The sequence below is a fragment of the Strix uralensis genome, chromosome 11 (assembly GCF_047716275.1).
Source record: "Strix uralensis isolate ZFMK-TIS-50842 chromosome 11, bStrUra1, whole genome shotgun sequence".
NCBI classification, from domain to species: domain Eukaryota; kingdom Metazoa; phylum Chordata; class Aves; order Strigiformes; family Strigidae; genus Strix; species Strix uralensis.
This window is the reverse complement of record NC_133982.1, coordinates 25,783,940-25,856,028: the sequence shown is the minus strand read 5'-3', so window position 1 is coordinate 25,856,028 and position 72,089 is coordinate 25,783,940. Positions and strand designations below refer to the sequence as shown.

The following is a 72,089-nucleotide window of genomic DNA, read 5'->3' as shown; positions in this document are numbered from 1 at the left end:
CCCTTTGAGAGGAACAAAATACATAATGAAATTCAGTTCTTACTTGGAATTACAGGATATGTGTATCATGTTTTAGATTTCATAGCAAAGGATATCTAGGCTGTATCACTGGCAGATCACTACACTTGTAGCCCTTAGAAAGCTGTTAATACTGATATGGAGTGTATCAAATATAGCCAGTCTTCATTAGGAATTTTGACAGCCTAAGTAAGGCAAGTTTAGATATACAGTATTTTGCTTGTATTTGCTTACATTTTTGGGCCACGTATCCCTGTATTTTGTTGATACATTGTCAGGGGAGCTATTAGTCTGGATTGCATGGTGATGACTTCATTTTATAAAACAACACAAGACAAAAAAGAAAGCAAAATGAATTGCTTTGGGGAGAAGATGATCTTAGAAGAAAAAATTACCTGATGTTAAATTACGTGCTTATCAAAATGAATATGACAGAATATGACAACAAAGAATTTAGATAATAACTTGAAAATATGGATTTAGACAATATTTCCTGATTTATTCAGTGCATGTGATTTGCTAAACCAAAACCATGTAAGTAACTTTATGTTAAACACTTGGCTTTGTAGTGATAGCTACTAGTAATTAATTACATGTCCCAGTTACTATGGATGTGATAATAGCTGACATTGTATAAAGTTGGCAGTTTCCTAATGTACCAAATGAGAAAATGCAAGTGTAAAATGTCCATGTATACTATCATTTCTGAAAGAAAGTTCTTCCCTACAAGGCTGCTTAGTTTCACTGGTGCTTATGAATAGGAGTGTTGCTCTTCTGTTAAGGAAATTGGGTTTGGATTTTGCCGAGGCAAACTGGGTACATTGAGACTAGTGGCTCCGGAGAAGGAATCCCCCGAAAAGCTGATTTTAAAGAGTTGACCTTGTATCAGAAGGAATGAACCCAATATGCGGCAGGAGAACTGTGCTAGGATGCTGTACAGCCACGTGCTTGGGTGCTTACTGCCTCTGGGCTGTGGCGCCTGCGGGGCAGGCCCTGGGGACCCAGCTCACAGCACCGCTCATCCCTGGCTTCCCAAGTCAGTCAGGACTATGGAGCTCCAGTCACCTCCAGTCCAAGCAACAGCAAAATGCCTTTATGATCCTTTTCTGGAACAGACTGGTTCATGAGGAGAATAACTTTCAGTCCCCAGAAGAAATTGAATAAAATTCCTTTAAAATTTGGTCTGCCAAAGGAGGAACTACTACGACATATATAAACCATAAATATATTAAAAGTGCATGAGCTGCAGTGGTTAGTATAATGCCTTCTGGGAAACAGGTTTCATTTTTCCATTTCTTTCAAGATCTGTTGTACTGTTTTGAGTGACAGAAAGTCAGATCTATAGAAAATGGAACATTTCAGAAGTGATTATGTTCTTTTTCCTGGGCAGGCACTCTGGTGCCTCTTCCTCCTTTGGTGATGACAAATCAGATGGCCCTTTAAAAATACCCCCAAATAATATTTTTATCACACAAGTATTAGGGAATTTTTATGGTGAGTTTTCTAGATTACTATGGTATAACAATTTTAAGTATAGGCAACATAATCTTTTAACTTCAACTGCTAACTTGAAACCAAAAAAGCATCCTTTGACTACAGTTCTTGGACTTCATTCAGTCAACCTTTGAAGGAACAGAATGTGTTTTTTGTATAAATCAGGACCAAACTTAAACACATGGGGCAATTTGCATGCTGAATTTGAAGTTAAGATTCGACATAACAAAGGATATTACAAGAAACTATGACGAAGTTTAAAAAAATCCGTACAAAGCTAAAGTTTATTGCCAGTACTGTTCTTGCAGATCAAAGCTATGCTAATGTGGTCTAGGGTTGCTTTAATATTTTGCAGCCTCTTGTTCCCTCAGTGCATGTTTTAAGCATGCATATCACTCACTCGCTTTTATAATAAAGTAACTTGGAAAAGCCTTCTGCTTTGTATTGGCCTCTTGAGGTAAAAAGTCACAGAGATGTTAAGTCTCACATTGCTTGCTCCAGCTTCATTATGTTTGATGAAAGAAATATCTTGGTCATATCTTGTAACATGCAGTACTTCCTCAATAACTGGGCTGCTGTAAGGAACGACATTTTTACCTGGATAATGAAATTCTGTCCTAGTTATTTCCCTGGTTGTCTTTGTATGATACATGTAGGAGGTTGGCAACATATTAACAACTACTGCACAGCATGATGGAAAGCTTTGAAAAGGAATTTCGTTTTTAGGGATGGATGAGTAGAATCTTTATGGTCTTCCTGCAAGATGTACTGTGCAGCTTTTTATTCTCTGTGCAGGAAGTGGTGTGTGTATATTCTAAATATAATTATGGGTCGGAGTGTAAATGTTAGCCTCTGTGAACTCCATGACTAAAACCAGACCTATCAATTATGTCAGTGGGAGGTTACTACCAAGATCAAAAGTAGATTATAGGCCTGGCTAAGTCTGCAGTCATGCAGCTTTGCTGGTGCAGCAATCTTGATGTGCTACCCTAGCAAAGAGCATGTTACTAATGTGGTTGCAGCATATTCCAGATTGCTGTGAGTGAAAGATTCTCCCTTGAATAAAAATGTTGTCCATGTAACTGTCTCTGCACTATAGCTTTTGCTTGTGCATATAGTGATGTGTCAGTTTTGCCCGTGTTCATGTCAAGAGTATTTACCAGCTCTGATTCATAGAAGCCTTACCTTCAGTAGGCGGACTAACAGGGCTAAGCTGAGCCCTTGCCCTATGCCCTGGTGAAGGGGTTGAGCATCCATAGGATTGTCTGTGCCAGATGGGACAGGGATAGAAACAATTACTCACATGGAACAACCCCAAATAATCCTGGGGCATCCAAATCCCCAGTCAGTCATCAAATTAAAATTGCAAAGGACACTTTTCTTTCTGATTTTTGTTTTGTTAAGAAAGCAGAAAAAGCAACTCCTAGCAGTAACCTAATTTGCCCTAAAACCATTGAATGGAAAGTTCTTGGTCTTCTTCATGGGTATAAGACAAAATTATTAGTTTGTTTTTTTTTTTTTTTTTAAAAAGAGGCTTTTCAATGTACACACTATAATACAATTACTCCATTTTTTGCTGTATTAGAGCATAGGGTTTATAACTAAGGGATTGCAAGGCATTGAATGTAGAAGGATTGAGAGATGATGAATGCAGAATCTTTGTCATACAAAGTAGAAAGTATTGATCAAAAAATGCTCTGAGGCAAACCAATTAGGGACCCATTGACAGCAAAATGACCTGCTCATTTATCTTTCAGATGAAATGTAAAACTTAGGTCCACATCATTTGTGGCCGTTTTAAACACTTGAACATTTTTACTGAAATCTGAACGCTGTTAATTTTGGTCTCCTGGCCAAACTCCAAACCGAATAATTATTCTGCGTACTCCTTTCCTCAAATACAGCAACAGCTTCATTGGGAACAACTGCATTCCTAGTTTGCTGACCTAAACTGCTCTAATATTGCTATGCACTATTAACTGCTGCTGTATTTCAAACCATGGCTGGAAGTGGACCATGACTGGCTGTATTTCCATGGTGGACTAGATGACCTCTGAACAAAGCGTGTATAACTTTAGCTTGTTTAAAAGGGACAAAAGGTGCTGTATGTATAAGTGCTATCACAGAAATAATTTTAGACCCAGAACATGGGTTCACTGAACAGGGGAAGCTGTTGGCATTCAGTGATGTAGTTTGATGAAGGACAAAGACTATTGGGGAACAGAGGGTGTATGCTCATGGGTTGGGAAGCTGGTGATTGCTGATTATGATGAAAAAGGTACTTCCACTGAGAAGAATTGCAAAATGACAGAGCAAAATGGGAAGCAAAGGGAGAGTGGAGATTTACTAGAAACAGAAGGCCCAGTGCTTTGTGGATACTTGTTTCTGTATAATGAGGCTAGCTAGCAGAATGCACTTTGTTTTATTTCTGGAAGTGAAGGAGATTAAATTGTTGAGAAGTCTGATAAACTATTCCAGAAATTCTAAGCATTGTTTCTTAAGGTTCTATATTTTGTTTCAGTTATGTTCTAGCTTCTTTTGGAAAGGTCCATATTCTGCCTAAAAGCTGAGGGAAAGCCTGAAACAGTGTAAGTTATGAGCAAGAGGCTTTGAGAGGCTTTATTTTCCTACTGTGCTCTTTAGCTACAGCATCATCCTTGGTTTCCAGTGCTCTGGCCATTGTATAACACCTGAACTACCTACCTAGAGCGCTTTTAAGCTTAGATGCTCAACTGCACTGCTGTTTCTAAAAAAACAGAATAGTCTAAACACAAACAGTGAAATGAAAAAGTTATTTATGTGAACCTGTCCTAATTGTGGGAGAGCCACATGGCAAGAAAGCACTCCTAGCTAATCCAGAGGATGGTTACAGTGGCAGCAAGGAACAGATTTTAAATCAAAGGCCTTGGCTTTCATTAACCTTTGTCTCTGTGTTGTGAGTAGAAGCACTGTCTGATCTTTTCATATAGCCTGAAGCAGACTACGCTGTAGAGCTGGAGAATTTTTTTTCTGTAGATAAACTGAGTTTAGCAACTACAAAGCAGAGCTGCATTTCCATTCTTCTAAGTGTAAGCAGCTGCTTTCTCCTTCACTGGTTAGCAGATTTATAGTCAGGAAAAATCAGAAATTTATTTCCAGCTAATATAAAATATATTTTTAAGTGCCTAGAAGTCAGATCAGTAGTTAGCAAAACCGAGAAGATACAACCTTCTACAGAGAGCTGGTGAAGTCTTGACACAGTAATGTAATCCAGTGGCACAAACAGTCCACACTCCTGTGCAGCTCTCCACCATCTCTTAGTGGCTGTAGCTTGTTCAGGACCTGAGTGGGAGATTGTCTGGGTGCAGATGTTTCTCAGCACTAATACTGTGGTTGTTTGAGCTCCCCAGTTTCTTTATACCTCAGTGAATGAGGCTGCCATCTCCAAACTGCAGCTACTGCCTTAGCCTTTTGGCTGTGGGTTTGTGAATTGTAGCATAAACCTGTGGGGAAGTGCTGTATTCAGAGAACAAAAATATATATGGATTTTGAAGTACTGTGTGCTCTAGAATAAAGGTGCTGTATTCAGTGTGCTATATTCAGGTGTTCATGGTGAACTTGGATATGACTATTCAGTATTTGTCAGTTGTTGTGTGACTGGTACCAGAACTCTAAGTCCCTACAGTTTTTTCTTTCCTAACTTTGAAGCATTTATACTAGAAGTGTTCTCTTCAGTAGTTGTTATCTGAAATTATTATCATGCTTTTATATATTGCTAGAATCTATTCTTAGTGGTGTTAGGATGTATTGGTGCTCTTTCTTTTTTTATTTTCTCTCTTATGAAACTGTATTGAAAATATGGTGTTCTTTACAAATAAGAAAGTATCAATTCCCTCCAAAATGTCCAAGTTTGTCATCAAGGGAAAGGACAGAAAAAATCATATCGTGCACATTACCAGTCAAAGGGACTGCTGACCGTTGTGGATGGTCTTCTATTCCCTACCAGACCAAAACAAAAAAGCATTTAGAGAAATTGAAGTGTCTTTGAACAGTCTGCTATGAGTAAAACAGACTTTATTTGCTATGAATAATTTGATGAGCTTTATTTAATTGGTAGACACAACAATAACCAAGCATATCACATTTCCCACAGGCTCTGAAACATGTTAGAACCCTTTTGCACTGTTAAATGTTACTAGTTTTCCTCTTTTAACATCTGTTTTAGTCAATCTTGCCAAGTATCCGTTCATTGATGTTATAACAGGATGTTAAATATTTAAAATTACAAAACAGCTTTAGGATGGTTCCTGAACAGCATTTAGTGCTCTCTCATTTTGGATTTTTTTACTTTGTACAGAACTTTAAAAGAAAACACAGAGATCTATTAGTAAAAAAAGAAGGGAAACACAGTGAGTACATCATTAACAATTTCAGCAGAACTACAGATTCTCATTTGGATTTCAGTAGAATATAGACATCTACGTCACCGAGGAAAATATTTTTTTTATCCAAACAGAAACAATCCACAGCCTTTTCCTTCCTTTCAATAATAGTTCAATTCACTGATGTTAAATTATATTGGAAGACCTATTAAAACCTAAGTAAAATTTACATGTCAGCAATTCTCATTCTGATGTAGTAGATAATAGAGACTCAACACTGCAATATTTGGGTCCCAGGATGAGTCAATTCTTTTTGACTTGAAGGACCAGTCCTGGATATTAAATATAAGAGCAGATTCCTAAACCTCTCATATGAACCAATTAGTCTTTTCACTAATATTCTCATTCATAAGTGACAAGAGATCTTATGCTGACTTAAGCCTTCATTCTAACCTCTCTGTAAAAAAGCAGCTTAGTAAAACAACTTCAGTCCGAACAGAATTCAGACCACAATGTACTTCTTATTATATACAAAAAACATGTGCTTACCCAACTTCGCCTTACTTGATGATATGTTCCAGTTTGGCATAAACTATTTTATAAAATGAAAATTGAAAAAAGACGTTAATGAAGATTCCCTCCTTAGAAACACTGGATAGATATCACAAGCAAACATTTCTCAATTTCATATCCTCTTCAACAGAAGGCACAACTCTGTCACATATTTGAATAGCTGTTTTTTCAAAATTGACATGTTCTTCAAAATATTGCTAAATAAGATCATTGCGTACCACATTCTTGTGCCAAAATACACAAAATACGCTATATAAATAAGTCACATATGCATTTAACAGGATCTCAGAATTGGCTTTTTTTAACTGTAAAATAAGAAGCCTCTATTATGAGCTAACTGCTATTCTCCCTGTGAGACAACCATAACATTTATCTACCCAAACTCAGCAGAACCGCTTCTCTCAAATTATAGCAAACTACCAGAGACAGAAGAGAAAGACAAAAAATTTAGGCCCAGATCCTGGCCATTTTTAAGTCAAAGGCTAGTCTGTCATTCCCTAAAGGAGACCAGTATTTTGCCTATAACAAGCAGTTACTTTGAATGTGGCTTTATGGCTGAACGAAATAATATGGAGTTGTGTATGAGGGAGATCAGATTTCCTGTTATCACCATGAACGCATAAGCTTAAGTACAGATTAAGATGTGCACAGTAGTCTTCTACATGCTGGACCTCGTACAGGAAAACAGGTCCATGTAATAAGACATGAAATTTGAAGGAAATAGAAATAACAATTAAGGCTAACGTGGGATTTAATTGATCAGATACAGGGACAAATACAAAACCGCTGTTCAAGGAAAGCTGTATATGATATACACCAGCAGTTAGTGGGCTTGTTTTCTTACCATCAGTCATGACTGAGAACACTGTAAGTCTATTTTGCAGGATCTCATGAAGGAAAGCGTGATTTTGTGGAAGCCGATCAACCTGGGTTTCAGACAGAAAGGTTCTACCTTATTAATTTTCTTACTTTCTTCAAGAATACAGTGTCACAGCTGTGTCTGGCATGGATGGTACAGGGGATGTAATGCAGTGCATGTTGAAACAGAAGATGATTCTATGCTTTAGTAAGAATTGCACAGCAGGAGAAAAAGCACGTAATGGATAACAATCCATCTTTGAACAAGATACTGAGTGTGATTATTAGAAACTGGTACATTTCCTTAAGGATCTGAGAGAGACCTCTTTTGTTTATCACTGCATCTAACTGCATGGGATGGCAATATCAATTTTAAAATAATCAATTGCTTGCAAAACCAAAACTGAAGGTAAAGAGAGATTTATCAATTTAAGATTATAGCGAAGCTAAATGATCGGTCAGGTACAGTGCAGAGAAACTTAAATTAATGCTCTCAAGTTTACGTAAGTACGTACTGCATGTTCACAGTAAAACTGAGCTGGAGGATTTTAAGAATTCTGGCTGCTTTCATCTTGGAAAAAACACTTGAACAGCTGTCCCAATGAGTTAGAGAAATGAACCCTGCAGAGGGTTTGAGGGAAAAAGGGGCTTAGCTGAGAGTTTCTGAAGAATATATTTCCTAGCCTAGGGAAATAATATGAAAATGATGCCTGGCTACGACAAGGACATTGTTTGCTTTCACAGGGGAGTTTGCCTTTTGGTTTAGATGAGGGAATCCCTGAGTGTTTAACAACAGAGCTGGGAGACTTTGCTCCAGTACAAAATGTTCACCTCTCCAAATTGCAGGCCTGGGATATCACTTTCCATATCTTTTACAGTTTCCCTCCTGTTAGGAGCCCAGTCACTGTATGTTTGCAGAGCAAAGTGCACTGAAGTCTCAATCTCTGAGGAACTTCAGAGCCACTCTCTAGCAAAGAGAACATTCACAGCAGGTGAGAAGGAAATAAAATGTGAGGAGGGAGAAAAGACAGAGGAGAAAAAGAGGAAGCTGAACAGAAGTGTTAACTTTCATCTCTAGTTTGTGGGATAATTCTCTCAGTAGACACAGCTCTACCTCTGTATTTCATGAAGACGTGGGAAACTCAGGTTTACAGTTTAATTCATATCCCTGGATTTTACTCCCGCCACGCTGCCCTCGTGTGGTCTTAGTTCCAGCACAAAAAATGCGCTAGAAGCACAAAAAAATGACGCTCGGGGTTTTGGAGAAGTGTGAAGCCAGTTGCATCACATTTTGGACCTGATTCAGGCGCTTAATTCAGGATATTTAAACCAATCGTACTGTTCTGGGCTAAAATCTCACACTGAAGGTTAGAATCTGTTGTTATCTGATCAGAACAGTGGCTCTTAATCTGATTGTCAGTCCCTGTGCTCTGAGAGCAGGCCTTACTGTGATCTACAGGCCAGTTTCTTACCCTATTTTAGCCTCTGGGTTTCTGTCTCCTGGTTGTGTTGTGTAGCTTATGCAAAATTAGTTGGTGGTTCCAGTCCTATGCACAGGAGATGGGGTGGTTATATCACAAAAATCAATCTTGCTAAGCAAATGGCATGATCAGCACAGTCAGACCTCTGGAACAGAGAGGTGAAGGCTTTGGGGGTAGTGGGACTGCACCACTGTCTCTCACATGTGGCTTCTACATCTGAGTGATTAGTTAATGAAGTTATAAATCCCCCTAACTGTAGAATGTGCTGAGTATGTTTCACTGATCTATAGAAGAGAGTTTTGCTCTCTAAGACTCATGTCCTTTCACAGCTCTAAACTGTCTAGAATCATAAAGAAAATTCCACGATCCTGGCAGGAGGTAACTGTTTATTGTAGCATTCCCCATCAGTCATGACAGGGTGATTTTGTGGGTCCCCCTCACCCGCAGCAACGTCTGAACAAGACCTGACTAGAGCCAGTTGGAGTCAACTGGTTGTGGCTGTGTGTAGTGTTGCAGACTGTTTTCCTCTCTTAAAAAGATCGGATTGCCTGACTCTCAAAGGCACCTCTTCTTCCCACCTTGTGCTCTTCACTGTACGGCACTGACTGCTGCTGAAGTAAGGACCACCCTTTCCAAGGACTGAGGGCTCACGTTGTCTGCGGTACAGGCAAACATCACTCTAATAAAGCCAGTGGCAATGTGCTGGCTTATGCTGAATTGTGGCCTATAAATATTTCTACACCAGTGATTTGCTGGGCAGTGTTTTACCTTAACTGTTGCCTTAACTAATACTAAAATGCAGCACAGAGAGGGCACTCAGCCAGAGCTCAGAGTTCTCTTCCTGGCTCGGCTATGGTCATGCATCTGTTTTGCTGTCTGTCACATGGAAATAGTAATACTGAAATTCCCTTGGAAAGTGCTTGTATAGCTACAATGCACTATGTAAGAATTGACTATCATTACTGTAGACTTTAGGAGCCAAATTTTGACCTTTCTATTCACTCATATGTCATCAAATTGCCATAAACCTGTCTGAAGTAATGATTTGATGCCCCACCATCAAAACAAAACAGGAGAGAACAGATCTAGACAACAGCAGGTCTTAGCAATGATTTCACACCAACCCCTCCTAGGAGAGGTGAACTGATGGAAGTTCATTTGTGTGTGATTTGTAGAAAAATCAAGAGAAGCAACAGATAAAAGAAACAAGTGTTGTGAAACTGAATACGATGAGGCCTGTCGGGCCACATGACCTTGGCTGTCTCCTTGAATCCTTTTCTGCTTGTTAGTGAATGCCCCTTTCCTTCAGTTCAGGCACTCTTCTGTTTAGGCAAACACAGTTAACAGCTATGTACTTTTGGTCCAAGGGAGACAACAGAAAAAGCAGAAAGAACAAAAGTAACTTTTCCATGAGACACCACAGTCTGATCTTTAACAGGCTGTAGCAACTCTGAGAACAAAATGGCTAATGCCTCTGCTAACAGGCAGGGTTCCTACAGCTTGACAAGAGGGAAAAGGCATGGTGATTTTGTGGCAACATACCCTGTGCCCTGACTTCCATGTTTAAGAAAAACCAAAGAGTGCTGGTAGGATATATGAGAGAAATACCCTTAGAAATTAGGAACAGAATGTGAAAAAAATTCGTTTTCAGTTGTGATTTATTAACAGTGCATCCATTATAGAATAAAATACTACCCAACATACCTGATTGTCAGTATGTAGGGCCTAATTAATCACTGAGGAAACATTTTAACAGTCATAAAAATGAAGGTACAATTATTTGAAGATGATCTGATAACGACTGCTTTGTGGAGAGAAGGTTGGATTTTGGCAACTCCCTCCAAAGAGAATTCCAACCTGGAGAGAATATGATTTGCAAATAGCAATGATCTGTATTCTCCGATTGTATCAGAAAAGACAGAATCTGAGATGTATGGCTGTGAAAACGGAGATATTACAGCTCTTCTTCTATTTGTTCTCCCTAATTTTCTGCAGATTTTCCATGTTTGAACCAGTGCTCCCCATTGTTGGCACCAGTCCCCTTTCCCACTAGGGCTCTCAGATGTTGCTTGTTGTCTCCTATGCTAAATTATATGCAGATTGCCACAGGTGCTTCTAGCATCCTTGATCACAGTGATTATCAACAAATATGAAAGTGGATTAGCAAAAGTTAGCAATTAACTGGACACAGACACATACAGAGAGAGCAGGTAGCAGGCTAACTGTCCTGCTTTAAAAGGTGTATGGACAGATGCATGAGATTTTGCAGCTAAACTATGCAATGGATAAATTATCATTGTAGAAGATACATTTCATTCATCACTTCTGGAAATAATCCGGTGGCAGGAAGATGAAGAGTCTGCCATACGTTTTGTTGTTATCTAGAATTTGTAGATATTTGTGGATTGTTTTTGATTTATGTTGTAGTTTCTTAAGTGATGCATGTGAATGTGTATGTACCTTTATTCCTTAAAGATGGCCATTATTCTTGCTTCTCTCCTCCCTCCCACAAGCCGCCATCAATGAAAATGATCAATTCTAATGAAAGAACTCAACTACCGTGTATTAGTTTTAGATGGCATCTCAGATATACTAGCAAGTTAGCTTCCTGTAGATCCACTGTGCATATTAACATTGTGCTAAAGCCCATCTTTATTGTATCTGGACACTGTGTTTTGTGCTATAAGAAGTCTGACAGTAAAGCTTTTGACTAAACTCACAACAAAGCTCTGTTTAACACTCGGCAACCTGATCTCCATTATCCAGTTGGACTGTTCCTTTGGGTTGTGCCTGAAAGTTTTATTGCAACTGTTTGGTCCTAAACTAGAGATCAGAGTGGAAAGGAGAATTTGAGAAGGAAGAAGGAGCAGAAAAAGATTACTAAATTATTTGTAACAGAAGGCATTTTATTGTGTGCTCAGAAATGAAAGGGAACAATTTTAAATCCAGCCTTTCAAGATGTAGCTTTCCATGTTATTTTCAATTTGGGTCATACTTCAGTGTATTTCTATCGCAGTCCAACCCCCAGTTTTAAAAGAACAGTAAACTGCTGCATCACATTCTGACTGTGCAGGGGGGAAGCTTTCCTGATTCTCTGTCCCAGTCTTACAACAAATTAACAAACCAGGGCACAAACTCTCTTGTTACAGTCCTTTTTCCTGTCCCCCAAAGCAGACTCTGTTGTGGGGTGAAGGTTAGTGCACCCAAGCATGGGATCTCACTAACCTATTCTCCACCAGTGAGATGATGAATTTGCAGGACAGAAAATGCCCCAAAACATTTTACCTTTTGGACTATGGGCCAAATTTTGCTTGATTTCCCTTGTGTGAGTCAGAAATGGCTCAGTTACCACAGTGTAAATTGGATAAGCCCTGTTGGCCTCAGTGGGATGGCTGAATTTGGCCCATTGCTTTACAACTGTGTTATTAAAACAGTCAATCTTCCAGCTGCAAGAAATATTATAAAAAAAAATATTTAAATTTACATATGTTGGGCTGTGCTCTGGATAGCATTGTAGCAGGGTAGTATATCAGACTTAATCTTGTTTTGTACTACAGTGCTGACAACATATGTGTGACAGCACTGGAGAAAAAAGCAGCCTCCTCATTATTCTCAGTGTGTTTTGCAGCACACCAAGGCGTCTGTGCAAGGAGACTCTCAGAACCATGGCGGGGCTGGAAAAAATTGCCTGAAATGAGGTGTAAAGATGAATAAAGAATGATTTCCTGTTTTAGCTTGAAGAAGAAAGTATTTTTTTCAAAAAGCAGGAAGATAAATTAGAAATATTTGCATCTAATGTGAATGGTTCCATGTATCTCCGATTAACAGAAAAAATACATCAAAATTTATGATGAATGATACATCTGCTTGGTCCTGATCTCATTATACGTACATCTGAAGTGGAACCAATACCATTTATGAATAATTTAATTAAAATAATGACAAGTATTATTTCTGTAGCATACAAAACTGTAACATTAATTTAATAAGGCTGAGAATCATGAAATGCAATCTCAATTACTAGAAGCTAGAAAAATCAGGAGGACTGAGGCAGACAAGACAATTAACCCTTTAGAAATGAGTTTATAGGTGGAACTAACATCCTGAGAGTGTTAGTGTAGTAGCTTTGAAGTGCACAATGTTTTGGGATAAACCATAAAAGCAACATAAGATCTCTTCATTCTGCATGTCTTTTGAACATTCTACAGCCCTTAGAATTTCTCCCAATATTTTATGTTTCTGTTGTCTGCCAGTCCCAGGGCTTAATAATCAGTCTCCATGCCAGCTCTTCACAGTGGTGGCTAAGCTGTCATCAGGTAAAACTACAGACTAGATGATGCCCCTGGATCATTGCAGGCATTTGTATCATGTCATTCCTCTCCTCCCTATAGCTATCAATGTCAGCTTAAGAGTCAGTAAAGTTTCTTGCATCTTGCATTCTCCTGGGAGGAATTTCACTGGCTTGCCAGGTAGAAACCTTCGTCTGATTTCCCAGCTGTCCCCTACTTCAAGTCGGGGACATTTTTTATAGCTTCTTCTCTGCTCAGGTTTTTACCCCTCACCCTGATGTATTTAAAGAAAACAAGCATACTCTTTGTACTATCAGGATAAGATGTTGTTAGAGCCTCCTCTTGTAAGATGGACTTACCTTTCCCCTGATTATTATTTCTAGTTTGATTTCAGCTTTCTTTAATATTGGTAGCAAAATTGTGCAAAGCTTTCTGTCTGGCTGTAGGGGGAGAATGCTTTTCAAACTGGGTCACCCTCTGCAAGAGTGAACTTTTAGTCTAAGTTCAAAGTCAAAAGCATCAGAAAGCTGGGAGTTATCACCCTGAGGATAAAATATGTGGAGCTTTTAAAACATAAACACTGTGCTTGACAGCATCTCTGTTACAGCAGGACAAAATGACACCGTCTGCTCTGCAAGTGGCACTGCTTTTTTTTCAGTGTGTTCATTTCTCTGCTTTTCATTCTCCGGTGCCTCATTTCTGACTCATTGTAGGAACTGAGCAAAAGAAGAATGGGAACTGGCAGCTGAGGCTTCATGTTTTTCTTCCAAAGTCACCACACGCTCACTCCCATCAGCCATGATTCTCCTGCACACCGAGGGCCAAGTGTTTCCCAGTTCTGTAATTCCATAAGTTACAACAGAACTACAAAACAAGCAAAAGTGTGATTTTGTGGAGCTAAAATTCTGATCCCAAATTTCAAATGTGATAGACAAATTTAGATGACATTTACACTTTCTGTATAAAGAGGGTAATTTAACCTTTGCCACAGTGTTTAAGAGCTCAGATTTTGGAATACAGAATAGACATAACCATTAAATTCGGTAAAATATTCATCAGCACCACCAGTTCTCATTTAAAATGATTTAAGATGAGAACGAAATGAAGAAGTTACCTACTAACACTAATCAAACTCACAGACTAGGAAAAAAATCTTAATAAAATGACATCTAGTGGCTACACAGCGACATGACTGAAATGCCGAGACAAGTTGGCCCCGGAGCAAGACTGTGCACAGCCTGTGAAGTTCAAGCCACTACAGGTGCAGCAGTAAAAGCAAATGCTATGTAATTTTGAAGGGAAAGTACCTGAACACGTCTTTTTAAAAACTCTGCTGTTAGCTGGCACTTGTGTCTCAGAGAACAGTGCATGTTTGGAACACAGGGAAAGTCACGCTCTAACATGAGAAGTGGGTCCCATTGCAGTCTGTGAAATACTAAAATTTGCATCAATGGGCAAGGATTTCTGACCCTAAGTTTTAACTCCAGATTTGTCACTGACCATCTCTGTGAACCTAATTCCTCTTGGCTTGAGTTTGTCTGCAAATTAGGGACAACACAGGGAAAGTCTTTGTTGCACCGTGGCTTCCCAGCAGTGCTTTATTGGGTCAGTTCTTACAAAAATGTTTGCCATTTTCAGATGGAGAATGCTACTAAAGAGCTTGATATTGTCAGGCATTTTAAAAACTGTCTTCTAATGGCAGGTAATTAAATTGATCATGCACAGGAGATGCAGAAGCTGGTATGCTGCTCAGCCTAAAGGGAAAGAAAATGAAGACAAGTACTGTTAAAACAGTTAAATGTAGTCTTTCTCTCTCAGATATGGTGCATTTGAAAGACTTTGGAGAGGACAATTCTGATTTCACCACTGTCTCATGTGCACAAATGGTATTTGTTAGCCAACATGTTTCACCTTTTAAAAGCTGACATGGTCATGCTGTGGAGCCTTTTTCCTAAATCAGCATAAAGATTACCTACAGAATATGTTGTAGTGGTGGCTGGAGAATAACCTAATGCTGGAAAACACAGAGAAATTACTTCCTAGTTTACCACAAGTCTTTTAAATATTTCTATGAAGCAGAAAGCCAATGACCTCTGTGTTAAGGACTTGAAGCATATTGTCAAATTGCCTGATAGGGCAAATAAGGACATCTCACAAGCCAGTCTTCACAATCCTTCTTAAACAAGAGGGAGAAGCAATTTCTTGCATTCTGCCATTAGACAAATATTCAGTTCTCAGATATAACAGTACTGAGTATTTTATTGAAACTTGTAGACATCAGCCTGCACTCTCCGTATGTTCACGATTTTACAAGCTGTTTCCATTACTAAAAGACATCAATGCTGAAGCCAGATAGTTAATTGGTTAAATCCTTTTTATTTCCCAAAAAATGTAGGCAAAACACTGTTCCCCTCAACACACTAGGCAGATTCCTTGTTTATGCTTCCAAACCTTCTTTTTCAGAAACCACTCTGTTTATAAAGCTTTCTCTGAGGAGGATCATTCTTTCGCTATCATTTTATGTTCTGTTGTGGTTTTTTTTAAATTGGATCTCATTCCTTAGGGCAAGAAGTGTGTTTTCCAGCCATATAGACCTTCTAAATCCAACTTTTTAAAAGGCCTGTTTGTTTCTGGTTTCTTCTGTGAGAGTGAATTTCACAGGTAGTCTATATTTTCCATGGACTAATTATTGATACTAATCATGGATCAGTAGAAAGCATAACCTCCACTGTCTGTATAATTAATGCAAGTGCTGGAAAGCTGCTGTAATCAGAAGAATGTGCTTCTGGGTTTTGGTGTGGTTTTTTTTTTTCTTCAGGATGACTAAGACAGGACAAACCACTCACCCATCCACTGGCCAAATGGTATGCTAGAACATGCTTCACAAAGGGATAAGTATCATCCAGTGAGTTTTATGGAGGGAAAAGCTGTCTGTAATAAAAGGTTCAGGACACTAGTTGGCCCAGTTGCAATTATTCTTCAGGCAGAAATTGCCCATGTATTATTCAGGTTGTCACATCAGTCATAGGTCCACTGAAAGAGATTAAACTGTAGATATGCCAATAAGCTACACACATTTCAATTTATGTTAACTGATACTGTGAGTCAAAGTTCAAGTTATTTTCTTAATTTTTGATGGCATCAGCTCACATACATGAAGGTTGAACCAGTGGAAAAGATCAATTTAGGAGCTCTCAAGGGTACTTCCAAACTCTCATTCTGCATCATGATGAAGGTAACGTGCAGCACAAATGATCGGTTACGTGGCAGGTAGGAGCTTTGACTGCAGCACACACAAGCTTTCAGTATAGCAAACTTGGGAATCAGGAGGCTTTTGCACAAGTTAGCTGCTTGAGTCGCTTGACTTCCCAGAAGGCTTACATGGTCTGTGCCACTGCTATCATTAGGATCTGAAACAGCTGATATAAAACCTAGATTGCATCTGCTACAGTCACACTTCTTGTTGGCACTGTGGAGGAACCCAGATGGGGCAGCTGCTGCTTACCTGCCCTTCCTAAGCACAGTGCTGCATCCCAGACTGCTTTTTAGCAACTGCTGAGAGACGGGACAGGAGGTCCAGCAAACTGGCCATAATTTTGAAGTGTGCTGTCCTTTCTATATTATGTCTGTCTCACAATTCTTTCCCTTGCCCTAGAGTTAGAGCAGCTTTATGTGTGAAAAACCATCTTGTTTCCTGTTCAAAAAGGAAAGAAATGAGAATTTCTAAATTGCTGAATATTTCTTGTGAGGCAAATCCAAACATAAAACGCCTCATTACTGATCACAGTGGTGTAATTGCTATTGTGGAAAAATTAATTTTAGATTTTTTAAAATAAAAAAAGTCCATCTTGTTTGACTTTTCAGGGCTTTATAACCAGCAGAGGCTCAAGTGCATTTCAGAGAGGTAATTTTTCACTCATACTTTTGTTCTATGAAGTGCAGATCAGACCCTGCTCTGTAGAGTGGAATAGACCAAAGCCACAATGCCAGCTATGGTCTTGGCTCAACCCCTTTTTACAAAGTGCTCTTTGAACACTTTTTAATCTCATCTTTTCAGTACACATGGTACACTCTTTCTCTGATATACAGGGCATGTATTTCCCATTCCGGTGAGCAGCGTTATCTTGGAGACTACCTCTGAAGAGTTTTGGACCTACAACTCTGCCTTGCAAAATTTGAAAAAATAAGTACTATGGTGTTTTTATTTTTTAAATCAGTACCTGATGCTCCAGATAATCTAGGTTCTACATAAGATACTTTTTTGCTAATTAATAATGGACTGTGAGATTTCCTAACTGGCTGTTAAGAAATTCATTTATTGAAGTAAAATGGTTACACAATTGTCTTAAAATTTAGAGACAGGAAAAAGCATTTCAGTAGGCAGAATTTCAAATAATTAGTTCTGTAAAAGAAAGGCGGGCAAGCTGGAGGGTATAGTCATTCCTTTAAACTAACCTCTCCTGGAAAGTTCTTTGCATCACCATTCAGCTGATTGATACTGTGTGGGAGGAAGGGTTTTATTTAGAAAGGTGCAGCTGAAGGCTCAGTTTGCACGCTGTTAGGTGTGTGCAATTTGATTGAAGTGGATGGAGTCCTGTTCAGGGAGCAAGCTTGTAGACCACTGTAGCTCATGTTATTTCCCAGTGCCTACAGAAACCCCTCCGTCTTCCATCCTCTCTGTGTATTACAGAACAAACAGGGAGAGCAAACAAAAAGTACCTTTGACTCTTCAAATACAGGCAGTACTTGTTTGCAATAGGAGATGGCCAACTCCCATGTCACCTAGGGAAAAGTACATAGCACACAGTTCTTCACAGATCTGCCACTGGTGCACTGATAATCTACAGAAGGCCACACTATATCAGTTTTTCTTACTCCATATCTGTAATTCAAATGTAAAACATTTAAATTGTAATGAATATTAATGTTTCCATTCATTTCAATGGTCTTTAAGTCAGGAGCTTGTTGTGTAATCAAACATGGAGACAGGATGAGAAGATACATGTTAAACAGACTGGTTTTGGCTATAACACAAAGACTGAATTATATTTAAAAAGAAAATCTGGTTGGCAGTTATGTAAGACTATTTTATGATGTTTCTGATTGGAGAGGAGAGCTTGGCAAGTAAATGTTTTGTTCTGAATCCTGGCAAGCATGTTCATATGCTAAAAATGCTGTTTTGTCTACTTTTCATCAGAAAATACCCACATGTCTGTTTGTGAACATTTATTCTGTTGCGAGAATGTAGATTCATCACGTGAATATGAAATCAGAGGGTTAAAGAATTAGGTATCACAACTATTTCACATGTATATGTCAGAAACGTAAAGTTTTCTCAGTATGTATTCTGAGAAAAATAGACAATTCCGTAGAAATAGTGCCTTGATTTTCCATTCACTTATACAAGTTTTGCATTAGTGCAACCTTAGTGCTTTCATTGGGCTTACTCCTGATTTATCACATTGCAAATGAAAACAGAATCAGGTCCATATGCTTTTACAGACTTTTACTGGTTTTTGGTAGGCTGATGATTTGGTTGGAGAGCCATAATCTCAGAAGAATACTAATCAAATGATCATTATTAAAAGCATCTCAATTTCTTGAAGATATTTTTCATAACTTATTTGGCACCTTGGCTGATTTGTGCTCTAGGTTTCAGTCTGCTGTAGACTAATACAAATGATCTATAAAGAGCTGGAAATGAGGTTTTATTAGAAATTTGAAATTGCATTTACTAAAGGCAGTTTTCTTAACTGCCTTTGCAAATACATCAAGAGACTGGTAATAGTAAAACTGAGACATGCCATAGTTTTCTAGATGGCCATGAGTGTAGGTTGAATTGGAGGGATTTTGTCTCTCAGATTTTTTGCTCTCCTAGAGCTCCTGCAGCAAAGATTAGTGTGAATGATTCATAAGCCATATATACATAAACAATTTTAAACACCTTACTATCCACTGTATGAACAACTGTTTGCAATAATACAGCAATAAAATTATTAGAATAGGTATTTTTAAAGTATCAGTACTTTACATGATTACATTTTCATTTTTGTGTTCTTATATGTATGACATACCCTGAAGAGAAACTCCAAATTCATATTATATTGGAGGCTGAAAGAAATAGCTTACAGGTCCTTCACAATCAGTGCAAAACTTGAGAAAAAAATCTTTCATTAGAACATTTATGTTTCACATCTTAACATTGTTTAGGGGACCTCAGATGTAGGTTAGATAGGTCACAGAGTCTGAGATCTAAAGAAGCTGACAACTATCCTTTTAAGATGGATTTAGTGCATAACGTGTCTCAACTAACCTGGCTGAGGGGAACAGTAAGTTTATGGAGTCACAGTTTCTGCTTCACCATTTGAGTTGCAAGAGCAACTGCAGTATATTTCATACCGAGGGGCAGTGAATAATTCTGTCCTCCATGACAGCATTCTGTCTCTACCTTACTTTGTAGTGATTTTATAGTGAGGAATGTCCAAACTTTAGTATCCAACACAGAGCAATGAAAATAATATGTGCAAGTATTTCAACAGCTTGTGTAGCAGCTGGCAAATGATGTGTAGGAAGGTTTGTTCTCTTGTCCGTGTACGTGCTAAATACTTACTGGTCCCCACCTTTTAAATATGAAATACTAAATGAATAATGAAATTTATAATAGAAACTCTTAGGAAAAATGTGCTTTTATGTAAGATGTGTCTCATATTTCGTTATGCAATGAGGATACACCTAAAATGTCAAGACAGGACTTAAAATTTAATCTCCACTCCCACACTAGACATTAACTTGGACTTTGTGTGAGTTCAAGGGCAGTCTAACATATTTTGAAAAATGTTGGCTGGCCAGCTGTCTATAATTAACAGAGGAACTGAATAACACATCTGTAGTAGCGAAAACCCTATCAGATATTTGTACTAATCAACTTTAAACCTCAGCAAGTATAAGAATTGTGTAGTGGAACCTTTAACAATTATTTTCTACCACATATGGACTAAACAGGAATGGTGAAAATGAGTTGTAGTGCACGATTTAAGTGTTGTAGGACCAGTAAGATATGTAGGTAATGTGCTAAACAGAAGAAAGTACAATCTGAGAAACAATACCTTTAAATTAAGGTAATGATGAAATAATTTTGTATCAGAATAACTTCTCATGCATTTCCAGAGGGGAGAAGAAGCAGTTTGCCTACATCCCATTATTAAATAAATTCTGTAATGGATTATAAATGGAAAATTCTGAAATTAACATTTCAGAATTTCTCATGTTAAAAATTCATCATTTGATAGGGAATTGAATGTAGAAATTTTTCAGTGAGAGTGCTTTCTAGTCCTCAAAATGTGCCTGCATGAGCTACACCAAGTAGGTGTGCTTGTTTCAAACTCTGTTCCCTGCTGTTCCTGAATACTCATGTGGATCCCTGGACTGACTTTGGACATGACATCCTACCTTGCATTTCTCTAACGATGTCTTGGGTGCTAATGGAACCAGCCACTGTCCCAGCTGTGCTCTGCTTGCCCCAGCCAGGTGCCATGGTGTCTGTGCTGTGATTGCTTACAGCTTCCCTCACCAAGCAGCCCTTCTCTTACTGCTCCCTGACAGAGAGTTCAAGAAAGGATGGAAAGATTCCTATAAAGGACCAGGGGAATTTCTAGAAAGCTGCAAAAAAATTAATAGAAAGTGGGAGGAGAAGTACTAGAAAGCATCAAGAACACCCCCAGAAAGCAGCATGTGAATTCTTAGAGCACTCTGTGAAAATTCAAAGAAAGTGTAGGAAAATTTCCTAGAAAACAGACAGGACATTCCTAGAAAGCACCAGGTGAATTCCTAGAAAGTGTCAGGATTTCTAGAGTGTAGATGGGGAAGCCCTCAGAAGTAGTGGGGAAGTTTCTAGAAAGCAGTGAATGAATTGCTAGAAAGCATCAGAAATATTGCTAAAATGGACTGGTGTAATTCCTAGAAAGCAGTAGGAGAAATCTAAGAGAGCTCTTGAAAATTTCCAGAGTAATTTGCAGAAAACTTCTGCAAGCTGCAGAAAAAGTCCTAGGAAGTGCCAGAAAATACCAGCGTTGGTTAAAGATTCAGTTGTCTTTATAACTCTTCAGAAAATACAATTTTTATACCTTTAAGCACAGTATCTTCTCTGTTTTGAAAACTTGATGCTTCATTCTGGCCTTAGACATTCTTCCTTTTAATTGTTCTATTGCAAATATTCTCTCTTTCATCATGAGGAATTACAATTTCACAGTCAGCAGCTTCTGATTTCAGATGAAGGAGAAGGAATTGGAACTAATGACCTTCAAGGAAACTTGCTGTCATGCATATCTTCTTAATAAATGAAGAACATGGAAGCGAAAAAAAAAGAATATAGGGTCTCAGCAGACTCAGTGAGATTGTTTTCTGTGAGAAGTTACTAGTTCTTAATGAATTACACGAATCTATTAAAATATACTGTCCCTTTTCCAGTGTATAATATCCTGACATTCCGTGCAAAATACATGACTAGTCTGATCTGAAATTATTTAGGAGGGTGCCAAAATAGTAATCACATATAGAGACATGTGAAGGGAAACATGAATTTCCAAAGTAGTGCTGGCCTATGCCCAGCTGTTTATACCTATTTGTATGAAAATTCCTCCCCACCTTTGCCCTTCAAAGTCTTGTTGACTGAAAGGTTTTTCCCTTCATTCTTGTGCAATAGCATGATGCAGCAGATTGGGCCCTCGACAACATCTCTGCCAGGCCCTGCTCTTGCTTGTGCTCTTCCAAACATGAATTTCACCAGCTCAGTTTACTTCTGTCTGCTTTCCCATTTAACCAGTGCTCCCCGAGCACTGTAGAGCACTGTGAGATTTGTGAGCAAAAAGCATGGAGTACTTGGTGGCTAACTAAATAGAAGGATACCTTCTTCAGGAGGAATTCTATTCATTTCAATAGACCGTGCCTGAGCAGGCCCTGCAGGTTATGCTAATGTGAACATTTAATAAATACATATTCCTTGGGGAACCTAATAACCAGATTTTCATACCAATGACTGATGAATGCACCATAGGGCTTGACCTGGCTAAAAGCATTTAAAATATTGGCCATGTTGCATAGTTACAAGCCAACATATGAATCTCTTGGGACGTATTCCTTCTACATAGGAAGTTCCCCATTGTAAATGGTTTCCCTGCTTTAAGGCACCAGACTTTTAATTCAGCCTTTATTGCAAATGCATCTGGTTAATGTTAAATTAAAACACCCCAGGAAATCTGTGCTTTTCACTGTATTTGTTATTTATGTAAATCTTTGGACAGCATCCATTGCTCCAAAATCAAGTTAATTGGAAACATGGAGCAACAGGCGTGAACACAGTCCCAGCAGAGTGGTCTATATCTGATGCTGAGCTGTTAATCTTTATTATTCTCTAAGACATTCTCCAGATTTCCACCCTGTGAAATCTTCAGATGCCAGATGAAGGCACAGTCTTTTATACTGCATCTTGTCTTTTTTCTGAAGACTATTCCTATTCTGCAAATTTTAGGTAAACATTGTAAGTCATGTTGATGTAAAGCTAAATCTACTCTCTGTTGACTTGGAGCTTTGGCCTGCATTTGCAAGGTTTGGATAGATTCAGAGGTCAGAGTCCACATCTAAGGCCATAGATGCTGTGCTGATTCACTCATCTAGGGCCTGTGGAATGTGTTTCTCTGAATGTATGACAACACACTGTGCAGATCTGCTGCCTTTCTGTGATGTTTCAGTGGTGTTTTATACTAGCATAAGGCTTTGTAAACTGCTCCAAGTTTTATAATAGGACAGCTCTCTGTTGCATGAGTCCATTTTCCCCACTGCAGATTTGCATAGCTTTGGTAAAACATTTCTCTGCTTGGCTGAAAACACTTTCAGCATAACGCAGCATGTTTGCCCAGAAAAGAGCGCAGTAGCACCAGCAGTAATAACCATGGCTAAGGATACAAAGAATTTAGGAACTGTCACTTGGCTATGTTTTTACCTCCCATGATGAGTCTATTTGGATGAATTCTACATCAAAATGCTTTTGCCAGCCTAGTTATATTGATTTTACATTTAACAAAATGCACATTGCCTGCCAGCATAGTCAGGCCAGCAAAAGCTCTAACGTATGTACACCTTAACGACAAAGTTCACCGACTGTCTGTGTGCTGAGACTGGCATAGTTAGCATGCTATTTTCATCAGGTGAAATTCAGGCAGAAGAACAGGCCACTGCAAGTGGCTTTTTGGGCCTGAGCTCCCCCATGTATAATGTGCCACTCAACTAGCAGAATTGCTTAAGAATCACAAGATTCTCTGAGGCAACTAAAACAGATCTGAAGTTGGTGTTTATCATAGTTTCCCTTAAGTAGGCTGCAGTGATGACAATGAGGGAGGAAGTTTGTTCTTTGATTGCAGGCATTCTCATGGCAGATGATAGTTTTCAGGAAAAGAAGTTTTCATGGAAAGGAGATGTATTTGCAGAGACGGGGTTTTACTCTGTGGTACTGGTTTTGAAACCGGTGCAGGGCTGAGAAGTGCCACACACTAGAGTAAGGTAATTAGGATCCAGCCCTCAGTTGCTTAACCAAGATTTATAAATAGTAGCAACAAGTAACAGCATGTTTTTACTTTGTGAAGTGAACGCAAAAGTTACCACAGAACAGCCCAGCCCACAAACTGGGGCAAAATGATGGTGCCATCAGGATGTTCTACCCTGGCCAATTAACTTCAGGAACAGGTGAGGCTAATTAGCCCCAGTTGAAGCCTGATTAATACATCTGTGTAAGTCCTGGGACCCAAGCTTGTATCTTCAGCCAGACATGCAAAAAGTGTAGTACTGCTTTTGGAGAATTGCAGCTTTATTAGATAAAAAATCCTGCTCAGCTACCTGAGGACACAGGTATGTGTGTTCAGTCCAGGTACTTAGCACTTCCACTTTTGAGAATTTTTGCTCCAAGTCCCTCCCTCCCTTTTGGTCACAGCTACATCTTGTTTTCTTTGCCTTTTGGCAAGTATGGCTGGTCAACCTAAAAAAGGAGAGAAGAGGTCTCCTGTATTCACAAAATGACTGCCAAGTCTGATGAGGGTATCTGCCTTGTGTTTCCAGGAGTTTATATGCTTTCACCACTCTTCCAAAATACTTGACAGCTTTTAAGCTTTATTTCATCATAAGCAATCATAATTTTAGGTATCACTGTCTTTCTCCACAGAACCCATGGACTTTATCAGGCACCTGACTCCCTGTTATGACTTGCCTTCTGCCATATGGGCAGCCCAACACTGAGGAGACAGCTGTGTTTTCTTCTCAGATGTGCTCTCAGATAAAAGGTATACCGTTTAAAAAGTACTCAGTGCCTGGAGTACTTCATTGTTATTTAAAGACTTAGTCCCAGCTTTTGATAAATTTTTCATGTCACGTAGAACAGACAGTGGTAGTTTGGTGGCCTGGAATTTGAGACTAAACTACAGGCTATTTTTTAAAAACCAAATTCAAACTGTGAAAGGAAATAAAAATTTATATTATCTATATTTCAAAACCGAATTGACCAGATTTTCTAATATATCTGCATCTATTGGTTTTGCACTCATAAGGACCTGAAAATAATAATAAAATTATAATCTTGAGAGTACTGGTTGTTTTTTTTTCCAGATGGGGAAGATGAATATTATATTTGAAAGTGTCTTGGAGGAGGTCAAATATGGTTTACGTATATAAGAGGGGTTAAGTAAACTGTGTCAAGATTTTCTGCAACATGTTTCACTGAGACTAAATACAATGTGTCATCAGGTCTTTATTGGTTAACGTTTATAGAAAATATAAATTACTTCCAAATGAGGTCTATCTGCTGAGGGTTAGCTGTTAAAAATGTTTAGCGCTCTGTTTATAGTTTTTAAAATCTGGGTTGTTAACAGAAGTGCAGGCAACGCATTTAAATATTACACATTTCCAAAGAGTTTGACTGAAGCACGCTATTCTAATGGTTATTTACTGCCGACAGTGCTGGCTATTATTGTGAGATAAACAAGTTAGATATTGACTACATAACTTTGACTGCTATGATTGTAAGTGGGCAACTACTAAAGTATGCAAGTATAACTTGTAAGTTGAGATCAAATCAATCTAGTATGAAAAGAATGATTAATTATGCATGAAATATGTGAATCCCTCAGAAAATGCAATTTTATCCTAGGAAGTATTGAGACAGAGAAAGCAGGTAGATATTGTGTGTGTGTCCATGGAGAACCTGGTATAAAACTTGCTAAAATCAGTGAGTTTACTTTCAGTGGGAATAAAGTCCTGAATTAATGCACTGCATTAATTCCTATAGCAAATACGGATCCAGTCAGTTAATTGTGACTGCAGTTCTAAAATCATGACCCTCCAGTGGACTCCAAATATTGAGAGAGGTTTTTCAGGAACCAAAAAATTCTAATGCATATCTCGTATTTGGAGATACGTTCAGTCCATTTGGTATGACTCAAGTTTTAGAGCATTTTGAAGTATGTTTTCATTTTCTTATGTGAACTTCAAACCATGGATAAGTTTATTTTTAATAATTCACAGAATTTAGAGAATTTTGGAGTATGTTTTCATACTCTTATGCGTACTTCAAACAATGAATAAGTTTGCTTTAATCACTGTTATTAAAGCCAATGCAAATTTGTGAGAGCATGATTTGAGTTTTAAGTCTTTCTCTGAACATTATGCAAAACAAAAAGTTTCTGTAACAGAAATATGCAGGTTGTATTGTAGCATTATTTTCAGTTATCCTGGGAATTCATTAGTTTTTAATTATATCTTTGGTCTAAACATAATTTTCTATTAAGTAATCAAACTTGGTATCCTGTTTCTCATTAAAATATGCTTAAGTATATATAATTCTCTATTGGTAAATGGTACTGTGGAAACATTGCTCTGATTAAAAATCATTAGTTGATAAGAAAGAAATTAGAGTGACAAAAAATTTGTGGTCCCACAAGATCAAATGCCATTTGGGAGCAACATTGGGCAATGTACTAAGACTATACATTATATATAGCTTTCAATATTAGTCTACACAGCCTATCTTTTCTCATAGTATAATCAAATATTTTGATAATGTTTAATTTTCATAGTGTTCCTATATATGACAAGGGTAGAGAACCTACAGCCCAAGTTACCTCTTTTTATTACCTGGTTTATATAATTTTTCTTCTAATTGGTCTCTGCAGGATATTTTCTGTCCATGTGTTATTGCTTAATCCAGTGACTTCTGTTTGGACTAGATTTTCAATTCCTGGGCTCCTGAATTTGCTTATCGTAATATCTATATATAAAACACCTGGAAACTAGACAATTTCAATACATTGACATATTTTAATTTTTTAATCTTTTAAGTCCTTGATGATGTAGTGTTCATTTTTCCTCTACTGTTTTAAAACTTCTTCAACACTGAGAAGACATAGAGTTTGCAAAGGTGGAAAAAATAAAATTAATAGGGGAAAAGTTTAAAATCTTGCATGATATGTGCCTTTAATTCTGTTCTTTTCATAGGCTGAAAAGAGGAAAATTCAAATTTATTACAGTAAAAATACTCTCTTTTTGAAAAATTGATCAAGAAAATATTTTATTTTGGAGCTTTCTTGTAAATGAGAAAATGTAATTCTGGATGAAGACCCAGTTTTAATGCACATTTAGTAGATACCAAAATTTTGGCCTAGCTGGCATTTAAACAGTCATGCTTCCATTTACTTCATTCATGCCAGCAGCCTGCTTTATACCTGCAAAGCTTTATTACTGTTTTATATATAGTCTGTTCTGAATGTGGATACACAGAAGAACATCACTCAGAGTTCATAGGAAAATGCTTTTTTCCAGTACAAATCTTGAGGAAAAGAGTTGTGTGTAGGATTCTGTAACTTGGATGCTAAATTTAGAATGTCTTTGCAATTTGTCTGCAGTTATTACAGATTGCATAGCCCTCCTTGTCCCAGCTATGGCTGATGGCTTTCTCCACCCTTTTGTAGAGAGCTTACTTTTGTGGTATTCAGGACATGAAAGTCATTTTAAGGGGCTGTTCTGTTTTTCATGGCAAATCTGTCTCTGTAATATTTTGGCCCTTTGACACTGCAGTAGGAAAAAGTAGTTATCCCTTAGGAAAATCTCAGATATTGACTAAGGAGTAAACCAGTAGATCAGATCGTTGCTGACATGAGATATTCCAATGTGTTATTTCAATGAGCACTTGCTTTGCTTTAAAGATTTTTATTAAGGCTCCCAGGAGGCCAAAACAACCAATTGGCTTAACAATGAGTTCTCCAGACCACTCTAGAGCATTTAGCTCATGTTACTGTATGGGTCACTTTACCATGTTCAGGCTCCTTCCCTGCAGCTCTCTTAGCTGGTGGCTGGTGGTGTAATGGAAGCAGCCCATTCCCCCAACAGCCTCTTGCATACAAAGGTAGCTGTTCTTCTCTATCTTTAAAAATACTTCAAAACTGGTGACACTTTTTTTTATAGAAGTACAACAAATAACATAAAAATAGAACTGTAGTTGGAATGTGAGCTACTTAGCATGGATTAATGTGTTTATTAAAAATCTAGGGACATTGGAGAGTCTTGTGAGATACACATGACCTTTTCATGATACTCCCCAGAGATACTAGTCATACTGTCCAAAAGCAGCATGAAGTAGTTCAGTCTCACACAAACAATACAATTAAGGACACTTTTAGGCTGGTAATGGGCTATGAACATAGTAGTCCTGCTCAAACCACCTTTCCAAGTGTACCATATTTGTCAAATACTGCAATTATTGGTGCAGTTAGTGCAAGGGGTTTATATCTCTGGGTATAAGTAAGTTTTGTGCTTTCATTGTTAAATATAAAGAATCAATTTCTTCTCTTAGTAAGCTTATGCTAAATGCTTCTCTGTGTAACAGGGAAGAAGAATCTGCTTTTGAGACTCTGTTCATGGAGTATGGAGAAGTTTTCATCAAGTAAATTCTCAGTTTACTAGAAGTCCATCCAGTCACAAAAAGCAGCTATCACTTTCAGCATTCGTTAGAAACTGTATTATTAGCAGTCTCAGAAGAGAGGTCAAGGACTGCACAAGTAGCGTAGGTTGATATATCTCCCCTACAATAACAAATTAAGTTTGGGGTCAACAGTTATTGAGGGACAGCACAGAGAAGCTGTCTATTGTGTTATCTCCAATACTATGGGGCCTCATCATTGCACTTAACATCATACAAACATGTAAAAAACATATGTCTGCGCTCAGACCTTGAAGTCTAATCATTGTCCTCCCCATATGGGCACAGAGGACCTGAGTGACCTCAGTGTGGCACCTCCTATTTGCTTGACATTTGCTCATTCCATTTCATACTTAAACTGCTGCTGACAACAGAAGCCACCTCTGTAAAAACAGTAGGATCAATAGACCTTGCTCTTTGCAAATTAATTTTTAACAAGCTGTTAACATTTGAAAAATGTTCTAATTAAGACATTCAAATAAGCAAACAGCTTAATAAAGTACATAGTCCATCTATTTCAAGACTAGAGACAGATAAATAATTTTTTTGAATTAATGTGATCTTGCCATACTCATCACATTTACTATGTATATTTTATATCAAAATAATATATTTCTGTAGCATTTGTATCACTGTGTCACAGTCTTAAAAAAAAACCCATAGTAAATAATGGTGATAAACAACATCCTATCCAAATCAAACTTTTAGAAACGGGCTTTGTTTTTAAAAAAGGTAAAAATCTACTGGTGACTATGGGGCTGATTATTAAAACCTAGAAGTATTGTGACTTTTGATACATAAGTGACTGAAATTATTCTAGGTGGTGTTGCAGTATTGATGTTCTGAAAAAAAAGGGTTCTTTAAAGTGCTGCCTTCCACCAGAAACTGCTCTTTGCCAGGTAAATGCTTATGGCTGCAGCCTCAACAACTTGTGTTCATCTCTTCTGTGTGTGTTTGTAACAAACCCTGGTCAGAGGTGCCCAGTGGAGGAACTGCATGCCTGAAATACTTCCTTATCCTTTAGTGCTACATTTGCTACAAAAGAATTATTTTTTTTCTGTCTAAGCTTTTATCTGACTCTTATTGCAGACCAGCTGGACACCTTTAGTCAGCACTGCACCCCTCCCAGGTAGGCTGGCCATCATCTTCCTCTTGTAATAGTGAAGCTGAGGTACCACTACAGCCTTCGTGCTAGACGTTGCTTTTGATAAAGCTGACCTACAGAATAAAGGACTGTTCTGACAGTGAAAATCTTGCCAAAGCCACTGTAGGAGTAAGGACTGTGGGATGAAGCCCTCTAGGGCTGACTGAGCAGCTGCAATTTTTTGGAAGCCTGGTGTGTAACATATTGCTCTTCCACAGTGAGACACACACGTGCATGGAGTCAGGGAGCTTCACTGGGTATACCAAAGCTGAGAAGTGACATGATCGTGAAGGAGGATGTATTTATTATCAGACCAAATAAAAGCACACAAGAAATGACTGTGTTTGTGTTTATTTTTTAAAAAAATAAAAAATTGAAAAGTTCAGAAAAGTTGCAACAGAGCAGAACACCTTCAGGAACATCAGGAAAAATGATGACAGAAGCAAAGTCCATAGACAGAAGCTATGATGTTACAAATCTATTAAGGAAAAATAAGTTTGAAAGTAAAGCAAACTAATTCTTTTTGTGCATGGTTATCTCAGTCATGATAATGTTAAAACACCATCAAAAAAGCTCAGATCGTAGGAGTTCTTTTACAACTTTTCATTTTTATAAACTGTACACATTTGCTATTTGGGAATGGAGTGAAGTTTCTACATCTGAAGAGAGGTTTTGTGTTGGGTTTTTTTCAGGATAGCTGTGCTCTAAATTTTACTTAATATTTTTTAGGGATATATGTTTGTTTATGGCTTTCTAATTTCCAATGAAATTACCTGAAACCAGATGTACAAAGAAGAACTCTGTTAACCTTAAACACTTTCCATCCAGAATCTGGAAGACAAGCTGATTCTTACTGATTTATGCATCATATCCTGTAACATGGTGTAGCTAACTACCCAGTTTCTCAGGGTCAATCTTGTATAACAACTAAAATCCACCAATGCCTGAGTGATGTCTCTTCTTCTAGGATTTCCCTTGGGGGAAATCCAAATCCCATGTACTATAGATCTCCCTTAGCAACACATCTGATCAAAAGCAAGGAAAGAGAGTGTAATTGCCAGACAAATTGTTGGAAACCTATATACTACAGTATACATTTTGAAATTGTATGGAACCGTATGCATTTTAAAATGTCTTGAAATTGCTTTTTTTTGGCTTCATGGAAATGGAATATTTTGGATTGGGCCTGGTGCTTAATGGGTATGAAAGACCAGTGGCACACGGTCAAGACAGGAGCCTGAGAGAGCGAGCCAGAGTTCTGCTGCCAGTTGTACTAGAAAACCAAGTAAAAGACTTGGAAGAAGAAAAGGCTACAGATCCAGTTTCAAGCGGGTAAATATTCTAGGTAGATTTTTGTCCTTTGTTTTAAAGCTGTACTCTTTGGTTTCTTGTGTTTCTTTAATTTCGAAGAACCACCTGTGATAGCAAATGGGCCTTATAATGGCTTCCAGTATCCTGTAGCTTTTAGTATTTTGGTTTTTTGTGACAGAGCAGATTGAAGTGTGTGTGTGTTCATATCCGTATTTTGTACAGCCATCATTTTCTTGCATCAGAAACCTCTGAAGTGCTAGTGGTGTCTGCATATACATTGCATTTGCAAATGGCCTGCGTCTTTTGAAGCATTCTTCTGTGAAGACTGTTCATAGGTGTGAAGACAATGTGTTTCTGAGTCGAGGTTTGTGTGTTATTGCTTTCCTCCCCCAAGATTTGCTGGAGTAGCCTTTGCGCTTGCTTTATCCCCTGGGATTCCATGGTAATCTGGCAGCTGGATTCATGTCTTTTTTTATTTGTGTTTCTGATAGCTGTTCTTCAGTGCTAGCATCTTCAAAAACATGTGTTGTTTCTATAGCCTGAAAAACATGAACCCACTGGGGATTACACGTGTATGAGACGAAATTCTCTCTGCTCTGAAGCCGAACAGGCTTTCTTCCTTAGATGGCAGGATGGTTATGTAGTAGAAGTTTTCTGCAGTGTGTAGCCATCAGTTGCCAATGTCTTCAACATCTGAGACGGAAATGAAGATAAAACAATTCTGGTCTTGGTATTGTGCAGTTTTAATGGAAAGGTCCTTACTGCCTCTTGTAAGGGGCTGCAGCAGGGTTCACAGGGCTGGAAATTAATTCAAGAAAATTACTACTGTGCTTTTCCTTTTTCCCACTGAGGTTTGCATTCTTTTTTTCCTCTTTTTTTTTTTTCTACTTTGTTTCAATAATCTGAAAATGTTCAAATAATCAAATGTTGCTCCTTTACTATGGAAAAAACCACCACTGCCAATTAGTCCTTTTATTCTCAAATTGAGTTTCTTTTGTAAATCTATTTAAAAGGCATTGACAAAACACCTGACTCTTTAATTTAACAATGTTTGTTGCCAAGCATGAGCTGCTTCTTTGGCTTCACCTTTGTTATTTGATGCCTTGGTCATGCTATAGAAAGTGTTGCATCTGTTCAGTTCTGGTTGAGATTGTTCATTTCCTTCTATTCAGATGCTGACTTTTCAAGTCTTAACACATTGTTTGCTTTGTTGCTTTTTCATTCACAGCCCTGTTAATAACTGTAAGGCAGGCAAGGTTTCCTGAGAAGTTGTGCAGGGAAACAAAGTACTGTTATTTCTGAGGGTGTGGAAAGTATTCTTCAGCTATTAGACTATTATGTCACTAATGCTGAGTAAATAGTAGTATTAATGTGCCCAGACTGGTCCTCTTGGTGATACTGAGAATGTTAGAATTTGCATACAAGGCAGACATGAGTTTTCTGATAGGTGAACAAAAAGATAAATCTTCTGATGGTGTTACTTCATACTGTTGTCTCTTTATTTCTGTGTTCCCCAGTAAAACGTACAGTATTTTCTGAAGTAACCAAGCATTTATCAATTAGCCTTTTGGCTGACCTCTGGCCAAAAGAGCTTGCTTTGTTTTACCAGCTTTTGAAGTTTTCTCTCTTTATCATCACTTTGTCAATGTAACATGTAGCAGGATCCTTACTCTCGATTTCTGGATGGCTGGAACAATGTTTGGAGTGTGAAAGGAAAACTTGATTTCTAATAATTTAAAGCAGACTGCTCAGTCCCTAGACAGGTCAGAGAGGGACTGCATTAGTCTGTCCTCCCCTGTCATGGAAAAGGAGCTAACTGGGTCATCCATCCAGAAAGCTTGATCATTGCTGATTTAAGGTGCTGTAACATTCATATTCCCTATCTTAGTAACACCTTTTGAAGGAAGTTGTCGTCAGCAAAGAGAGAAAAATTACATAAGCGTGTCATGTCTAGCTTCATACTACCTGGATTTCTTTAATATTTGATCCAAATATACAAAGAAATACCAATGGCTAAATATATTTACCTACCACTTTCTCCTCTGAGACTATGCCATTAGAGTGTGCAAATAAGCAGAAAGACAGTAACATTCACAGTACAATAATAATAAATGTTTTTTAAACAAGTTGTAAGTACAAACTGGAAGATAAAATTCAAACTACTAACTGATGTGCACAGAATATTTTTTTCCTGGATGATCTTGCACTATTTTTAATAACAGTTTGAAAAACAAAGACTTTAAAAATTGTACATGTTTGAAAGAAGTAATCTGTTATGCAATAACAATTGTACTAAACAGAAAAAAAGCAGCTGTTACTGGAAGATACAGTTAATTGTTGTATTTTCCAGCACAAGGTTGTTTGGTGGGAACAGTGGGGAAAAAATGCAAGCAGCTGCCAAAAAATGAGCATGTGAGGTGAAACTTGAATTTGCTCTCATGAGAACTTTCTAAGGTTCATAAGTAACTGAGAAAAGCATGCTGTATTTAAATCTCTGGAGATGTACTGTATAGAGACAGAGCACAGCACACTGTTGGCAGGAGAAAGAAAGGAGAATAGAAAATCAGAAAGACTAATGGGAAGGTAAGGGTCATCAGGATGGTTGGAGGATAAAATGCCTGCTGCCACTTCAAATAGTTGTTTTTTTTCTTTTGTGACTTCCTGAGTAAATTTGGTCTTAATCTTTCCCTTTCCTCTTGCACCCACAGAACAGGTTTTCATGTGCTTTGTAAATGAAATGAGCAAAGCATGTCCCTGTTACAAATCTGTAGAGCAGAAGATAGATAAATTAGCTTGGGGCATTTTGTAAGCACTGTAGGCCAGATCAGATGTGATATATGCATGCCTTAAAAGCAATCTCTGAAGAGGGACTTCAGCAAAATATCCCACCTAGGTTCTGGCTATCGTTAGCCTGGTGGGAAAGCTGTGGCAGAAGGCGTCCCTGGGCAGGCTGCAGACAGGAACAGGGAAGGTCCAGAGGCAAGGGGCCTGGCCCCTTGTTGTTGCCTGGGTGCCTCCTGGCCCAGCAGTGGCCATTACTCATCTGTGAGCACTTCTCTGCTTTGGCACTGCTTCTGACCCACCAAAGCAGCCACAGGGTCTGCGCTCTGGGAATACAGCTTGTTAGTCAATGTGTTCTTCCAGCACAAGGCTATAAAATGTTGTAGGTCGTAACAGGCAGCTATTTATTTCTTAATATGTCCTTAGGTGCCAGAGGGGAGATTTTTTTTAATAAAAATAGTACTGGAATGCATTTATTAGGGATTGACTGTATTTATTTTGAACCACAACACACTCATCCAGATCCACAGTCAAAACTACAAGAAAGTACAGTTTCCACTATACTCTGAGCTCGATTCTCTGAGCACTTATCCTTGCCTCCAGTTGTGAATAATTCCACTGGCTTCTATGAAACGCCATGCAGTAGCCAACCTTTAACTCAGTACTATTTGCAGGATCGCTCTCCAGATTACTTGGCTACTAAGTTTAGCTCTAAGGAACAAACACATTGCCCAAAAAAAGAAAGAGAACAAACACATACTGAAAGTCGAGCAATGCTCTCAAAATGAATTTTTTTCAACATTAAAATGGTCAAGCCTGATTATTATTAATTCATTAACCAGAATGTCTTACAGCTGGAAAAACTGTTTCTTGTTGCCAACTCAATTATATTAATTCAACATGAGTGCGACCACTGAATATCAGTTGATATTAGAAAATTGCATAGTTTATGCAAAGCAAAAATACTTTTTTGTTTTGTGCAAAACAGATCATGATGTCTGTGTAAGATTATGGCATGAGATGATTGTTACTGTTCCCATTATATTACGGACATGGTTGTGGTTCTGTACTTAAGACTCAACTGAATTTTATCCCTAAAGCAGGAATTCATTCTTACACTTATAAATGTAAATTATGTCAAATCTGAGAGAGGTCTATAACAGCTTGTTCCTGAGTGAAATTCTGGCTTTTGCGAAGTCAGTATGAATTGTGTTATTAGTACCATGTGTCTTCAAAGAATTTACAAACATATTCAATGATTAATTAAAGTTTTAACATAAGTTCTTTAAGCAAACACAGAATTGACAACTTGTTGAGAGCATATTTTAGATATTGCTATGTTATCACGCTAGTGTGTCACTACTTACGATTTGCGTGTTGATAACTTCAGACAAGTAAATATCACTTATACAGAAATTTAGTGCATAGGAATGACATAAGTGGTAGAGACAAGATTTCATGTTGATTTACAGGCAGAACCTGTTGTGATCAGAAGGATTTTGAGAAAATGTACAACTTTATGTACCTTGGCCAATGCACACACGGTAAGTGTGGGCTGATCACTCAGTAAATTGTATAAATAAACTGTCCCTTTCTTATTCCTGACCTGTATTCTGCTTTTCCCCATGTTTTCCGTGGTGTATTAAAGGAAGCAATATAATGAGGCATATGAAGCCTACTGGCTATGCAAAATTCTAGCACAGTAAGTGATAACCTGCCACTAATGTTTTGGACAAAATCGGTTACTTCTGGTTATCTGCACAGATATTTCATGTTAGATGTTGGCGTCAGTGGTAGAGGAACAGCCTTTCAGACTTGAGGGCAGCCCTCTGACTGGTCCTACCCATGTAATCCGTCTCCAGACACAGATGGTTGACAGCCACCTAGGAGTGCTCCTGCCAGGTATCACCAAAGGGCGAGAGACAGCACTCGTTGCAAGGGGGAGAAAAAGGAGGCTCAGTCTGCAATTGCTTTTATACACCATCTTATTTTATGTGGTGCAATTCATCAATATACAGGACAGATGAACTAGCTTGTCTGTGCTGCCAATATAAGGCCTACAGTTAGGAGTAATTTCTGCATTGTACTCTTGCTTCTCCTGTATCTGCCTCTGTTCAGATTGAGGACTGACACAATGCAGTCAAATGTGGATGGGTATAGCTGTATCAGTTTCTAACCCACAGCAAAGAAATACTGAATCAAATGAGCACTTTGCACAGGGTTGATATGGTCTCTGTGCAACCTGAGTTCATTACAGTTCTGTAAGTTTTCTTTAAAAACATAATTAAAATTGTAATTATACACTCTCAAGTATACAGCATTATCTGACTTACAGCTGCAGCAAGCAAAACTTTGCTTGACTGGCTCATCCTATCCCTTTGTTGCCATGAATTCTGTGTGGCACACCAGGGAGCATGATAAAGACATGCAGTGACACAGGCTTGGTCTGCCCAAATGCTGAGGCAGACTCTAAGCACAGCATTTTCTAAACCACTTCTGTGGTTACCTCACCAAAGTGCACAGCCTATTAGTGGCAACACAAAGGGTTCCTCCCTTCAGGAGTGAAATCAGAAAATAGTGTGGAATTCTAGGGAGCAGACTTGTAGGAATCCAAAGGAAGAGCACCCTAAAATGAGTGCATTGAACTGGTACGCTGGAGTTTTGCCATGAAAATAGCTCAGCAGCATCACTGAGTAAGACGTCTATTTATTCATGATCACTACCATCAACCATATATTTATGTATACATCTTAGAAATGAACTTTTATTTAATTGGATACATTCAATTCACAATGATTAAGCAGAAATACTTCCATTTTTCAAGGCTGGATATTTAGGAAGTGGTGTATTTCCAACCACTTGTCTTTAGTGAGCGAGAGCCCATGCCTCAGAACTCTGAAGTGGAGCTGGCCTTTCTTGAGGAATTCAGATCTAGTACTAGTTCTGAGACCAGTTTCTAATTTTAATTACCGCTACCAAAATAAAAATTACTCCCACAAAGCAGATTAAATCCCCCTGTGCAGATCATCAGCAGAAGGCCTCTTTAAAGCTTATACAGAAATAGGCCTTGTGCTGACCTCTGCACAATGTAAGCCTCTGTTGCTGGCCCATCTCCACAGGAATGAATTTCATCCAGAAAGCAAAGCAGAAGAGGTTCAGATTACTAATCTAGGTAGCATAAAGGTCAAGCAAATAGTTTAAAAATAACTGAACATTATTGCTATGAAGAACCTGTGCAGAAGTACAGCTTTGTCTTTTTGGTGTTGATCTTTAACACACAGTTTTTACCTGTTGTGATCATATTTTGGGTTACTAAATCTCATCACTGATGAGTTGATTCCTTGCTGTTCAGTTAGTGGCTCCATAAAAATTTAGTAAGTTATTAAAAACTACTTCAATTTACATTTAGGCAATTCAGGTATTGTTTTTAATTTTCAGACAAGTCATTCTTAAATAATGGCTATAAGAAGTGAGCGACGCTCTTACACATTAATTCAGCACTAAACCAATTAACTCCTATGCATGCAGTTTCGTAACAATATCTCATCTCTTTTCAGGTAATTAGGCAACACGATTAAGATCATATGTGTTGAATTAACATGTCAGTGCATCATCTCACTACAATTTCATCTAGGAGATAACTCGATCTGAAAGCCATATAAAAAACCCAACAATTTACCCTTCCCACCCCAAGTCTCCAGTGGTCGGTGCAATGTTTCATGGAAAGAGGTCAGTTTTGAAATTGTCTTCCATATAGATTTTCTGCTTTGAAATGTGAATATCTAATTGAGGCATATAGGTTTTATAAAATGGTCCAAACAATCATTTGCGTAAAAATTGCACAACAAAATGAGAAAATTCTTCACTTCTTACTCCATATTGGTCAGTTCGTATTTATCATACACATCATTTTCTTCTCCTGGCTGAGTATCTGAGTGATGAATTTCAATAAAAACAATATAGATCATTGCTCCAAGTACACCTCCCAGCATAGGTGCAACAATAGGGATCCACCACCAATTATTTCCAGCCCTGTAAGACAAAAACCCCAAGACTTAACATTATTTGTTACTCTAGTGAATGTCCTACCTTGTATTCGGCAGTCAACAAATACAGTGGCATGACACTATACTGTAGACCTTTCTGTTTTGTCTCGCATTTCTGTAGAAACTTCCCTGTCTGTCCTGCCCCTGTGGTGACTGAAATGCTGGGTACCAACCACCAGGCATACTGGTCTACGTGCTGTACTTGCACCTTAGGAAATAAGGCCTCTTTACTGCATGTGTGGTTTGGGGGTAAGGGATAATTTCTCCCTTGCGGAAAATGGGCTTCATTGACTTACAATGAAATGAACAGGGACATATTTATTGCACAGCAGTCGGGAGTGATGCTGTTGCCAGATGCTCATGAATAGGTTTTCAGGAGTGATTGATGCAAATGTGTGTTGCAAAAATGGGTTGTCTCATCTGCATGGAAATTTGCAGGTTCAAGCCTGCAATAGTATATACAGTGTTCTTCTTGACAAGTATAATAGATTATACTTGATTTTGAGTGTATATATATATATATATGTGTGCCTTAAGGAATGTAATATAACACAGTGACTGTAAAGTGGGTTATACTTGACTAGAGTGGTCAAGAATCAAATTCCATGATGTAGTGTCTCATCTCTGTGTTTAAAATGTGGGACCTTTCAGCAAGGGGTAAATAAGCATTTAGAAGTTTTATACACCTAAAATTTTACTTTTTTTTAGAATTGCTTTCTTCAGTAAGAGATTCCAGCATATTGGCACCACTGAAATGGTTACATTTACTTTGCACAATTACTAGGATTTAATTTTAAATGTGTAGATTTAGAAACATTTTTAAAGAAACAAGTCCACTATTAAATGGTATAAAACAATAAGTAACAACCTCTTTGTGCAGGAGACTTGGGCTTGTAGAATTGCGCTCCCTTTCCTGGAGGTCCACATTCAGACAGTAAATTACTGAGTATTGGTTTCAGAGCACAGGCTTTCTTAACTGTCCTGGTGCACGAAGGTGTTTTGATTTGATAACATGCTTTATTAATTGAATATGCGAGTCTGCAGTGAAAACCCAGCCACCTTGATTTCATGCATACAGAAAATGGAAAAGTAACATTTTTTTCTCCCAGAAATGTAAAGCAACAAATTCATCTGTGGGAGAAACTTTACAGGAAGCTCCCAGGGGAATTTTTAAATTGTAAGGATAATTATTCAGCAGTTGTATAGATTCAGCAGTTGTACAGATTTATGCAGACGTGAACTTGTGGTTAAGCCACAACACAAGAATAGAACAGGGCTAATATCACAGTGCCCTATTGATGATAATTTTATTCCTCATTCAGAAATGCCTTGGATGTGCATGTTTTGACTTTGGAATTATTTATATTTTGCCCTGAGGATATAAACTAACTCCTGCTATTGTTCTACTGAGTTTATAGATCTGTTTGTTGTTGAGTCATGAATGTCTGTTGAGCCCCTGAATTTCTGGAACAAGCATGGACTAAGGTTTTATTGAATTTATCAGCACAAGAAAATCTGTATCAAGTAGTTGCATGTATTCCTCTGTGTGTGCCTGTGTGTGCCCGTGGGCATATAATGAAAGTGTTTCTTGGCAGGTTTCTGTCTCAGCTTGTTCCATGAACTGACATGTGCCTTGTTGACTCTTGCATGACCTTCCCATGGCCTGTATTTGCAGCAGCTGCTGTCAGCTGCACTTTAGACACCCTCTGCTAAGATGATGGGTGTAAAGTCTTTATAGAGGGCAATGCCAAAGCTGAAATGGGATCAGGACACAGCTGATTACAAGTTTCCATGACACTCAGTCCGCCTTCACTGACTGAGGAGGACTTCACAGGAGCAAGAACTTTGTGACAAGAACAGACACCTTTCACTGAAGTAACCTCAGTTCCCTGATGGCCCAGCTCTAACCTAGTTTACAGCTTCGCTGCCAAGTTAACAGGAAAACACCCAGCTATGCCTTCGTCATCATCTGGTGGTTTTGTTGTTGGGCAGAACAGGAGGGAGCCAGCTGGGAAGGGGAGGAGGCGGTGCACAGGCCTGGCAAACAGCACTTGGGTTAACTTCGGTTAAAAATTTCCAGGAAACTACAGCGTAGAAGCTACATGGACTGAGAACTTTGGCCCATTTTAGACCTGCAAATCCGTGTCTCACCTAGACAGCTGCTGCGGGATGGTGATTTAACACCGGTTGCTCTAAGAAATGCCGGGATAATCCAAGCATTCAGCAGTGGGGGAGGTGTCTGGCTACCGTTCTACGCTCCGGGAAGAATGCAGAGTATTTCAGAAGCCACTTTGCCATCCAAGTCCCTGTGCAGACAAGAGGTGTGTCTCCTGACCCTTCCCAACGAGTCAACCGACTTGTCCCCGGGACCGGCGGCCACGAGGTGTCAGCGTTACCGCGCCGGCGGCTCCAGGCGGCGGCTGGGTCTGCCCCCGCTCGGTCCTTACCGCTGCCCTGCCAGACCCAGCCTCAGCAAAGGTGCCAAAGAACCCCTCAGAAACCCAGGGTGAAATATTCTATGGCTAGCATCAAGTGCTGATGCTGTCCTGTAGAGCTGTCTCTCACTTTCCCATTGCTGTTTCATGCTCTGCTCTGCTTGTCAAAACCCAGCGTCTGGTGTTTGTACTCAAAGCTCTGGCTGTTTTCTCACTACAGACAAAACTTCACTACCCAGAGCTTTTCTTAAGCTTATTAGAATATTAAGCATGTGCTTAAGGAAGACTCCTGGTTATCTCTGTGGTTTTAGGACATTAGAAACATTTAAGTCTCTGAAGTCAGCAGTTGCCTTTAAGGATGGGGACAGTTGCCATCTGGGACACCTACTTGCAACAGGTTGAGGAGCAGTTTGCAGGAGCAGGCCACAATGCTGACTGTTGTGTTGCACTGGCTGGGGAAACCACACCATACCCTGTGTCCCCTGGCTTGATTCTCAGGGAAACTGCTCCTTCAAGTGCCTTTGTGCAAAATACAGTAACAGCAATATTTAGAAAACCCCTGCTCAACTGTCCTCCTATTCTCTGCACAACTCTACGGCCCAGCAGAACTCCCCTATAGTCTACTCGCGGTTCCCTCCCTGAGAAGATAATAAAACCAGACCTGCAAGCACAAAGAGTAGAGGGGACTTTCCCCTCGTGAACTGATTATCTCAATGTTTACAGTATTTGCTTGGGATCAGAGTGTAGAGTCTCATCCTTCTGTATCTGCTCTATTCCAACATAAGGCTTTCCTGGTGGTCCCTGCCTGCTCTGTAGGCATCAATCGAACACTCACGGATTCAGACAGTGTGACTCAGTCACCTTGTGAGATACTTCCATCCTTACTCCGATGAACGTTCAATGTCTCTTCAGGATTTCCTATGGCTCAGTTTGTGCAGCACTCCCCTCGTGTCACTGTGGAGGTTTCACTGCTTGGGGCCCAGTTCCTGGGCATGCCTTTTACTAGAGAAGCTTAAGCACCTGCCTCAAGGTTGTGAATTCCAGTTAAGCTGAGACATCCAAGGTTTAGCTGTCAACTGTTGCTGCATCACTGAAGTCTCTCATGCAGGTGTGACAACAGCAGAGCACTAGGTGGTTTAGGATCCTATCTACAATCATTCAGACCTCTCCCATGGCCTGTTACTGATCTAAAGCTTCCAGTTACCTAACAAAGCTCAAGTTCTTCCTAAGTCCCACCTGGATCTGTGCTGTAAATAGATGAGAACATATTCCCATTGTATCATTCCCGTGAACTTGGTTATAGCTGTAGCCTTATAACTGATGTCAGGGAGGAAGACTTCTTTTTCAACTTATACACCCCTGAGACTGCTGTAAGTTTATTCTTACAATGATCAACGATCTCATCTCTCATTTTTTATGTTCCCATTTTTAAATTTCTTCATATGGTCTTTACAGTGGGAATGCATTCCCACTCTGTAAATCCTAAAACTGAATTAGGGAAGAGCCCATATTTGTACAGATTTAGAGTTTTCTTGTAATTTCTTAAATGTAAATGACTAAGACCTTACTTTTGCAGAGGAAGGGAGTTCATAGGTATTCTGTGACTAGACCACAGTACAATCAGGCTTCTAAACTTTTTCAGCAGTGTAATAGCCAACTCATGATATATTACAGATTATAGCACATGACACTATAGTCAACATCTACTTGTAATTAAATAGACATGAGAGAGAAGAATCCTAGGAGAGGAGAATGTGTGCTGCTGTTCTTAAAAAAGCACAGTCTAATGGTACAGTGGTAAGAGCTGCTGGGGAGGACAAGTTTGGAGGCAACTGGGCTAGGAAGCTGACCTCCCCCCAGCGGCTCGCCAGAGCTGAGTTATATCTGAGCTTTGGATCCGGCCTATGGTGTGACTGTGTCTCTGTTTCTTCTATGCCGTGCCTAGCTTTTTTTGTGCAACAAAAGCTTTGCTACTGCTCTCCTCTACTAAGGCACATGATGTGTATAGATGGAAGTCATAGTAAATAAATACAGATTATCTGTACTTGGTGAAGTAGCTAAAGTGAAATCTCTATTAACTGGAGCTCTCTAGTGGTCTGCAGTACTTCTGGGGATTCCTACTTGTAAATAACTGGAAAAACAAACTATACAAAAATAAACCAAAATATCTACCTCCTGATGACAGATTACTCTTACTTAGATATTCCAGAGTGCCTCTTACACTGGATATGTGTAAGCTGTGGATTTGATGTGCAACTAATTAGCTGTGCATTTGGCCAGCCAAGAGTATGTGTGTGTGCGTGCACACACGCATGCAACAGGGATTTGGGATTGTGCTCTGAAATGTGGGAAAATGAAGAGAGCTTGCTTTCATTCACTCCTTCGCTGCCAGGCAGGAAGTCAGGCTGTTAGATTGTTGTATGTTTCTGCAATAACTCAGTAGTAATAATAGGTCAGATCAATCTGATATGTCTGTGTTTTTACAGCACCCAATAAATATTCCCACCTAACTCTCTCACGATTTCTTTTTTTTTTTTCTGAAAGCTGCAGGACAAGCGAAGAAAGCACTCTTATATTTTCAGTGACCTCTAAGAATCTCTAATATTTCAGGAAGGGTCTGCTTGAAACAATGATTGATATTAGAGATAATGTGTGTTTGATTTGCCTTAGGAGCAGGAAATCCTTTATAAAGCCCAGTTCCTAGAGGTTGTCTGCCTTAAAGTGCATGAATAGCTGCTTCTGGTATGCAAAGAATTACCTATATGTGTATAAAGTATGACTTGGTACCATGTTGAATCAGGACCTTACTTTCCTAGAAGCAATTTTAGCCGAGAGCATTTTACTTCGAATCCAGGCATACTTACGTGAATACTTCCATCCCCCATCCTGCAATGGCTGTGAAGAGCCTTGGGCCCAGATCCCTGGCCGGGTTCATGGCACAGCCACTGTTCATTCCCAAGGAGCAAGTAAGAACAATTATAAGAAGTCCTACTGCAATTGGCTCCAGGCCCTTTGGTACGCTGTTATTTCTGGTGTCAAAAATAGCAAATATAGCCAGAAGAAGAACAGCTGTTGACATCACCTGGCCAATGCAAAGAAAAGAATATTGAATAAATATGTGCAAATTCCTTTCAATAATGAAAAGAGGGGCTATGGCAGCTCTGTGGATTGTGGTGGCTTAGAGCTGGTATTTAGATTTATCCCACTATACAGAGTAGCAAAATTAGGAACCCAGTGCCTCTGTGCTTCACAGTAATGAGAAGTTTTGATATCTTTGCTGAAAGAAAAATACAAGAAATGTGCTGAGGACATTTGAAAAAAAACATTCTGCAACAACCTGGTATGGAAAGAATAGAGCATTCACAGAGTCTCCTGTGTGAGGTGTGATGCTTTGTTTCCACATTTTTTTCCTATCAATGTAACAGTTCCATTTACTTGATTTTTGGTAGTTTTGCTATGCTAATACAATCAGTTACCTTGATACAAAAGTGTTTAGGTGACTGTAGCTAATGCTGCTAAATTAGACTAAATGCGCACCTCTTTATCCAGGTATTGCATAACATAAGGAAAAAAAAATCAAATCTACAAAATCAAAAATGAGCAGCTAAAAAATTAGGAATTACCTAAATTAAGGTTGCATGTGTAACTGTCAAGTGAACTCTGTATTGCATACGTGAATTGAGCTGATGAAGGAAATTTTCTTGCAATTACTTTGATGGAAGTGCTGCTCTGCTTAAATTAAATGTCAGATTTGCTAATAATTAACTTGGGGGAAACCAGACAGAAGTTTCAGGGATGTCAAAACATTCAATTTCTGTACTGATTTAAAGGAGTTGAAGTTTGGAGGTTTTTTTAATTATTTTTATTTCATCTGTTTTTAATTTTGTTCTAAAACATCCATGGGTAAAAAGATCTTATGGAAAAAGTCCACTGACTGATCCAAAGATCAGAATTGTCTTTCTGATGTTTTGTCTTTTTGATGAAAAATGTTTTGATTTTTTTGAACCTAGATTGCACAGTCTTCAAGTCCTTTACATAAGGAATTCCTGTGCTCCAGCAATCCCTAGTTTTTCGTAACTTACTTATGCAGTATTTATTTCAGGTATGCCTGAAGAAGACAGGTAAATTGATTAGCAGTAGATAGAAAATATGAACCTTCCGTTTTTCACTGTTGGATAAGTGGGATTAGAGGATACAGATTGGAAATAAAGTGGAGATTTTTTTCACATTCAATTATTTAAAAATAACAAATAATACAAATCTATTTGCAAAGAGAAGGTTGGAGAGGAAGCTTATGGTAGCAGAAAACTCAGGTGTTCAAGGTGTTAAACTGACTGCTTAAGCATTACCTAAGGAATAATAGGTTCACAAAATGGGCTGGATTTTTATGTACATAGCTCTGCTGAAGTTTATGGAGAAGCACTGATTTATGCTGGGGAAAACCTCTTACATATTTTACATTAAATACATGTAGAGTGCAACAATTAATATGATGTATGTGAAAAGAACAACTTGAAATTATCTTGCTTGTAAAATATGACTAAAATGTAACCCCCTCAAACAGCACTGCATTCTCATTGTGTTGTACTCAGTGATGTATGACCAAAACAGTGAGATTCATCATACCCGTTAGAGATCTATGTATTCTTTTTACTGCTTGGTTTCACAGTTTTCAGTCTGTTTAATTTGTAGAATCAAGACAGCAAATGCTCTTACCTGATCTGCAAATCCATTTATGAGGGACAGATACGGAGCTGGGTATGTTGCAAAGATATGTGCTGTTGCATTAGGTCCTGTAACCTCAAGTGTTCCGTTGCTGTACTCCATAAAGGCATCTGTAGAAAACAGCCGTTACCTGGCTGCACTTTTCCATAAGCACTAGGTTTTCTAGGACTAGAATATATGTGATAGGTCTGTGCACTTCACATTCTCAACTGAAACCAATTGTTTTTTCTGGTAGCGCAGTTAACAGATTTGAGGTGATTTACTAACCATACCCTCCTGTCTCATCTCTCCTCCTGTTCCTTGAAGTATTTGTTTTATGTATCACATCTTTCAAAATGGGGCTGTTTTTTCCCCTGCTCATTGCTCCAAACTCAGTGTCAAGGAGCATTTTCTGATTCTGAACACAGTTGCATTATTCTGTAAGAGGTGTTGTATTTGGCATGATGCCCCGAAGAATGCATAGCGTCCTGATTGTGCTGTTTGGGTTCAGAGTCACCAGGAATTACTGCTATTCCATTTGACAGTTGTGCAATGACTTCTGGAAATGAACTCTCCTGAGACACCTCCTCTTCTAAAGGAGTTTGAATTTTTCACTCTGCATGGGTTTTACACACAACTGCTATGCTAGTCATTCGAGATATGAGGGGAGAGACTAGCCACAAAACTTCAGTTCTTGGTATATTTAAGTTAGTGTATTTTTATATATATTGTAAAGGTTTATGTATATTGTAAATACATGTATATTTATGTTAGTATATTTAAAGCCTATTTTAAATAGTGTAATATGACTTCTGTGTCAGAATAATTTGCTGCCTTGGCAAGCCCTGAAATGTTAGAAAGAGGAAGGCACTAAGGTGAAGCACTCAAAAATCTGCATAGACAGACAAGAATAACAAATGCTATGACTTTATTTTACTAGTGGATCCAGTGATGAGGTGATACTTGTGAGTAAAGAAACAACTCCCCATCTCCCATGGAAGTCAAACATTAGCTTCTCCCAAAGCTAGCAGACAAATCTGTTTCTCCTTGCCCATGTTTTTTCTAGCTTTGCTTAAGGCCATGACATGAGTGCAGAGAATATTTTGTTGTCTACTTTGAAGTGTTGGATTATTTTGTTGAATTTAACTATTAGGAAAAAAAAAAGAGTAAGGAAAAGAGAATTACTTTGTACACCTTTAGAAAGGCCTCATGTTCAGCAGCCTAGCATATATATTCCCTCACTCTTTCAGGGACATCACTGAAAATGAAAGCACCTTGCTCAGATATGTGTGTATGGGGAAGAGGGAGGTGTTGAGCTCCTATGTCTGTTTTTCTACCAGTGAGTTTTGAGCGGACCTCAATGAGTACATGACACTCCTGCAAGTTGCAAGAAGGAAAAAGTATGGAAGAGGTTTGGGAATTAGTAGGAACAAGAGGAGGGCAAAGTACCTGAGCAGAGATAGGCACTCCTGAATAACAGGAAGAAGTCTCTAACCCTAACCGTAGCCCTAAGTTCCCTGTCTTGGCTCCCTGTCCTACTGCTACCCTTCGGCAGAACGCAGTGAACCCACCCCCAACCCCCTGTGCGTGCTGATGTACTGCTGCGTGCTGGCCACAGCACTAATCCTGGCTGTCTGGCTTGAGGAGGACTTAGATTCGGATGGAAATCCTGTTCTGGAATCCCACTGTTTCCAAATTCTAGTGCTAACCTTAAAACAAACAACAACTCCTCCCCACCCCAAAACCCAAACAAATCCCACCAAATCCAGAACAGTTACCACAGTTCCTGAAGATTTTTCTGTTCATGATTACCACTGGTACTGAGAACCTAGCTGATATATAACAGGCATTTCCATCTTTATTTTTTTCTCTGGTGCACCTAGACCCACCCCCGTCTGCAGGCATAACGCCCATAAGAGAGAGGCTTTGGAGGAGATGGGCTGGATTGGTAGAAGTCCAGTTTTGGAGTAGGTGACTGAAACAAATTTCAGCTCTGGCCAAATGGATTCATCAAGTCAGAGAGTCTGTTTCTAAGTTTTTTCGTTTTGTGGCACACTGTGTAAGAAAAATATGCCTCAAAGATAAGGGTGCCTTTAAAAATGATATTTTTTTTTTTTTCCCTTCCAATATGTGACTCTTTTATCACTCTACCTGGACTTCATTGCCTTGGAGAGCTATCTCTCTAGGGTGGTCTGAAGTTTAGTCAGGAAGGACCTGATCTCATATCCTGTAATCTCAATGAACGATGTTGGTGATACTTGCCTACAGGCACTTGGATCACGTCTTTAATGTTTCTAATTTGCTTGGAAGATGAATAGCCCTATATCCTGGCTATTAAGTAATTTAAAATCCTTACTGAGAAATACATGATCTCAGAGTATCTGATTTCCCATGAATAATTTTTCTAAATTTCAGAACATTTCCTAGAGTATTAGTGTTTCAGAAATGTTGTAGGATACCTGGAATGCTTGAGGCTTTTTTTTTCCCTTCAAACTCTTTATGCTTCTTTCTTTCTTCTTTATGGCTTTAGCTTCAGTCCTGTCATTAGCCCTGTGTGAACACAGTCCTCTGCCTGCTTGGCATTCACTAAAAAATTGGGGCCTTAGAGCCTGCCTAACCTTTAGTTTGTCCTGTGAGCATGTCTAAGGTGTACTCACCATAATAAATCCCAAAGACAGCCGCTGCTCCAACAAATGCTCCCAGGAGTTGTGCTAATATGTAAATTGGTAATTTGGTCCATCTTAATCTTCCAGTCACGCACATGGCTAGCGAAACGGCTGGGTTTATGTGACCACCTGAAAAATAAATCGCAAAATAAGTCATATGGATTACTCAGATACATGAGAATAGATGAAGGATTTGTAAAAATGTGGGCACTTTTGAGTATGAGACTAGTACATGCTCTTCTAGATGTTATTTTGCAATTAAATGCTGACTGCAATTAAACTGAAACAAATTGGATGAAATTAGAGGGAGGAAGGGGGAAAGCCACAAAGATCCAGCTTCCCTCTTGATGTTTGCAGACTGTGCTATTTATCAGACTGCTGTCCTGCAGTGCATAATATATAGATCTATATACAACTTTTCTAGATAAAAGTCTAAATCTGCCCTAATGGCTCTGATGAGAAGGTCCATCATTCTGCACATATTCTTTCACCTCAAGGGCTTTGACTTTTTATTTTTAAGGGAGGATTGGAGCAGCAGAGCATTCATTCAGTTTAGTAGGCATGTATTAAGATTAAGGACTGTTACTGGCTTGATCACGTATCTTGAGGCAGATTTGGAGTACCCTGGATTTAAGTCATGTTTATGTCCCCATCTTCAACCTGGGGTTACTTAGGAACTCAGTTTTCGTGAACATAAAATAAAATAATGTTAGGGCTGTCCAGCTTCATGCTGACTGTTGGTGAGCTATGCCTAGATGGGATCTGGGAACAGCAGTGCATAGTTCTTCATCACTCATTTTCATCAAGCTCTTACACCCTCCGAGAAAGGTCCATGATAAGGAAATTCATAAAGTAGCTGTGCTGAAACAGAGAGTTCTATTTCCTGTGGAATTTCCTTCCTTTGTATTTCAGAGTAGCTACACCTGAACTCACACACAGAAAAGATTTCAACAACATTGGAACTCTTTGTGGCAATTTTTATTTCTAAAATATATTTATTATGTCACATGCTAGTCACTTCCCTCTACATCTTTTTTCAACATGGAAAAAGTGTTGAATGCTTTTGGAAAACTTCATTTTTTACAAATATGTAGTTGGTACTTAAGAAATACAAATTGCCAGATAAATAAACAGATGAAATGATACTCCACAGTAAAAATACAGTAAAACACAAGCTTTGCAAGGACATAGCAGATTCATTGCTTACATTCCAGGTAAAGTCTCATTTCAGCCTGTATGGTTATCGGAAAAAAATGGCCTTTGTCTTTAAGAAAATAACTAAAAGAGCATGACCTTTGTCTGTCAAAGGCTAGTGATGGAGAAAGAGCCTCTATGTACAGTTTCTGTGTTTGTTTGCACTTCAGGTCAGTGAGTCATTATCTTATGAAATCCAGGCACCTTTGATACATAATGAACTGACAAACACAGATAACAAGCTGGATAAAAACTTCTTTGTATCATTTCCAAAACTCTGACCTGGTAGCACCAGTCTTGAATTAATTTTGAATTCCTCACTGTGTTTCAAATTTTTCAGCACAGAGCAAATAGATGGATGGCACCTTATTTAACAGCCCTTCATGTGAATTTTGATAAATTGTTGTCTTGTCTTTTGTTCTTTACTCTGGTTGGAATGAATAATTTTCCTTTCTTTCAACACCTGATATTGTTCCCCACCTGTATATAATACAGGGTGATTATGATGGCCAGGACAAGTCATAATAGTATTAGAGATGTCTGATTAACATTAAATCTGGAAAGGAAAAGGCTAGTTGAAGGCTCTCGTGCTGACATAGGGGAGTTAAAAGATTCTTGGTTCCTGTGTCACTGGTAGTTTCCTGGTTAACAAAAAAAAAGAAAAAAAGTCCGCTTTGGACAGTGTGTTCTCCATTCTTTTGTAGTTGCAGTGATCGCAGTCCTGAGTTTGTTTGAAATGTTAAGTTGGAAAAAATGGTGGGAAATTATCTGGACATTGAGGAAATTTAGATGGAGGAAGGGCAAAACCGGGAATTTTCCTAGATGAAAGAGCTTAAATTCACCAAGTGTGCAGACTATATATTTTACGTTACTGTGAATTCAGAATTTCATAAAGAACTGATGCAAAACATTTTAGCAGTACTTAAACATAAGAATTCATGGCCAAAGAGCCCCAGAATTTGCTAACAAATCCTATATAGGAATTGATGTTCTAAAGTGTCCACCAGTAATCGTATGTTGGATAGTCACAGCCTATTGAAATATCTGTTCCTATTCTTTCACAGACAAAACGCACTGCAGGCAGAATCCTTTGTCATGGGAAAAACACAGGAAGCACAATACTGCAACATCTGCAACTGCTCTGCCCTGCTGGGATTGAACTCTAATCTTCTATATAATGGAGATTAATATCCCTTAAAGATACAAATGTAGGACAGGTTAGTGTCTTTAGAGGTTTTTTTCATGATACTGCATTAGAAGAGTTTACCTGCCTACATGTAAACCAAAAGCTGTAGTTTAAAGTTGTTCAGATAATAGGAATGTACTGCTGAATTAACTTTGTGTGAAACCATTCTGCTCTGTTTCAATGACAGTAACAAGACTGCCTGTTTTGCAGTACTCTGAACGCTTTCTAATGCGAACTTAGAAACCTGCTCATGCATGGTGTCTCTGTAAAAGAATTTACAGAAGAGAAGAGAAATGGCCACAGTAATTTCTGCTACAGCAACTATTTATAACAGCCTAGTTATACCTGCCCAGATCGGCTTTACCCCCTTTATGAAGGGTAAGAAATGCCTCTGTGAGATCTGGAGTACAACCACACCATTTCCTTTAAGAGGGTAATATAAACTCCACATACAACACGGAGTATTGTGTATTATAATACACAACACTGTGTATTATTACAACCCATCATTTTCTATTTTAAAGGGAGTATTTAAATGTTAAAAGCAGTTATGCTAGTGTTTCTGATATTAATTTGGCCAAACTAATGGTGGGAATAGGAGACAAAGCACCATCCAATATGGCACATGATTAGGTAGCCCAACTGCAGACAAAAGAAAGATTCCTGATCAATATATATTGAGGAAAAGTTATAGCAGAAACCAAGGGGCAATGACAGTGCATTGACAGTGTATCACAGAATGTATCTCTAGTACTGAATCTTTTTGCTCTTTCTGCTTTCTATGATCTGCTGCTTCTGCAAATAAGCAGGCAGGAGCAGACTTGCTACTGCTTGTCATAGGACATGAAGAGATAAATGGCACTTTGTAAGGTGAACCCTGCTCATTATGGGTCATTCTACCTTCTACCTAGCTGGCAACCATTTTAGCTGGTGACTGCTGGATTCTGTAAGCCTTTCATGGTTATTTCCTTAAACACGGTGTGTGCGCTGTCCAGGATCATCTCTACCGACAGAATTTTCAAAGCAAAACCAAGCAGATTTCTGGTTTGCACGGACCACTTTCCATAAAAGCCAGGGGTCTGCCAAGGTTTCCACACTGTAGTTCAGGTCAAAATTTGGTGGAAGATTTTGTCAAGCGCGAAGAATAGAAGGAAACAAGAACACAAAAGATTTACTAGAGAAATTCTGATCCAGGCTCTGCTGTAATGGTGCTTGCAAGACACATAATGGTTTATATCATAAAATTGAACTAATTTAATGAGAGCCTTAAAATCATGGCAATAAATGCCATATAAGAAAAAAAAAGTCACTTACCAGAAACCCCTCCAGACACATACACTGCTATGGTGACCGCTATTGCAAATCCAACTGATACTGTCATGGGCCCACCATGGGCTCCTCGGCTGAGGACAGCCTGCCCCACACACCCACATCCAAGGGCCTGTGTTTGGAAAGAGAAATGTGAAACCATGAGTGTGTCTTTCAAATCTTACTGGTTAGTTTGCAACTCCTGCTGCTGTCCAGGTATAGCTGAAAATGTTGTTAAGCACCGAAAAAATGCTAGAATTTGAGATTAGTGGCATGTGTGCCATTGTTGTCTTTGCTGCAATAAACATTTGCTCTTTATTTTCCCCTGCTCTATGACCAGGAAGAATGTCTGCTAATAAGGACCTCTCTCCCCCCCAGAAAACAGTTTTCAAGTGCAATGGTGGGATACGCATCAGAACTTAGAGCCTAAACAAGATCCCACAGCCTCTACAACAAATTTCTGCATCTGAAAGCGAAGAGGGAATTAATTCTGTGTGGTAAGTTTTCAGTTCCAGATTGTTGTTATAAGCAATGAAAATAATTACTATAGAAGTTATGAAAGGTAGTTCAAAAAGCTTTTAATATTTAACGTTGAAACTCTGGATGAGACAACTTTCTGGAGATTAGAGTGTGTGTTACTGTTATGCTGCCTTGATATCATATATTGGTCTATCAAAATATTTCACTGGCTCTGCAGCTTGAACATTTAAGTGAAGTGGGAATACCTGAATAATTCGCATTGGATCTCAGTGGATTTAAACTAGCTTTCATTTTGTGTTGGTTCCCCTCACAATGAAGTTCAGCAACGCATTTAAATGTGTGCTTAAGATGATGTTTATTCAGTCCTAAAGCTTCTGCTTAACTTCAAGCATATGTTTAGGTCCTGTTAAAGTTGGTAGGAAAGATTTTTCAAAGGTACAAAAGGACTTTAGTTTAAGATAGACTAGCTGATCCATTTCTGCCAGAAATCAATTTCTGCCTTTGAAGATCTCAATTTTAAATATATGCCTAAGTGCTTTCCTGAATAAGGACCCAACACACTATGGGAGATATCAATTAATATCTACAGTCTGAAAATTTTTGCTTCTCTGCAGCTAGAAGTGACCTGAATCATACCATTTCTGGGATGTGACTAGATTTATCTTGAGCAACCTTAATTACTTGGATGTTAAATTGGATATATATAGATATACAAAAAATATATATATTCCTCCTTTGATGGTACATGGGAATCCTTTTTTTTTTTTTCTTCCTACAAAATAATTCCATCTTAGCCAATGCAGTTGCTTTGGTTAATCTCCTTGCTTTGCTTCTGTGTTCTGCCATAGTGTGTGTCACCAATGACTGTATTGCAAATATTCTTCCTAACTATGCATATTTAAATATGTAAGATTTAGTTCTTTTAGAAATGCTTATTTTCAGTTGCAAGGCAGTTGCATTGAGAAACTGCAAAGTAATGGGAAAATCTCTCCTGCATTAGAAATGTACCGGAAATATTTGGTGATTGAGGTTTAACAAGAAAGTCCTGCTAGAATAGATGTAATTTAAACAGGCAAAATCATACTTTTGTTTCCATTATTTCCCCACAGGTTTTAGCTAATACCAAAATGTGACAGAAAAGCTCTCAATAAAATTACGCTCTTAAGCAGCTTTGCAACGCAGACGGAGTTTCTGTTATAAAAGTGCCCTGAGACTGTGTCATATACCCAGGTGCCGTTCTTGCCTTGAGGTTATAATCATGCAAGCAAACAAAACACTGTCTGGTGCCAGAGCGTTACAGCTGTCAGGTTAGGTAAGGGTAGGGTGGTGTTAGATAGCAGTAGGTTATTGGGCTGGATAATTGAAGGTTACGAGACATATTCCAAGCCACAGTCAGCTGCTGTGCAATGGATGACATATTAGGCATTCTCTCATTGCTGTTAGTATCACATTCCTAGCCATTGCATTGGCAAGCCCAAATGCACGTACAGATATAAAACCAAAACAAAATGGTTTTTTAGTTGTTTGAAGCGGAAATAATATTTTTTACAAACTTCATATGAGATGATTCTACTCATCATATATCTGTATGTTTAATTAATATGGAAAGACTGGGTATGCTGGAATTTATAAAGTTTAAAATTAGGGCGCACGTCTAGAGGAGGTGGAGTTAGCATGCGCTGGCCTTCCTTTTCCAGACTTCTCAAAGGGAGTATTCCAGAAGTTGCACCAAGCAAGATTTCATGAAAGATATGGAGCAAGTTCAGTAGGTTGGTCTGGGGCGCCGTGTACTCTGGGGTGCAGTCTGCATTCAGGCAAGCAGTTAGATCTGCAAGTATGCACTTGTGTTCTGAAATGGCATAGACAGAGTTTTGCAGATTCAAAGAAAAGGCCATTCTTTTGAAAATATTACCCCTTTCTGTAAGGATGATGAAAAAAGAGGAGTAGGGGAGATGGGTATAGAAAGGATAAGGGACAGTAACCACATCTGTGTGTATCAACTACAAATTCACAAGAGAGAAGGAAATAACAGAAGGAGGCTGTGGCCTCCCTTCCCTGATTACCAGAACTGAGGAGAATCATACAGAAACAGCTGTGTAGTCCTCTTGCATAGTAACTTCTGCTCTCCACGTCATAGTGAAATATGCAACTCCAGATACTCCCTTTTGTGCTAACCAGTCTCAGAAAGTTCAGTCTGCAAAGAAGGCGGCGTACAAGCCAGCTAGAACACAGCTGCACTTGCTTGGTGGACGTTGGTAAAAGACTCCCTGCTCATGTATGATGAATGAACACTACTGCAGGCCCATTTGGTGTGTTTTCTCATACCTACTGTAGCTAGGTTGACATAACTGGAAACTATCACCTAATCATGTAATTACACGAGCAGCAATTTAATAGCCTGTGAATCCTTGCTTGGCTGAGTTGAGACCAACTAGATCATGAAGTTGTAACTAAATATTCTAAATTTCTAGGCTAAGCTCAACCATCAGCTGCACCCACACAAACTCATTGATTGAAGCACATGGAGTCGATGGGGGTTTAATTTACAGAATTTAGCCAGATCTCTTTATCTTATCTTACGTTACCAGGTTTTCATCTTTGCAGTTGTCTAAAGCCTGATCTGCTTACATTTACTGGAGTAGCTTCAGTACTCACTTGGAATAGCTGGCTGCACATTCTCTGCCAAAAAACTTGCTTCATAGACATTACATCCTTCTCTTTGTCTTGGGTAACAAGGCTAATGTTAGGAAACGAAAACAACTGGCCTCCAATGAATGTAATGTCTTGTTACTCCCTGGAATCTTGCAGAACTTTATCCCACTCATCAGAGAGAATAAATATAATTTACCTCTATCTGTGCCATTTTCAAGTTTTTTACAAACGCTTGTAATAGCTTTTTTCAGTGTAAATAGGATTTCTTGCAAGATCTGAATCTAGAATTTTAGGGAGTGTATTTTTCTACATGACCTGTAAAACTTTAGACATCTCAAAGCAGAATGTTTATTTCAAAAAAGCCCCTTCTTATTGAACAGATCTAGTGGTAGTGTGCATTCAGAGCTACACATTATTATTGTAACATTAAAGAAGCAGCCAAGTCTCCTGCTTTTTAGTGGTGTGGAGACAATGGTGTATCTTTTGTTATATCTTGTACATCACCAGCTGCGGAGCTGTGGTGCGTTACATCCCCACAGTGAGGTACCATAGCTGTCCCTGCAGGCAGAGTATGGCTTCAGTGGCCACACAACTGATGATGCTCTACATGAATACAAGATTGTGGTGTGCTACAAGGAATACAGAGTCAGCAGTTACAAAAAAAACATTTTAATTATGAGCTGTACACTTTCAATCAGGAAACACTAGAAAAATAGTTCGGAATTTCTATTTTAGTCATTTTTCAGGACAGAACCATACTTAAACAACCACAGACAATTATGAAGAGTCTCCAAGGATTCCTCCACCAATTCCCAATTTTCTGTAAGGATGCCTTTCTTCAGGTAAGGCAGCAACCCCGCCCCTTTCCCACGCCACACTCCCACCTCTGTCCTCCTACTGTTCCCCAGACAGGCATTTCCTGCTAGCCCATGACTTTGCTCTCCTTTCTCAGACTGGCCGGCCTTGCAGTACTGCTCTGGATTCTGCCACACCTGCGGCTGTTGCTGCGCGGTGCCGTCAGGGCTCTCAGGGCAGCGCAGTGTGTTAGGCTCAAGCTGTGTGCTTACGGTGGGTGTCCTTCTGCTGTCCTAAAGTGAACCCTTCTGAGGGTGTGGAAGCAGACCGATACTGCTGGGACACTCGAGGACATGAGAACAAGCCCTGGTATGTCACTTCTTAGGGAACCCTCCGTACCTTCTCCAAGCAGTAGGACTTAGCAAGGCACATTTAGTCCCTTAAAAGCCAGGTAGAGGCGGGAAGAGTCAGAGAGTCTTTTGGGGGTTGGGAGAAGTGGTTGCATTTGCCCTTCAATGCAGGTAGGGATCTCTTTGACCAAAACTGCCTGTGGAAACGTTAGAGGGTTGGTTGTGGTTTCCTTTAGTCTTGTACAGTTCCCCCTGCCCCCCATTAATATTTCCACGTACGGTTAGTTTAGGTGTTGCTTATAAAAGTAGTGAGTAAACTTTTCAGATAGGAGGCTGATTACTAAATTGTTGATGTCCTTCTAAAGGTCTTTAATTTGGAGTGTATTTTAGAACTCACTTTCATTTCCAATCTCTTTACTTACAAAGCAAGTCTGCTTAAGAATTTATCTATTGCATTTCATAATAAGGTGTTTTATAATGGATTAGCAACCCTCCATACCGAGCCATATGTTTGCTACATTTCTGTATTATGTAGGGCCTTAATTCAGACTGGGCTCCTAAGCATTCTTTCGATAGGGATGGTAATGCTAACAGCAGCAAAAATAGAGACACATCAGATCTACTAAAATTCGGGGCATTAGCTCTGCAAAAATTCAAGTTGCAGGAAACTCCTGTTCTTCCAGGGAAGAACAATCTTAATCTAATTTCATGTTTAATATTTGCTATTTTTTGTTAAATCAGATAGTACTTAAAATTTTTAAGGTGAGATAAAAATACAGCTGACCAGTCCAGTAATTTTTAAATACTTTAAAAGCACATGGCTCTTATTTTATCAGTAATTACATATTTTGGTGGGGGTGGGGAGGATTTGTATACACTACGATTTAATCAAACTTGAAGTAATAAAAAAAATCGCTATATCCGTTCTCCTGATGATCTCCTGGGACACAACCAATATCCTCTTGGGTTCAAATGGATTTCCCTTTATTTTTTTCAGGCTTGCTATCTAATAAAATAAGGTCTTGAAAAAAACCCCCATATCATTTAGTTAATTAAATAGTAGAGACATAAGCCTTAAAATGATTGCCATTTTGAAACCATTTTTTAATGACAGAAAGCATTACTACTTGGAGACATAAATGTAAATTTAATAAGGCTTTGAATGAATTGTGTATATAAAGCTTTTAAAACATACAAAGATTTGGTTCAGATTGCTCTGTGGGAAAAAATACAGTGAAAATACTGAGGGACAGACTATGCTGTGTTATATAAACTGATGCTTTTAAATTTTTATTATTGCTTTTGCACATGCAATAGGAGACATAAGAGCTTGAAATCACCTAGAGAGAATGCAAAGGTCTGCATTCTCTCATATTTTATTATGATTAATAGCGTACTCTTCATCCTGAATGATAAAATTCTTTTCTTTCCTGAATTATACAGGGCAACTGGCTTGAGTCAGTTTCTTCAGTAAAGATTTTTTTTTTTTTACTAAGTTTTAAAAATTCAGGAGAGAAAGGAAACGAAACATTTCTTATTCAGACACAAACTTTCAGGAGTAAAACATGGCCCCTTGCAAAGGGGCTAGGAAGAAAAGGCTGGGCAAGGGAAGAAAGTCTTACCTAGTAGCTTCTTGAGGAGAAAAAGAGCCTATTCAGGTCCTGCTTCCCTCCCAGGTTACTAATTCATTCTTGAGCTGAGATGTGCTTCTCTGCTTTTCTTCCTACATCAACTGAAAAGATTAAAATCTTCCTAAACTCTTAAAATGTGTTTAGTCTAACAGGGCTCATGGAATTGTACCACTCAGAAAGAGTACAGGAGCAGGCACTGCAGTTGCTGAGGAAGGAGGTTTTCTGTCCTCTCTTAGGAGTATGAGGGTACATGTATCTTTTACTGTTTCCTTTGGGTGCAGGAACAGGGTGGCTAGATCTTTGCTGTGCCCTCATGGTTGGAGGTGCACGGTTATGAGTAAAGTCTCAGTATGTTCTCTTCCTAAGCTGTTTTCTGTTGGGAAAAAAAAAAAAAGAGCTGAATGATTTTAATAATAAAGAAACCTTTGAGGAATGGATTAGAAGAACTGAGTCAAGTTTGCCTTTAAACCAGACCATGGACTGGAGAGCTCACTAGAATTCACTTTTAGCCAGAATGGTTTATTGAAGTGTTGAGATCACAAAGATATAAACTCACCGTATGGCATGAACATCACTTACTATCTTTTATTCTGTTCTCCAACTGTTTATGACAGTTTTTAAAAGCTATTACCTTTATTACCTTTTTTTTATTTATTTGGCGAAACTTTTGAAAAAACAGCCTGTAAATTTGTGTCTGTAAAATGTACATTCAAGTTTTGCACTTGCAGCTGAATGTTGGAAGGATGCAATTCTTCTGTGAGGCTCAGGAAGAGTGCCTACACTTCAGTCCTAGAAATGCAAACTTTCTGGAAAAAGGTGTATCTACAGAAAAAGGTCTTGGAAAATTAAGTTCGACTTACTGGAACTTCTTGGTTGAACAATGAGAGCTGAGTTATGTGTTGGGGCTGATGTTGCAAAGATGAAGATAATTCTCTTTTAAAACTTTCATGCAACACAGAACATCTGAGTCACCTGAAAGTTTAAAATGTCATATACTGGAAAACTTAAGTTTGTATTGAAAACAAAAGATTTCCTGTGACTTTTCAGAATTATTTGCAGTAATAAACATTTCAGGGTAAAAGAACAATTAGGTAACCTTCCTTTCAGTTCTTTCATACTGTTAACTATTCAGCTGAATTAAAGAACGACTTCAGGAAAACAGAAATGTTGTCTAGAAAAAAAAAATTGGTTTTGATAATAGTAAAATTATAGAAATAATACCAGTGTGGAAGAACACCTCCTTAACTACCTAAGGGTCTTTGTCACCACTTTGACTTCTGTTTGCGATGCCGATTTAATACAGTTGCAAAAAAGAGGAAGAGATTGCACATCCTTCAGCAGAATCATTAGCAAAATTTCATGTCATCAGAATATATGCAACTGGTACAATTGCAGAAACAGAAAGGACTCTGAGTTGGTGATGACAAGGAAAGGAAGCGTCTTATGATGGGCGGTTTTGGTGTGGAAGTGCAGGATTAAATTCTGTTATATTAGATTCATGAGTGACTTCTATTATTTAATGCTCATACTATAGTATTGCTGCTAGAGACCCTAATGTATGGATCTCTGGGATATAAGAGCTGCTTTTCAGAGTGCAAACGTTGCTAAGGCCTACGGTATTTGTAGCTTTATGTAATATTTAAAAGTCTGTTAAGTGTTAAGTCTGTTAAGACATATCAAAATACCAATTATAAGTAAGTTTTAATAACCTTTGACAAACTTAAGTTCACTAAGAGCTAATTATGCAAGATTCTGTCCTCCAGGAAATTCACTGCTGATGGCAAACAAGGTAGCTGTTAGAAGCTACTGATTATTTAATTTTCTACCTTATACAAAATGCGCTGTAAGCAATTTCATCCTATACAAAGAAAGAGTCTCCCTTTCACAAACATTTAGAACGTGGAATTTATCTTTGTTTAAAATTTCTAAGCAGTAATTTTGTATTAAATGCTAAAAGCTTATTTAAGGAGTAAATGATCAAAAGCTACATTTGCTTTCATTGTGGTAATAACATCATGTAATGAGGATTCTAATTTGTGTTTGAAATAATACTGTACAGTATCGTAATTAACATGCACTGGAATGTAGGGCCACAAAAAGAAAGCTCTGGAAAAGTTCTTTAAATTTTAATCTTCTGGACTGAGAAAATCCATGGAATGTCATACTTCAAGATTTTTCAGGCAAGACTAAACTCCACAACAAAGCAGGAGAGATAACTTACATAATGAAGTGGTCAGAATAGGAAAACACACAAAAAGATTTTGATGAGCAAAAGATAAATAGCCTTCCTTCTCAGTAGTTGGACTACTTGCAGCATGGGGTGTCATGCATTCAGTTCATGCTCATGCACTGCATCCACTACACACACACAAACATTTGCTTCAGTGGGAGTTTTACAAGAGGCTCCCCACCTCCAGTTAGAGATTGAGCTTTGGGATAGGAATATACATTTTACCCACTTGTCTTTATATGCTAAATGGAAGCCTGTGTTCTGTTTCAGCAAGGAAGCGTATGCTGCTCTGGACTCAGGAGATACTGGCTCCTTTCTGGGAAACTGTGTTTAGTAAGATGCTTTTGAGAGTGAAAATGAAATACAAACTACGTTAGGTAAGCAGTAGCCAGTAAAGGAAGCCACATGGCCCATTTGGCATCTCTTTTTGGAACTGTTCCAACTCAGATATACTTAATGCTGTAAGCCAGAGTAAATCTCATTTTGTTTGAGAGCAATGCAGCCAAGTTCCAAAGGGGAAATATGGAGAGAAGCGTGATGAAAAGCAGAGAGGCAGTTGGATATGTGAGTTCCAGACAGACTCACTGAAAAGTCACATAGGTCATTTATCTGACGCAGCATGGCTTCTTGACTCTTTTGAGCTGGCACCCAGATGTTGTCCCCCAGAGAACTCACAGGAGCCCCAAGAGGAAATGTACCAGACCAGGAGACATGCTGAAGAACAAAAAACTCTCCAGAGAGCTCTTTCTCAAGGGAGGCCTCAGGGGCTGCCCCAGCTACAGAAGGCTGAGGCTGTGTCAGAGGGTGGGACATGTGTGTGCACAGTGGCCTCTCAGCCACCACAGTACAAACGGGCACATTTGTACCCACTCAGGGACCTGCTGCATAGGTGTAGGCTGGAGGGACCAGTCCCGCAAGTTGGTTCCAAACATAGGGTGTAAAACCCATGATACTCAGTATCCATTTCCTGAAAAACAGTTGTATCCTTTCCAATGTTCACTGAAAACGTTATGGGAACTTATTCTAAATTACAAATGGCACAATTAAACTTTGCAGGTTGGGGATTTACCATGTGACAGCACCAAAGTAAATGCAAGAAATGGGCAGGAGTTTACAAATAATCCGCAAATACAAATAGTATAATGTGTGCTCCTCATTGCCTGTACTGCAAATGGAAGTTACGTTAAAACTGCATCACTCAATTTGCTTTATAGTAATCACATAAGAGGTGAAGTGCAACAGTTTTTCAGCTTGATGGAACCGTATAAAGTGAATACGATATAGTTCAAGACTGTAACCGAAAGCTCAGTGTAACCAAAACCACATGCAATTTGCATTTTGTTGTACACAGGCTGTACATTTTGGGGTTTCTGCCCCAATTCTCCTTCTGGAGTGTAATTAGAGAAGCTGTGCTATGCCTTGGGGAATAATTCAAGGCTTGATGCTGAAAGAAATACTTGTTTCCCTAGCAGAATAGGTCTAAGAGTAAAATAGCCCAATCACCAGCAGGATTATCCAGACAGGTGATAATGGCAGCTGCTCTCTATACCATTGATCCCTCTATACAGCAGGGCACTTCCAGGTTTCTAGAGTTTAGTGTTTCTCACTGAACCCTCAGAGGTTGAAATCTGGTGCTTTGATAAGCAGAGAGAGGGGCTCACACAGGCTATGTCTGTATCATCAAGTTGTGCAGTGCACAGAGCTTGTTCAGAGAACCTGACTATGAATATCTCAGGAGGGGTTACTCAGGAGTATCTGCAGTCTGATCCACTGGACTGAGCATCCATTAATGGTCAGCACATTTGCTGTGATTCTGGAGCTCATCTTCCACTTTAGTTTCATCTGAAAAGAATTCAGTTTACGTGCTCTGAGACCATGCTGCAAGGCAAACCACAGCATATTAAGTAGGGATGAGAAGAGATGTTATCCAAACTGTATACCCAGTAACTTTCTCAAGGCTTGTTGTCTCAGATCTGTTCAACATTGCAGGCAGAGCCCTTCTTGCCCCCAGGTGAAGGCTTGGGTTTTGCCTGATGAGTGATTTCACTTTCTAGATGTCCTGAAATTAATCTTAGAGTTTGTACGTTTTCCAGTTTGGAAAATAATGTTGCAAGGCTTGAGAGTTACTGAAGATAGTAGTTTATGCTCTTAATAGTATGTGGTCTGTGATGTTGTTCTCCAGAAAAAACAGAAATAGGTGATTTGGAGGGACAGAATTTCAGCCAACTAACTTCCAGAGGTGCCAGGTTGGTCGCAGATATAGGTATGGTCAGTAAGCATTGACTTCCAGACAGAACCTGTGGGTAATAGAAAGGTTCGTCCCTGCCTTGCTCCCTGACACAGGTGCTTTCCACAGCCTGTAAAACCCATCACAGTGACACGAAACGGCTTTCAGCAAAGATCTGAATCAACTGTGCTGTAGGCTGGGAACTCCTGTCTCACTTTCACTTTGTAACAAGATTAAGACATCCTAATAGGATGGTGGAAGAAAGCTATCACTTCTTTTGCACACATGGTGTCTGTTTTTCAAGGATTTCTGTCCTCCAACTTACCAGGGTGCCCCTTTCATTAGCTCCAATTTAAGTTAAGGGTTTAATATTTATGTTCTTAAAGAGAAACTACTTACTAGCTGACAAAGCCTAAAAGCAACAGCAATAAATAACAGCAGAAAAGACAGTTTCTTCACAATAAATGCTTTGTACTGCCTCTAACTTGCTCAGTCTAAACATAAATTGAGGTATCCACATACTGAGAAAACTACAGTAAAACTACAGTTCAGTCCATGTGAGGCTCTTCTCTGCGTTAAGACAAGGTTGAAACTAGAAAAGGTAAGATAGAATTGAGAAACTCAGATTATCAACGCTTTTGTAGCTTCATTTTCTACTATATTCATATGGTGAATATACTAGAAAATGGGCCCTGCGTTTGCATTTCCTTTTAGTCTTGTGCAGCAGGACATTAAATAATAGCATTTGTGGTCTAATCTGCACTTTAATACGTTTTCTTCACTTGCTTAATTGTATTAATGGAAAGAGGAGGATGATCTTGTGGCGAGGACAGAGTACTGGAAGTCAGGTGATCTGGGTTATATTCAGAGTTCTGCCACAGGCTTCCTGTGCAGTCTGCTGTAATCAGGTTTGCTAATATATAAAATGAAGATAATGACATTTCCCCTCCTTACCAGGGTGTTGTGACACTTAATTCATTAATGTTTGTAAAGTGCTTTGTGCTCCTTGCTTCTAAATGTGCTCCTTAGTGTAATAATGTCTTATAGGTGGTATTAAATTTGAAAATAATGTTAGTTTAGTGCCTGTGCATTTCAGTTGGCTGAAGTTTCGTAAAGACCATTATTTTCATGTATTTTATGAGCTACTGGAATTTTTTAGATCACTTGAAATTTAGCTAATATAGTTAGTTATAAAATATACTATGTCAGTACTATGCCTGCTTCTTATTTTTTTGTCCTTTCACTATGATGAAATATTTAGCAATAAGCAAGACTGTCTTGTTCAGACTAAAAGGAGGAAGAAAGAGTTTGGCATAAATAGTCCAGCTGCTCGACTTCCAGTTCTGCTTCTGAGCCTGCTCTCTACCCTGGTAAATCACAGGGTAGAGCTCTGTGTCCCAGTGCAAACTGCACAGAAAAAATGAGCAAGAAATTAAGAAAAAAAAATATCTGGGGTTATGAAAATGGGGAATTTTGGTATTTACCTAAATTGTAGCAGTACTACAGGACCAAGCAACTGTATATAATTTATTTAGTACAGTTAAAAACAAAACAAAAAAATAGTTAACTTACAAAATCTCTGGAGGTTCAGCAATGCAGGTCCCAATAAATTCACTTCAAATCACACTGCTAAATTTCTATATTGCACAGGAAAATAGCTAAAATGTTCTTAATGTGCAATACAGTATGTTTGTTAAAGCAACTGGAAGTTTTGCATAGAAATGAAAGTAGAAAAAACTGCTGAGTTTTTTAAAAACAAAAGCAGGAGTATTATTAACATTCATTGTGCATATCTAGATTTTTCAGAATGTGGTAGTTTACTGAAATACTCCTCCTATATGAAATCAAATGCTTATCAGACAATTGTAATACATAAAGCTATCTGGTTTTAATAGCCAGTGATAATTACATCAGGTGAAGAAAGGAATTACAAACTTACCATAAATAGAAGCAATTCATTCAAGGCTGTACACTGTTTGTCAGGCAGTAACCACGCTGCTGGTACAGTACAGGAAAAAGCATACATGTCCCCTTACAAGCACTGTCCAACATTAGATTAGTAGGAAGAAAGGAAAGCAGCTGACACTTACTATCAATATAAAAGTTCCCAGGAATTCTGAGAGGGCTTCTTTAACCAAGCTGTTCTTCAAGGCAAATTTCTCCTTTAAACTCCTTTTGCTTTTCCGGCTCATTTTGGCTTCCTCTATTGCTCTGGTGCCCTAGTTACAAATACACACAAAATTTGTTCTGTATTCGTCCCCGCTTCAGCTGAACTTTGACATTTTTACTTATACATTGAAATATGAGATTTCATCTTGTACAGCCAGTGAAATCATCTGACTGCAGGCATTGACAGAACCAACTCAACATGCCCTAACAATTCATCATGCGTTTTCCATCCTGTGCCTTCTCTGAGTACGCTTCTATTTATACTGGTTAGATAATACCAGTAAGTTCATAATCAGAACTTCTTTTTTCTTGCAGAATGGATTAATCATTACCTTTCCTGCTATGTTACTTTTTTTTTTTCTTCCCTGGTAAAAATGAATAAGACATTGTTCCTGTCACCGTGATCAAAAAGAAAGGCAAAAAGAGAAACCACAAAGTAAGGAACCAAAAAATGGTTGAAAATTTCTCACTGACCTAGATTGGGATTTAAACCATGCTACTGTTGGCTGTCCAAACACTTTTCAATGGGAGGTTGTAAAAGATAGTGAATGCTTGTGAGAATGCTGTGCTCCACCCTGTAAACAAAAGCTCCTATCTTGTCACTTCTGAGGGATTTCAGTGGCTAATGAGGAATCTTACCTTGGTGTAGTATGTTGAATTTGTATATTCACTCACAATACTCTTTTTGGACTAAATGCCTTACTCTCTAGTGACCCGCCCTGTTTACAAAAGAGCAATGAAGCAGAATAAATTAGGAACATTTAATGAAATCTGCTTCGGTCCAGTGGCTCCCTATAATGCAGTATAGACAACTGAGGCACTGAGTGACTATATGTCTCCAAAATGTTTAGCTTGAAAATGCATTATGAAGCCTTATAATATTATTTTCTACAGTCTTAAGACATGAAGTTGCTGAATCTCTTGAAGTATTGGGCCTCCTAGAGAAAAATATGACACTCTTAATCTCTTAAGCATCTTAAATGGTTTTATCAGATGTGATACTGACTTGACTAACGTGCTGTCTGGTTGATTTACAAGTATTTTCTGTCATTTGACTTGACAACAAAACCTTAGCCCAGATCTGGTAGATTATCTTGGCATGTGTTGTAGATGCTCAGTGCCTTGGTTTGTATCTGTCCTAAATCTTTTTTGCCTTGATGGTAAATATGTTGAGGTCTGTCAGTACTGTTGTCTGCTGTGAATAGGACAGAGCTTTACAGATTGGGCAAATGGGCCACTTCTGTTACCCCATCAGTGTCCTTCCTTGCCTCAGGCTGGGACCTGATGCATGTTCCCTGCATGTAGTCACCACCACCAGTTTCATCCCTTAACTACCCGGTTCACCCCCACCACCCAGTTTTAATCCTTAACCGCTTTTGCATGTCCCTTTACTCACCTTTCTCTACCTCTGCGTTCAAACACCACTCTGCCTTTAGCTGATTCAGAAAATGCTGGCCTGTGGAAAGCCACATAGCTGATGAATTATGAGATGACTGCATCTGTGCTGGTGCTGCACAAGCTGGGGCGAGCGCCTGTGCAGCAGCAGGCACGGTCTGTTGTAGCAGTACTGCCCCTCCTGTGCTCCAGCACCTGCCTGTAGTGCAGGTCTGCACTTGCACAGACAGCTGGGACCTGCCTCTGGGAAGCCCCTGAAAATAGCCTGTGTATGGCAGTTTGAAAACCTTTACTCTACACCACTGCAAAACAAAGATATTATTCAGGACCTTAATTATCACAGCATGCTAGAGTATATGTTTATTATGTCTGTGAGAGAAGTCTCTCAGAATTATGTATACAGTGGAACTGGGGGAGGATGCTAGGGAGGCCATTCATTAGAGCAGGAATGAGATAAACCACTTCCTTTCTTCCAGGAAAATGAGAAATAAATACATTTATGAAAGCAATTTTTAGTTGTTTGTCCATAGCAGTTTTTTCTCTTATGCAGATGCAGGTCTCCCTCACAAAGTAGCACGCAGATACCTCTTAGTTTAGTCTCATAACAGGTGTGAAGGCATTAATGCTATTTTTCAGCTAACAATAGGGCAATAACATGTGAGAGACAGAAACCCCTACTCATTTGTCCAGGTCATGTTGCTTTTCTTATAATAATTTTCTGCCTTTACAGGGTGGAGAACTGACACAAATATGTATATTTTACTTTTGCTTTCTTCAGATTTTCTTCAATACTTTATAGAAATCATATGATTTAACTCCATTAATAAGCACTGTGATGATAAGTTAGACCAAAGGTCCTCCTCAGCTCTACAACCAGATTCAAGCAGATACTCTAAGAAAGTATAGAAGAACAGACTACGTAGGGGATGATTGCTCCCTTGGTAGATCCTTCCAGCTTTTGACAACCGGCAATTTAAAGTCACTGCTATACTTTGGAATCATTTTCAAATAGAAAAGGAGACGAATTGTTTCTCCTTGTATTCAGAAAGAGGTTCTAAAGACTTTTCCCAAATCTAACAGATATGTATGTAGCATTACAAGAAAGACAGGTAAAATGTAAAGATAAACACCAAAAGCTTTAACTACTAACCCATGTGATCCATGCTCTGTGATACTGCCTTTTAGTCACATGCAATGGACCACCTGGTTGAACAATGGAAAGAAAATCTATGGTGATTACTGTTTTCTACTGATCTCCCTCACCTGGGCCCTGCTCCCAGAGTCATAATGGTAAGGATACTGGCAGTGCCACATATAAATATCGACAGCTGTGTCGTCTGAGGGGAGAAAATGCAGACATCCTTCGAAAATGGAAATTTTGTATAAGCAAGGAGCATAAAAAGAGAATAAACTCTATGGTATGAAATGTAGAACCACAACAGAGATGACCAAAAAGATTTTAAGATTTTTGCCAAGGCTGTGGAAGTAATAATATAAACTTTTTCAAATTCCATCACCAGAGGAGTCCTGCAAGAGAGTCAGGAGTCAGTAAAGCTATAGAGGATGGAAGTGTAGAAGAAGCATTCAAGGTGACTCACTCTGCAGCTAAAAAGCTGAAAGAATTATTTGCGTTGCTAAAGAACCAAACATTAGGTGGGCTGAGCATGAAGAGCTGTCCTAAAATTAATTATCAGTAGGAAAGACTTCAAGAGAAATTGATAAGTTAAACAGTAACTAATTGCTGGAGCTGTGAGCGTTTCCTCCAAGGGATTCAAATGTTCAGCTACTGAAGTGCTAGTGCCAGTGGGTTGTTTTTCTCTGAACCCGATCCTAATGCCAGCAAGATAGAACATAGGAAACATACCACTGATCCACTGGTCTTTCAAAAGAGTCCTCCAAGGGTCATCATGGGAACTACAAAACTGTCAATGTGACTTCTATGGCAGGAAAATCAGATGAAATGTTGTAAAGAATAAAATCAACTGACACACAGGTAAAGCTGATACTCTGTAGAAGTATCAAATGGATTCTGTTAAGGGACGTTATGTCTCACAAATCTATTGGCATTCTTTAAAGACATCAAAAAGCCCATTGATATTATTGTTCATGCTTGAACATGTGATCAGTGTAACCTTAGGTTGCAAGACTAAGACCCTTGGGACCCTTACCCCAAGGCAGTCTGGACAGAACTGTTTCTTCTCTTCACCTGGATTCAAGCAGAGCAGGAATTCACACAGTGTATATAACCTAAGCATTTTTATAGTAATCTTCACTCCTATAGAAATAGCAAAGTAGAGAATAATACACATAGCTCCCACAGTTTAAATCCCATGGGTAACAGTATATACTGTACTGAATTTTTAATAGCACATTATTCAGAGTATCACATAAATTGCTATTACTGATGTAATAAAACCTAAACCAACACAGCTGGAGAGACTAAGGCTATAAATACACCATATATTTTTTTTGTATTGTAATAATATGGGCCAAATTATTTTTAAGTCTAAATCTGATGATTTTAGTTGAATTAGACGAAGTCTGAATGTGTATATCTACTATAATTCGTGTCCCTGGTCAAATGCCTTTGCCTAATTTATATTTATATTTTCATACAGAAACGGCTCTATGGTCCTTAAAGGACATTCTCTGTTTTATGGATTGATCCTGCTGCTGGGGAACTCAAAGAAAAAAATTCAGGTGAGGAAGATCTGAACACACTGTAATTCAGCATTCTAAGCTTTTTGAGTACATAAGAAACCTATTTCTTTAGTTCTTGTGTTTTCTGATCATCCCTCTGTCTCTGCTGTAGCCCCTGGTGAAAAAGTGCTCACGGGGGCAAACATCAGCAACGTGCAGCTCAGGTCTAGCTGAGCCCACCTTGGAGGAGGGGCAGGGCACACAAGGTGACCCCTTGAGAAGTTCTTTCTTCTCTGTTTCTGTAATCTCAGTGTCCAGATAAAACATTTCAATCGAGATCAAAACCACACCACATATGTGTGTGTTTCAAGCTTTTGGTCAGTAATCTTTAAGGCCTGATTCAAAGCTTATTGAAGTCCACTGTTGCTGACACTGATTTCAAGGAAAATTAAATTGGACTTTCTGTAAAGTAGGATCCAAAACTTTTCTTTGTTCTTGACTGGCTGGGCACACCATTAGGCCTCAGAGCATAACTGATGTTACTACGCACACATATATATAATATATAGCTATATAATTGATGATAGTAAATTTTAAAATTTGCTGTTACGGACATGTCTGTATAACGTAGGCTCTGAGAGTTTCCAAGCCACTTTAATCTCTGCGATAGCCGTGCTGGCATAGTGGGGCACAGATAACATTCCACACCGACGGGCTCTGTGACAGGACTGTCAGTGCTGGCAAAATGTGAAAGTGTTAGGGAAATGCCGTACGTGCACCAGTGTTATCTGCTGTGCTAGGCTGTGCCTCCTGAATGTGCTGGATGCAGTTCCAGTATAAGCTTATCTGGTAGGTTACAGTATGGGTAGATCTGACTTTCTGAATGAGTCCAGAAGAAGACTGTTTCAATACGAGAAGAATTTTGCTTTTAAGGAATAGATCAATTTAGTACAGACAAATGCTTTGTTGCAGCTAATTCCTTGCTCTTTTTTTTTTTTTTTTTTTGCATATTCCCTTTTCTCAAACAGTTAATGCACCCGAGAAGTAAATGTAAGGGAAGACTGTTGACAGCATTTTCTTTTTAAAATAACTCTTTCCTCTTCTGAATTCTTTATAAAAAGCCTTCAAAATGGAAATCAAAATTTTAAATTCAGCTTTGCTGTTAAAACCAAAAGATATCTTGGTAAATATGCAGCATGAAGAAAACCTCCAAGCATATCCAATGGGCTTTGCAGTGATCTAAGCCCTATGTTTTCTTAACCTGAACGGTACACATTGTCAAAACCTTTCATCTTTCTACAGGGCACAGATTCCCCACAGCAGTAGACACCCTGAGCCTTATTATGGCTACCTGGAGACCTGAGCCTACCTAACTAAGAAAAGAGATTTAACATGAAAGCCAAAAATAATGACTGCACTGACACACAAAGGCCAAGTAGTGTGTTTGGCAAACAAATAAATGTAGCTAAATAGGACAGACAATTACTGGTTCTGAAACCTAATTACCATCAGGAAAGTGGCAGTTTCCTGCATGTGACTCACCAGCCCACATATCTGCAGCTGTCTCCCGCTTGGCGCTTCCCCGAGGATGCCGTCCAGCCAGGCTTTGATTCTCTGTTGGAGAAGTGTTTTCTGTAAGAGCTGCTGTTCCTGGTGCTTTGCTCCCTCTCTCCCACAACAAGGGCATTTGTTTTGCCTCCATGCTCCAAACACTCATCCCTTGTCCTTAAATAGGTGAGGTGCCAGTCTGCCTGTTTTACTTTCTTTTCATTCCCTTTCATTCAGAATGATTCACATTTGAATGTGTAAATCCTCTGTCTTTCCAGAAACATAAGCTTTGCTTCTGGGATTCCTTTTACATATTAAATATTAACAATATAGATGATAAATTTATCTCAGGCTCCTGTACAAGAATATTGGATTTCCAGGTCCAGTTCCTTTGGTACTCCGCAATCAAGATTTTTTATGGAAAAAAGTTGTTCTAAGGTTCATAGCAGACGCTTTAGAGGGGGTACTTAGGAGCAGACCCAGGCAGCAATCTTTTGTTACTTCCATACGGTATCTATATTCATTAAGGTAATGAAGCTATTAATTGAATATGTAAGTTCAAGTAATTAAATACAAGAGTTATTTCTTTAGTTTAAAGGGTAATAATAAAAAATTTAAACTTGCAAACTAGATCACACATTTAGTGATGATAAATGTGATCTGGAAAGTGCAATATTCCAGTATGAATTAGTTAATTGCATCCATTCATTAGGTGATACACATTAGCAGAAGGTCAATCCATTTGAGGCTTGATGTGTTTTACAAATAATAAATTCAAACAGGTAAATTGAAGAGAATTTAAAAATGTAAAGGTTTTCTATATATTTAAATTCAGAATAGAATCCCTACAACCAGGAGCACACTGGCTGTATCTTCACAGTTCGCAGCACGGTTCTTTGCAGCGCTCCCGAGGCACTGCCGCTCACTGCCATGTGTGGGAGAAGATGGGTGCTGTTCTGCAGGGACGGGGCTAAGCCACCCCGCGGCTGCGTGCCGCTGGGCGTTGCTCTGCGCAGGGTGCTGACCAGCCGAGGAGCAGCTGGGGCTGGATGGTTTCAGGAAGGCTTCACACTAAAGGAGTGACACCTCAGGCTCACTCCACAACTGGCAAAAGCAGCTTTCTGCTCAACTCTAGTGAGGGACATGGTACATTCCAACTGTTGACTTAAACTATACTACTAATTTTTGAAACCAACCCAATTATAAAACAAGTCAAACACTGACAGTCTTTCCAAGCATGTACTGCTTTATCACTGTCACTGAATTATTTGTGTCTTACTTAAATCCTTAAATTCAAGTTTCAATTTAGGACCGCATTTACCATAGCATCAGTTAACAGTTCTACTGGGTATAAAATGGCCAATATCACAGGTAAAAAAACGGATCCATTTTACTCATTTTTAGTAAAAATTATGTTAAATCAAGTTTTCTTCATTAGCCATTCCTGGATTTTCAGTAATAAAAATGGTTGTTCTTGATATCAGCATTTATTTTATTTTTTATGTTAAACATAATGTAGAAATAAGGAAAATAAAAGTAGATTTTATTTTGTTTCTTTAGAATTTAAAATACATCCAGACTCATTCTTAAACAATTGTTAATAAGATTTATAATATTAAGACAGTTAATTCACTGGGATATTTGAAAAATTTCTGAAATAATATTTTATAGGATCATCACAGTATTGCGGGTGTTGCTTGATAGATAATATTGCTTATGTGTATAACAATAATTTTACCTTATATGTATAAAATATCTTTGTCTGGAGCAAGGACTGATACCATCCTGCACACAATTCAAGGGCCATAATTCTTAAGAGATTTCAAACAGTAAGCCTCTTTCAAATGATCAGGCTTAGAGACATTTAGAGAATTGATTCAATTAACCTAGACGAAAAAAGTGCTATAATGTGTGATTTATGTTTGCAGATAAATTAAAATACAAGTATGTCCTGAAGAGCATTCGCTGCCATCATGGTCAGTAATGAAAATAGCAGGCAATTAAAATAGGACACCTGAGGCTGAGGCTTTTACTGTATATATCAGAAAATGAAGTTCAGACTTCATAAGTGGAAACCTGAGCTGAAAAATAACTTAGTGGAAGTTTCTGTTTGGTCCCTATTTTTCTTCCAAAAGTGATTTCTAAAGCAATAAGAAATAGGAAGGGACGTTTACTGAGGCAGGAGGCAAAGGCTACAGAGGAGCAGGCTCTCTCAGTCAATACTGAACTTGTATGACGAACCAGGGATATCCTTGCTAAATGGTAGCAGGACAGCTGAGAGAAATATATATAAAAAAGAACTTATGAGTCAGATTGAAATAATTTTGGGGCAGGTTTTGAAGTTGATCTTGAAATGAATCACTGGAAGTGTCTGACAGAATGATGTGATTCAGTTCCTTCATGTGTGTGACAAAGTGCTTAGAGTCTGGAGCTCACTAAGGACCATAAGAAATATTCACCGATTTGAAGTAGTAAGTACAAAGACCCCCGTGTTGTTGGAGTTGCTGTAGCCACTGCCCATTTCAGTGCTGTATCTGTACACCAGCTTTGGTACTGCTACTCTGCCCAAAATAGGTATTTGAGATACAAATAGTTCCACCCAGTCCTCTAGTTTTATGACTTCCTTTAGGCAATGGAGATGTAGTATAGAGCAGAAAAGTACCAGTACTCTGACTGAGCAACCCAGGAATGCCTTTATTACATTTGTATTGTCTTCAACTTCACAGCTCTGTCTTTTGCACCCTCTCTAGCTACCAAAGGTCTACCTTCCATCAGAGGCATTTGTAGAAGCAACATCTATGTCCTTGTCTATAAATAATATCAGTTGCTGGGGGTGGGTGGAGAAACTGAGACTTGTAAATGAAACAAAGGTATTTCTTCAAATTATACATTCAGATTGATCTAAATATAAAAATAAAATTCTTCGGGAATGATTTTGGTCTTGGCTACATACTAGCCTAAATTCTACCACTGAAGTAAGACACAGAGTCACTTGGTTGTTCTTCATTTTTTTGACATCCATTTCTTCACAAAGTGTGAAGACAGTAATATCTTTGTCATTACAATCTGAAACAGAACATATTTGTTTCCTGATTTGCTGTCTAAGTAGG

The 72,089-nt window shown here is 38.7% G+C and overlaps 1 protein-coding gene across 2 annotated transcripts; it reads right to left on the bottom strand.

The window, feature by feature from the left end:
* Nucleotides 1–36,009: 36,009 nt before the first annotated feature.
* Nucleotides 36,010–63,775, bottom strand: AQP9 (aquaporin 9). Of its 2 annotated transcripts, XM_074880156.1 has the most exons (7): nucleotides 63,729–63,775; nucleotides 63,318–63,446; nucleotides 50,869–50,995; nucleotides 47,166–47,303; nucleotides 44,521–44,639; nucleotides 42,669–42,886; nucleotides 36,010–37,355 (listed from the first exon to the last, which is right to left on the bottom strand). In XM_074880156.1, the coding sequence occupies exons 2-7, from the start codon at nucleotides 63,417–63,419 to the stop codon at nucleotides 37,193–37,195; spliced, it is 867 nt and encodes a 288-aa protein (XP_074736257.1). In that variant the 5' UTR covers nucleotides 63,420–63,446; nucleotides 63,729–63,775; the 3' UTR covers nucleotides 36,010–37,192. The 2 variants fall into 2 exon arrangements, with proteins under 2 accessions (XP_074736257.1, XP_074736258.1); XM_074880157.1 differs by lacking the exons at nucleotides 63,318–63,446; nucleotides 63,729–63,775 and adding an exon at nucleotides 63,167–63,241.
* Nucleotides 63,776–72,089: the final 8,314 nt, after the last annotated feature.

Bases quoted from the DNA above. Each gene is read 5' to 3' on its own strand.
- AQP9 (XM_074880156.1), bottom strand. From the start codon at position 63,419: ATGAGCCGGAAAAGCAAAAGGAGTTTAAAGGAGAAATTTGCCTTGAAG. The intron at 47,304-50,868 runs GTAAGTGACTTT...TTTATTTTTCAG, and splicing joins TGTGTCTGGAGGGGTTTCTG to GTGGTCACATAAACCCAGCC. The intron at 44,640-47,165 runs GTGAGTACACCT...TGTTTTCTACAG, and splicing joins TGTCTTTGGGATTTATTATG to ATGCCTTTATGGAGTACAGC.